The 72,089-nt window shown below is 29.0% G+C and overlaps 1 protein-coding gene, 1 long non-coding RNA gene and 1 pseudogene across 3 annotated transcripts; 2 read left to right on the top strand and 1 right to left on the bottom strand.

The window, feature by feature from the left end:
* The first annotated feature begins 29,374 nt into the window (after positions 1-29,374).
* LOC107164052 (uncharacterized) lies at positions 29,375-31,442 on the top strand (annotated as a pseudogene). The gene is made up of 2 exons (XR_016190439.1): positions 29,375-29,942; positions 30,001-31,442. The product of XR_016190439.1 is annotated as an uncharacterized LOC107164052 (transcript).
* A 2,141-nt stretch (positions 31,443-33,583) lies between these two features.
* Positions 33,584-41,899, top strand: LOC107164057 (uncharacterized). Its single transcript, XM_015511740.2, has 4 exons — positions 33,584-34,008; positions 34,085-34,153; positions 34,270-34,434; positions 39,346-41,899. The coding sequence occupies exons 3-4, from the start codon at positions 34,275-34,277 to the stop codon at positions 40,452-40,454; spliced, it is 1,269 nt and encodes a 422-aa protein (XP_015367226.1). The 5' UTR covers positions 33,584-34,008; positions 34,085-34,153; positions 34,270-34,274; the 3' UTR covers positions 40,455-41,899.
* Positions 34,111-47,432, bottom strand: LOC149057939 (uncharacterized). Its single transcript, XR_016190543.1, has 3 exons — positions 47,294-47,432; positions 47,035-47,189; positions 34,111-34,386 (listed from the first exon to the last, which is right to left on the bottom strand). It is a non-coding gene; the product is annotated as an uncharacterized LOC149057939 (long non-coding RNA).
* Positions 47,433-72,089: the final 24,657 nt, after the last annotated feature.

Genomic DNA, 72,089 nt, shown 5'->3' with positions numbered 1-72,089 from the left:
GTAAGTATATAGTAAGCAAAATGTTACCAAGACCAAAATAATGCATGTTTTATTATTTTATCAAGAATAGTTTTATGAATAATGTTTATTACTTAAAATAAAACAATTTATTATTCTACCAATATGGTTTTTATATTATTTGTCGTTAACAATTATTATTTTCTAGTTTAAAATTCACCACAACGCCCAATACATATTTTCATCGACGCTGGCTAACAAAATATATTTATAGTCACGATCCGACCTTATTACACAACCTGCAAAATGTTTCGTTTGTCCACGGCAATGTATGATTTTAGTGGGTCAATTTTGTAAAATTGTAATTAATATCTACACATCGATCTGCAATCTGCATACATCAAAAACAATAATTTGTTCAATTCAATTATGAGTATTTTAATATGTGGTCTTGCCAAATGCCACGGAATTATCAGACCTCCGCAAACACAATAAAACAAGTACAGTTAAAATAAAATTATTATGACACTAATTTTATGTATGAATTTTACATATTATTATTCTGTAGTTGTGCGCTTATTTACATTGAAATAATCAATAATAATTCATGATTTTTTTAATTGATTCTTTTACTCTTAAAAATATTCGACTAGTTAAAATATTAGGGATAAGTATTTCAAACCTTTTGGAAAATCAGAAATAATAATCAAGAGGTTACCTATATATGTATATTATAACGCAGTGACAGTGACTGTTACATTTGTGTTGTATCTCGGCTTCTGTATTTGTAAATATTTTAACAATGGATAAAAATACTTAACTTTGATATCACCTTCATATTTTTTAACGTTAGTATTTTATTAACAATTAAGTCTTAAATTATATTAAAATGAAATATTATGTTCGAGGTTACAATAAAACTAATTATTAGATACCTATTTACTATTTCCATAGACATAATTTATACAAATTCAAAAACATATCTATTCATAATTTATTATATGTTTATATATAATAAATAATGATTAATAAATAATAATAATATAATATATTATTTATTATATGTTCAGACTTCTGTCTAGATAACTATTGTGCATTGATCGTAATAATTTGTTTCTTAGATATTTCTTAGAATTTCCAAACCTAACAACAGTTTTCGTAGATACTTTTTTGATATAATTTCGGTAAAAATCGTTGGTTAAGGTAAAACTATTTTTAAATCTAAACCTTTAAATTTCATAAAAAAATGATTTTATCTACAACATTACCTACATAAAAGTAAGGTTATCTTTATCCTATTTAGTTACAAGTATATATTTTTCTTTATTTGTACCTATACAATATACATATACACTTATATATTTATATACAATGATCTATGTTTTATCTAGATGACAAATGTTTAGTTGTCTATTCCAAATACTGATATTTTGTATTTCATACAAATCAATTTCATTTTAAAATCATTTAAAATACAAAGAAAGTGTTCGATATACTATTTGTTGTAATATATTATTATACTGATAATTTGTCAGTTAGATATATGTATATTTTTTTGTTGTTAATAAACGATGTGGATACGAGAGGAAGTCCGCAAGGGCAAAGTACCCACTCGTAGCGCTACGATTCACCACCACCACCAAAAAAAAAAAAGAAGGTATTTGTATATTTTAAAGTTTTATAAATATTTCTTCAAATTATTTATTTTACTTCTATCAGTTAAAACGTTTAAAAAGGTATGGAAATTATTTATTAATTTATGTAATCATAGGTACATAAAACTTAATAATTGTCTAGAAGTTTTACCTACCCGACAATAGAGTCTGTATTCTCATAATTCTGTTTTACAAGAATATAAATGAATAAAATATATTAATATGCATGTATAAAATATTAGAATTTGGAATTATAAGATATTGATTCATGTGTAATATATTATGAACCGACAAATGTGATGAAGATTTTCACGCCCATTCGATTTCAATTAAAATGCATAGCACGACTGTCGAGTACGTGTATAAACTATATATTTTGATGTGTCGTAATTAGTTTCACTGTGATTTTGTAGGATTAAATAAAGCTCGAAGACATCATAAAGCTCCTGTCTGCATACACAATCGTATTTCGTTTATAAATGTATTGTATTGTGTTGATTCAGTTGACAACGCTGTCTAGACCAAAAACCCTGACATCTGATTTAATCGAAGCGTCAATATATAAACATAGGTATATATATTATAAGCAATATTCCATAGGTATATAATAATTCATACATATTAAGTTCGATCTTGTTCCATATGTTGTTGAACTTTGTGGAAAAGTAAAGGAAATCTAAATTATGTACAAATTTAAAATCGTTAATTTATGGAGTTTATTAAATATGAATTGTTAAAATGCTTGCAACTCAAAATTGTGTCTCATTCTGTCACATATTTTGGTGAAATCGTTTGTTTCATGAAAATGTAAGTTTATCGTTATTTTACAGTTTGTGAAATATATACAATGAACACTAAGTTCAGTGGTGTCATTTGGGGAGTGGAAGGGTAAGTATTTGCTCCCCCCCCCTTATCATTAGTGGGCCGAATATGGGCCCCAAGCCCGCTATAAATTAATATTTCAAATTATTTCTTTAACTTCACTAATATAGATTTATATCAAGCTGTTGACATGTTTAGTACTATGAAGACTAGAAGATACCCAGTTAATGTCTAGCATCTTACATTCTAACTATCTAAGTAGCACTTTAAAAACATAAATTAATAATAAATATTTAAGAGTTTATTGTATGTATGTTTTATTTTATTTTTTGTTTAATACATATTTTATACTCATATTTGGCGTAAATAGGAGACATAAAAGGCGGTAAATTTCCTCTTAAAATAATTCATCATATAATAGCTAATAGGTAACATTGGGTTAGTAGCAGTATTGTGATAAATAGTTCCCACCCGATTTCCTGGTTTTTGAACTGGAAAAAAAAGGTAATATTGGGTTCCCTCTACAATCTACATACTAAATATTATTATGTGTTCAATAATATATTAATATGTATTATTTAGTCATTTTTATCCCTCAAAAAGTGAATTATTTATGTCTTATCTCAGATAACCGTAATAGTAACTAGTAGGTATGTATAAAATTATGTAAAAGGCTATTCTGTATTAAGATAAAAATGTAATTGTTGGATCAAAACTTTTGCCCCTCCCTCTCAAAAACTGAAATGACGCCACTGACTAAGCTTATCTTTTAAAAGCCACTACAATTTAACATTACACATTGTTTCATAATTTGGCCATTCACCTTATAAAAAATAAATCTATTATTTATAGAAGTATAAAATTAGATACCAGATACCTATTTTTTTCATTAACACATTATTGATTAATAATTTTTTACAATTTAAATTTTAAATTAATTAGATATCAAAAACGACATAATATAATAAAATAAATATTTTTCCATAAAATTATTTCATATTAAACTTTTTGAATATAAATACATAAATAATATTATTACTTATTACAATGTATAAATAGTATGCTATTATACAAATAATAATTAAAAATAAAATGCTTTAAATATATGTAATGATATGCTCACACATGATGATTGTATGTTGTTTAAATATTCAATAAAATAAATAACAGTCAAGTTGTCGCACGCAGATAACAGTTAAAATCCAACAAAAAAAACACCATTGTCCACTGATGAAAGGAACGATTTGTATTATGTAATCACATGGGAACTTATACGTAGTTGTGACTATCTGGCACAACACGTGTGAGCTATTTCGTGTGCCACCAGAGCAGGGGATGGTCCAATGAGGATCTCTGTTGCCAAAGACAATGCTAAGTCTTTGGAAACGCAGAGGCCTTTGGTGGAGCCACCTACAACCCTGGCTGGCCGGACCACGTCGTCTCCTTCCATCAGTGATTGAGCACCACTCTCAAGTGCATGAGCACCCTCCAAAACTAAAACAACTTCAAGAGTGCAGGAGCACCTAAAAACTTTTCAACACCAGACATTGCGAGCGACAGCTGGACCGTTTCTTTTTTAAAATCGAAATTTAACAGTGTTGTTTTTCTTTAATCTGAGTGTTTAATAAAAAAAAACCTTTATTTATTTTATTACGTAAACTGCATATCAAAGACAGCTGCGAATAAGGTAAGGTGCATGCGCATCAATATTCATATATTTATATAATTTCATATATTATATTGTGTTTATTAGATTTTTATAATTTAATAATTAATATTTTATTACTACGGTGTACTTGATCGTTCTCGAATCACGACCCTCCGACGATCAGGAGGAAGGTAATAGCGCAATTTTAATATTTATATCTGGTAGCTTATTCTCCAGCTCTTATACGAGTAGAGAACAATACAGATCCTTTAGTGTAATTCAATAAATCAACCAAACATCATTTTTATTTCTAATATCCTCATATCTTCTACTAGTAATATATAACTATTGGCAGGAGCCTTAGTTTTATAATAGTTGTATTAACTTAAATATTTTAGTTATATTATTATTTATTTTAGAATTTTATTCATATTAAATTAACTTCTTTTCTTTTATTTTTGCGTTATTACATATACATTTAAAATATTTCACAATATTATTATGTTATCTATTTATTATTATTAATTTATACTTTACCGATATTAGATAGGCACTCATTAAAACATGTCTGAAAATTATAGAAAATAAAATATACAGGTACACTAGATAATAAATATAAGATTTTTTTATTTAATGCAATATTAATTACTGTTATACAAGATTATTTGCTGGGGATTGGTTTTATATTTTTAATACGATCGTTAAAAGTAAACATGCCATTGAAATAAGAGTTTAGTTTAATACCAATAATTCGTTTATATTTATATTCAGAGCTCTTAAAACATTACAGTGATTATAAAGAGTGGAGAAATAATAAAATTTACGAATTTAATTATAAAAAAAAAATAAACTGAATTACATGGTTATGATATTATACTTATATTTAAGACCTAAATAGGTAGTCTAATCAACACATTAAGAATATCCCATAGCTTAATAATAGGTAAGTGAATAATATTAAAAAGGTTTTGAAATTAATTCTCAGACTTATTTAAATAATATTGGAATAAAAAATAATGATTATTATGCATGCAAAATTCAACAGTAAATTTTTTAAATATAACGCAAGGTAGAAGCATACATACTAATTATCAGATATTGTAAATAAGCACCTACCTACTACTACCTAGTGTAATATTATAGAGATACTATTATATATGCAGTAATTAGGCAGTAATTATGAATAAGATTAATTGACGTAGGTAACTATAGTAACGGAGGTACCTATATAAATAATACTTAAAAATTTCAAAATGTTGTTTTTATAAATATCTCATAATATTTTTAGGACAGTTTGTGGATCATAATAAAATAAATTTAACATAAAATAGTTATTTTTTGCGAATGAAAATAATATATTGTATTTTATTAGTTGTTTTTATATGAAAAATTAAAATATCGATAAATTATATTATTAATACAATATTTATGTATAATTCATATTATTATGGACTGTGGTTATCATATAGTATGATTCTAACGATACTTAATATTTCACCAATTATGAAAAAAGAACGCGATAAAAAGTTAGAGTCCTTTTCATAAAACCGTAGGCTGCCTCTTAATGAATTTTATTCGTATTTCACAAACACATTATGAAGCTAATAATAAATAAAATGAAAACAACATTGTATGACTAAACTTTAAATTCTGAACGATGTTAGCAATCTAAATTGGTTTCTAAATGACAATGTTGTGTATTTCGTTGATTATTGAAGTATCAACTTTATTAATGGAAGAAAAATTGCATTAAAACTTCAATATAATCTTTCATTAAGGGGACGTGATACCCGCATGTGTTGTCTCTGTCTTACAAGTGCATTATATAGTAAATTTTATGTTCAGCAGAACACGTTTGCTTAAAAATTAAAGTGAATTGACCTCTTATAAAATTTAAAGGTATGATTGTTATCTAGTCAACCTCATATGATTTTTAATATATTTAAATTTTAAATTTTAAACCTCATATGCTTTTTATTTTATTTAAATTTTAAAGGAAGTTATGAGTATTTTAAGATGCACTAAAAATTCACAATTTTAAAATACTCATAACTCGCTTTAAATTTAATATAAAATAAAAAGCATATGAGGTTGTCTAGATAATAATCTTACCTTTAAATTTTATAAGAGGTCAGTTCACTCTAGTTTTTAAGTTAACGGAGCTACACGTGTTCTGCTGAGCGAAAAATGTACCATGTTACGCATTTGTAAGACGGAGACAACACATGCGGGTATCACGTCCTCTTAAACGTTAAACGTTTTAATATTTCATCAATAATTTTGAAAAACTAGGGAAAAAGTTAGAATAATCATTTAACTATACTTGTTAAATAATTCTTAAATATTTATTTTTTTTCATAAACGTTTATTACGCCGTAAATATTAATTAAAATCGCATAAAATAAAATAGTCTATAACAAACGCTGTGATGAAATCATCAAAATATACTTTTTAATTAATTAATAAAATGTTTATATCATATTTATTTTGGTCTATAATGTAATATCGATTATCCAATATCAAATTTATTATTATATTATTACTTATTAGGAGTATGTAAGGGTAATATTTTATAAACAAATTTTATTAATAACTCAATGAATTATTATTTGAAGAACTTTATCATACTACCTATACTAAACTGTGAAAGTAAAATAATTTTAAAAAAAACTCTTGCGTATAATCTACAACGGTAAGTACTTTATATATCTAGATCCTCCTCTGCTATCGGTTCAAACGAAAAAAAAAAAAAAGTACTTTATATATTATTATACATATAATATAATGGCAATATTTTTATTTAATATGTACCTATTTTTGTCACAGGTAACTATATGAGGTACCCATTATTCTATTGTAACATCATATTGCTAAATATATAATTAATAATTGTTCTCGTCATGTCCATAATATGTATAATATTGTACGCTATTTTTCTTTGGACATAAAAAAAGATGATCGGATTATTTATTTTCTTCTACGAGTTTTCCGATATTTAATTGGACGGCATCGTTGTAGACGAGCTCACGTCGCACAAACGATAAAGTTTTCAACACGACGATGGCGTTACGCAATATAATATTTTTATTATTGTTTTATCTTCATGTATCGTATACAATATTTATTTCATTTTATATTTGTCTCGTCCTTTAACGAGTTCGGTTTATGGTCGGATCTTTAATAAGCCAATCGCTTATAAACGTCTTGACGCGTTATTATAAAGGGAAAGGAAAACACGACTGGCGAGTAGAAAAAAAATTATATATTATATATCAACGATAAAACGACGTCAGAGCGTGATTTTAATTGGAATTTATGTCGGCAATTGTGACAGCCCCATGACAGCTGTGTGTATATAGTAGTATGCGAAACCATGCATAACATATTATTATTATTATATTTATTAGAAATATATATATATACATACACATATAAACATGATTATATTATTATTATGTTGGTCGTTGTGGTGAATGCACGCCATCGCAGTTTTTTAATTTTATTTTTTATACTTCGGCGACAGAATTGAAAATATCATAAGAAAACACTATATGATAAAAAAAAAATAGATTTTATCTGACAGCATTATTGTCGATTAACTTTGCATTAGTAGACGTTTTAAGGCCGCCTCCGGACGACGCACGAATGATGGATGTGTGCCCGGAGGCTGCGCCGCCGCAACTGTCGGTCGGTATATAATACGTGTGCATTATATATACGACATTTAATAATAATAATAATATAATAAGTAATAATAACATGCTTCAAATATTCTGGTCGAAGGCTGCTGCTGCGGCTCGCTATCCAGCGAAATACCTAAAATTAGTGCCGAGCCATAGTGTGGTATTTCTTATTATACCAATTACTAAAACTTGACGACTTCAACAACTACCTAGGTATACAAAATATTACCAATACTCTTTTATATGATCAGGCCGTACCATTGGTACGCATTACGCGCCTCTCGCGTTATATGTGCGTACGTCGCGAGAATTTTTTATTTGTGGTAAAAAAAACCAATGGCGATATACCAGCCTTGGAAACGAATCTAATCATCGTTTCCGGCGACACTGAAACGTCAATATTCGTATACGAATACCTATATTATACATCGGAATAATAATATGTCGGTCGATGGCGGTTGAAGATAATAATTTATGGTAATTATTATTAATTACAACCTTAAATACTCGTCATAATAGTCTTTGTATACTTTTCAATAGAATTATTATGTTTTGTTCGACGTAAATGTATTATTATTATATTATGTCACCGAAATGTTGTACAAGATCGTTCCACGTGACCATAAAACGTGACCCAATTTACTCAAAATAATTATTAATATTTTATTTACTACCTATGAGTAAATAATATACCTACATATAAGTCATACCATGTGCGTTGGCATTTGAAGGCCGCTTACTGTCAAAAACTTAGCGTATAAAAAGTCCAGAATGTTAAATTCAAAATGTAATTTAACGCATGCATTTGCAATACTATTATTATTATTATTATTATTTTATGATAGCAATACTGTAGTCAAAAGTGTAAATTGGGGGAGGGGTCAATCCCTCTAATTATTAATGATGTTAATGTTATATTATTCACGTTTCTACATATACGTATGTTAATTAATACATCGCTAGGATTCTCTCACAGATTCAAGGCCTATGTATTATGTTAAATCATATTTTAAAGTTTCATAAGAAAAAAAAATATTATTCCTCAATTTTAACTTAAATCACTGTAATATGTAACTATCAATTGCGAGTCTTCTTTCAAGTCATTCGAAGCTGAAAGTATTTTATATGATTCTTACCACGTCATATTTACTTATTGTATATAGTTTACAGTCATACAGATTGTAAATTGTCAATAAACAATAAATGCCAATAAAAAAAAAAAATGATTTCATAAAAAAAAAAAATGTATTGTCTTGGGGAGAAATTCACCTGTACACCAAGTTCATCCTCTGTTTTTCAAACTATATCTCAAAGTTAATTTGGGATTTTATCCATAAAAACTCGTCATATACACCCACTACACACCCATCTGGATAATATAACGGCATCAGCACCGACCTGTTACTGTTACGTACTTATTATATTCGCGTACACGTTAAAATCTCAATATCTTTTACAGTTTGTAGTGTGCCCATTTAGTTATAGTAAATATCTATATTCTATATAGACAAGAACCATCATAAAAATTACGCATATACTTTGAAGTGTTATGATGATTTAAACTATGTTTAATATCAAAATCGTACTTTTTTATGTGCACCAAAAAATATGGTAAAATGCCGATTCCAATAATATTTGTTCATATCATGAGTTGTATAATGTATTGCAATTATTTATAAAGTTGACTTAATTTTTAATAGCCTTGTCATAATAAATATAAAAATTAACCAACGCTGATGAGTTAGTTATTAAATTATTATGTCTACTTACTCAAAATAAACACTCATTAGAAAAAATTTTAAAAATATGAAAAGAAGACCATTTAAAAAATTAAATATTCATGTAAATACCGGTTTAATATATTTAGTGATTATAATTTGTGCAGGTCATTATAGCAGGTATATCATCCTTAAATTATCATATTCGATCACGGTAATTTATTGTATTAGATAACATAAAAATAGGTTAGTTATTACTTATTAGTTATGAATTTATGATGTACAGCGAAAATTATAAATGTGAATTCATTTTTGTGTATATAAGAAATACACTAATTTTATCATATGATAATTTATGAAGTTAATAGATACAAGCATTTTGAATTATAAACCTTTTATAGGTTAGTTAATTTGTACCATACACTTTTAAAAAATATCATTCACAAATCATGCTGGATCATACCTAAATTTTTTAGACAGTTGTGTGATCATATTTTACATCTATAAATGAATTGATTATAGGTATATTGTATATTGACACATTTTATATACATTATACATACATAATAAATATATATAAATATAATATATACACATACATAAGAGTACATTTCAAATAAATATTTTTTGACATTTATATTATGTAGATTTTTTCCGTATTTTTTTTTTAGGTTTTAAAGAGAATTAACATACAATTCAGTTCTGATTATAGTGGTTGAAACCATATAACTAAAACACAATAGTGCAATATAATATTTTTATATATTATCACTTCATAATGATTGTTTACTGTCTTGACGCTACTTTCAGAAATAAGTTTCAAATGAGTACAATATTGATTACCTGTGTATATTTTTTTTGACTCATACAAATTTAAAATTAGTGATATTATCATTGCTTATTGTTATATTGAATTGTTGAAATTTCAAAAAAAATATCCAAAATAACAATATTAGGTAATAGATATGTACGACGGATATGTTTTTGGGCAGCTTGTTGGGAACATAGCTGCAATTAACCTTTATTTAAATACGAAAAACCAGTTACAAATATGTAGGTATGATGTGACTCTATATAATTATTGTAAGTCATAATATCGCTAGGTATTGATAATAAGTAGGTAACAATACACCATGTTATTATTATTTTAATGGTACATAAGCTCCCACTATAGACGGAACGATATTAACATACAATGATGTGCTTATAACTGCAGTGATGAAAGACGTATCGAGGGCCATTGATCAGTTCGGAGGTTTTGATCAACGCAAATAACATCCTTTAAATCTCTGCTGAACCAAAGATTCGATATGACGATAATAACAATAATAAAAATAATGATATACCGTATAGATATATCATATCGTTTTATAGCGCCGCAGTACAGCACGTTTTATCCTGCGAGTCTACTCAGGTGTTGAGAATTAAAAATTAAAATTATTTTATATTATTTTATTTAGATACCGACTTTTTGTCGTTAGAACATCTATAAGTTACAAATTTCGAATGCGTTACAATATAATGCGGTAAAATATTTTGGAAAAAGCTCCAATTATAAAATATGTACCTAAATATATCAACATACATAATATCATTATAATAATACATATGCACATCATGATAGTCAGGTTTGTATTTTATAATTTTTGCTTGTACCTATACTTTTCGATTCGATGAATATTTCTTAATACACATGAATCAAAGAACCTTCGAAATTATATGCCTACTATTACCGAGTCTAATACTGAATTATTTCGACTTTAAAATCATTTTGAACCGCACTCGGGTCGTGGTAATATTATTTCTGCTCACGATCAATATACCTTTTTAACTACATATCAGTCGCGTTAACGATAATGCATCGATCTTGATTTCTGACTACAATCTGATCTTTTAATATTAAATAGACGCAATAATTACTTTGCTTCGTAGGTACATGTTCCCGTGGACTTATAGATTGTTTTACGCACTACCCTTGACAGTCGTTACATTTCAGTACCAAACAATTCGGGCTGATTTATTGTCTAATCTTTTAAGTGTCCGTTTTCCTATACGATTGGATTGTAATAAACTAATAAATGTCTCAGTTTACTGTTTACTTTAAATAATGTATCCATCCACATGCCAATGACGAGGTTAACATTTTAATAAATTGTGTAATATAATCATATAGGATAAGTTATTGTATATTTTATATGTATAGGTATACACTAAATAAATACTGTGATGAAAACGTGAACGTATCATTTTCGATTTAAGCTGATACAATGTTTAAATTTAAGTTTAATTACAATTAAAATTGAAAAACCTTCTTATGTTTATCGTGTACATAATAATATAATATATATAACTTCCTATTTTTAATATTTTTAATCTGAAATTGGCTTTTTTATATCAGATTGTTCAAGCGGTGCATATAATTATTTATAAACTAGTTATTAGGTAGGTATTAAGATAATTTTTCACTTAAATATTAAAAATATACAAATATAAGATTAAAAATATTAAATTATATTTTGAACCAATCAGTTCTAATGAAAATGTTCCAAATATCACCAGTAAGAGTTTCATCCTCAGTGGTGATCAGGACAATAACTTTTTTTTAAATACAAATAAAATTTTTGTGTTAACACAACCTCGGTTGAAAAATAAATTATCGCTATAATTATTAAGTCACTATACATTTATGTATTTTTGTAACAGGACTAATTTACAACAATAATTAGCACAGCATTCGCTTTAAATGAAATTTTGTTATGCTAAATCTTGTTAGAAATATTTATTAAATGTATTATTCATAATAATGAATGTATGAGAATTATATGTATATTATATTAAATATATTATTATTATTATTATATTTTTTTTTTTTTTTTTTTTTATTAGGAAAGAGCCCTCAGCAGCATAGGCCATTGGGCTTACAAAATATGAATAGCTTAAATTAAATATTTACAGTAAGAAACGTACACGAGAGAACTTAATTCTAGATTTTGGATATTATTATATTTTGTTATTATATCTATGTAGGTAATATATCTCGTATATATATATTTATATATATGCATACTGGACGATTTCACGGGTTTGAATTCTTAATTTATACCTTTTATTAATGGAAGATTATAAAATAATAAAATATTAAAAATTTTGCTTTGTGATACTACTTTTAGATAATTGAAAAAACGTAGAATCACATCAATTAATAATTAGGTATATACAACGAAGCTCTCTAAAGTCAGCAACGTAATACATTTCATAGAAAAACAGTTAAATGGTTTATCAAAACGAAGTAGACTAGAATTAGCTATATAATACTTAAATAATAATAATATAGTGTTTCGTTGTACAATATAATTTTATAGTATTAAAATTCTTTGAAAAATATATCCATATCAATTAACCATAAAATTAATATTCATATAATTATAAAAAATATATTTGGCGCACGTATATAGGTATTATTATAGCCCATAATAATTGGCATGGGCGTATTAATTACACAATATTATACATCTATATTTACAAGTATATTATTATTATCATGTCATTAACTATCATAAATTCATGCGGATTTATACATGTATTAACCCCGTAGGGTTTATCAATTTAAAAATACAATTTTAACCAAATTATATAATTATTTTATATAAGATAAATTATGCAGTATACCTATATATTGTAGTAACATGATATAATATACAATATATTACAAAATATTAATCATTGTTAGGTAAAAATACACTCTTTATATAATTTTTTAACGGTAAAGAATTGCATCGAAAGAATCGAAATGTTTAATATAATTGCGAGACTTCTACATAATACTAAATGAATTAAATTAATTTATTTTGTTTAATTTATTATAATTATGGGAATTTTATGACTGATATAAAGTAACAGAGACTTTGGCATTCAAAGTAGACATTATTCACATGGGCGCCCGCAGGGAGGGGCAAGCTGGTGCATTTGCCCCCCCTGGCTTTTTCAAAATATTTTTTTAAATTTAATGTTTTAAGATAAATTACTATACACTAAACAACAAATTTAAAGTATAAAATAAGTTGTAATATAATAAAGTATAATATATTGTATATGAGTAGAATAAAAAGGTTATTATTTTAAAACACCTAGTAAAATTATAATATTTATCCTCAAATCCTAATATTGCCCCCTCCCCCCCTAGAAAAATTTCTGCGGGTGCCTATGATTATTCATATAATTTTTCATTATTTCCTAATAACTCTGATGGGCACTGGGCAGTCAACTATTCCATTTATAAAGCTTATACTATATGTATTTACATTTTACCATCAGCCATTATTATGTATACTTACAACTATTTACTCTAGTGACTCAATTCCACATGAATTACCTACTTATAAACTAACTAATATTATTTACTTATACAGAAGGAAACCTAATCTCCTCTGGATATTGTCCATTAACACGACCTCACTAGGATTCCAAATTATGGGTATACTCGTGAACGGATCGGTGCAAAAATATGAGCATTTCAAATGATTAATATTTGATAATCCTTAAGTTCTTAGTCCCTGCCTTAAATTAAGTTAAAAATATGTAGTTGTGCCAACGATATAATTTTGATTATCGATATAGGTAGTTTTTATTTTTCCGATATTATATCGTAATATCCAAAAACTACCAATATCAACATCGATTTGCATATAATTAGTATTGTATATTAATAATAATTACTAATTATTATGAATTAACTCAAAAGTATGTAAAATATAAACGTAAATGTAAAAAAATAAGTATGGAAATAACAAAAATAAGTATTTTTCAGTTTACGAACTTTTTTCAACAAGCAGTTTTTTTTTTTACATATGTTTCGGAATTTAGATTTGATTTGGAATATGACTTCAGAAAGAAGTAAAGAAATAACGATTGATTAAGTCGTAAAAAGATAATTTATTGATATGATAATTGTTCCAGCGTCATTAAATAACCATCCACAAGGAACACTATAGTGACCGTACACGCTATAATTATATAATATCTTTTGGCTTATAAATTTGTAATGATACAGCTGAGTATTTAGTTTCGTTCTATTTTCACCAATTTAAAGAATGTTGATTTTAAGGAATTTTGATTTTCAAATTTCTATACTCTTTAAGTCATGATCGCAGGACTTTGAGTTACTGAATAATCTTCTTCGTCATCATAATCGCTTATCTATCTTAATGATCGTTATTTCTTACAAGGTTAGATACAATAAGTATACCTACCTTTTAAATTAAATTCGTAAGCGATAGTGATTTATAAAGAAATTAAAAGTTAAGGTGTCCAACAGGAAACAGATACCGGATATCGGGGGCTCGTTGTCTGGCTTTACTCTCTCGGTGGAGCAATAAATCACAGCATCAGTGAAACTGCTTTGAGCGGAGTAGTTGCGTGTATTATTAATGTATTAGCTATGGACAGGGGGAAGGGAAAGGCTCAAAAATATTTGTGCCCACATATAAAAATATAAATTATTTTTCGACAAACAGTTTACCTATAAACATGTTTTATGTACCTAGTTAAAAAGCTAGCAAATGTATAATATTATAAATGGAATTTTTTAGAATAGGTAAGCGTATAGTATTAAAATAATGGATTATTAAATGTCTTAGTACCTACTTATTTCCTTAAATAATGACTTATTATTATAATATATTATGTATTACAATATTATACAATAATTTAAATATATGAGAAGATATCTGGGGCATAGCTAAGGTTTTTTTGACATTCTAAATTTAAAACATCGTTTAATGTTATTTGATCATTTGACAATAAAATCGTAATTTTTACTATAATTTATAATATTGTATTATTTGATATATTGGCTGGTTACATAATTTATTTTCTAGACTAGATTTTAATGGTATGAAAACATTTTTTAACGATGAAATTTCCTTGGTTGTCTGGACATCTTGGTGCGCCCCTGAAACAGAGAATTATCAAAATCAATCTAGATGTTTTTGTTTGGGATTTTTTTTGTTTTTCATTAATTGTCGGTGTAGTTTTTTCTCATGATTATCGAAACCGCTGAAAAAAATATAAAATCGACACATACAGAGAACCACTCAGATCAGATTATATAGAGATAAATGGTATGGCTTTCAAACTAATGAATCGCTTTACAAACGCCAGATTGGAATTAAAAAATATCGTAAAAAATGTCAAATTTATGCTAATTTATTATATCTACGTTTATCACACTCACACTTATACAGTCATACACGTCTCATTTCGTATAATCTAACGCAATAATTTCATTGCGGATATGATTTAAGGATAAAAATACTAACAAGTTTGTAAAATGATTATTATTATCGTAATCATCGCCATAATATTATATCAGTTGAAATTCTCTTTAGTTATTAGTTACCTATTCACGTTATTATAGTTATTAACCTACATTAATGTAAGTAATAAAACTATATAATATGACTATAAAAGTATTTAACAGTCTGCATATTTTTATTACTGTTTCCTAATTCCTTCTGTGACACGACTTTATGTCTGTGTGCCAGTTAAAATACAACATCAATTATTTATATTCCGTTCGAATTATTTATGCATTCACTTAAATTTTAAAACGGTGTATAAACAACTGTTTTAGTTGCCATTATAATAATTAACGGTTGCGATCATAAATATAACGAGCGACGAGTGTGGCGGTGGCTTAAATAATCGAGTACACGCATGGCATATATTATGTAGGTATTATAATATTATAATAAATTCGTTCCGATGGAACTGTTTCATAATTTATCGTAGCTTTTCAATATTGTATTTCATATATTATAAGCATATTATATATAGTATATGCCATATATATTATATTATAAGTAAGCTGAAAATTGTTTCTGCAAAAACTGACGCGATCGTGGCCTCAATTTGATCGACGCGCCTTTATGTTTATATAAAGAGCTTTCATCGGGAGTCGCAACAATACTGATTACCACTTTATTATATAACATTAACGTCTCTCGCACTCTCGTGCACTATATATAATAATATTGAACACACAAACATACACTATTTATTATGCATACAGTATCACACCCTCATTACTAGCTGAACCATCACAACTACCATTACCATACGTGACGTTACTACGATTTTTTTTCTCTCACTCTCAATCGAACGAAACGAGCTGATGATGATATCAAATCGATTGCAATTACTGAGCGATATACGAGCGAAAAAAAACTACTAACCTCCGAAACGCCTACACACCGCACCACCTGCAAACGTGTGTTTTATTATTTTCACGGGAAATTCGTGATGGCGTAAAACAAATTGCTGTTCTTATCATTATATTGTGCAAAATCCACGCAAAACATACACGTACTTACACATTCATACACCCCTAACTGCTTGTAGAGGCAGCAGCTGAAATCAAAGACCCGCCTACGATGCCGTCATGACGTAATGAATAATTGCTACAGGTACACGACCGTACACGTCAAGTCGCTCGCGCACTTCCACCACCGCCGCCACCGAATTGTGTTATTCGTGTAAAAGAGTACCTAATGATTTAGCGTTCCACTTTCCATTTCCCAAACGTATCGTTTTTACAGCACGTCCCCGATAGTAACGTAGGTTGGGAGAGAGCGAGGGAGGACTGTCAAATTTCCACACTTCTCTCTCTCTTTCACATTATTTTCCTCTATCTATCTGGACATAATAATGTATGTGTTTTATTTTTTCATCGGCTTTTTAGGATCGGACCTGAACTCACCCACTCTCCCCCTGGGGGACGAAAACGACAAAAAACTGGAGTATGTGTGTGTGTGTGTGTGTGTATTATACTCAGTTTCGTGTGTGCAAAAACAGTTGGCGCGACCTATCCACCGCTGTGTGGTTCTAATTTATTACTTTTTCCCTACTCCACGTATCCGCCAGCATGTCAGCTAACCAGCCAGCCTGTAGTCGGTTCGTTCCAATGCTTGCACGCTGCGGAATACATAGTTTCAGACTTGAATTATTGCCTACGATTTGTACGTCAGCGGTGACTAAACACGTCTGCACACCACCTAAGGTATGAACGGAAACGTGGTTTTATACTGAGAGGATTAAAAATTTATAAACCTACTGTCGTCAGTTGTCATTCGTTATCTCACTGTATTTCTTCTTTTATATCATTCCCTCTCTTTAAATAACTAATATAGGTTTAGGCGCGCTGGGTGTGTGTGTGTGGCTCGTGCGCGTACGTGCGTACATTAATACGTTAAATACTATTATCCGCGTGTTAGTATGTGTGTGTAAGACGGACCGTAAAATGATTAACGAGCCAATATCGTTGCAATGTGGCTACGTATGCATGTGTGAGTGTCTGTGTGTATGCTTACTGGTTTGTGACAGCAGCAGCTAACGTAAAATTAACCTTCATTATTAGTTTTTTTATAAGCATCTCTTTTTTAAAACTTTTTTTTTGCCCTCTCGCATCATACACCCATTAGCCTGTATTTATACAGAGCGATCGGAGAATGACGTAGGCGTTTTGACCGGAAGTCCTCATCTATATACGAGTATATGTTATTATATACGAAACAGCGCGCCACACATCACGCGCACGAATTGAAGCGGCACTGTTACATATTTTAGTTAGTGTTTCTGTTTAATACGAGTCATCCCACATACAACAATATTATATTGATGTGCTACGCTTTAAATAAACACCGCAATGTTTCCCTATACACTCTTCGAGAGTTTTGATAGTCGGTTTTCCATCACCTGTGACTTTTTATGAAACTTATTTCCTCGCCCCTTATTCCGAATATTAATGGAAAATTGTTGCACAGACAATGTGTATGAATTTAGTATATTATTTACCTTGAATTCTAGGCCCAATTTAATTTTGTGTACCAACTAAATATTACCCTTGTTGATTTTTTTTCGGCTGTTAAAAACTGTGTGCTTGTGATTATAAGCATTTGAAGGGTAATTCTATATACATTATATACTATAATGGGGTAGAGGTAAACATCTTTATAATTAATTTATAATATAGTTACCTGTATTGCTGAAATATTATACGTATAATTAGCTATTATACTTTATGAATATTAATGATTTTTTTCCAATACTTTTTATAATAATTTATTACCTATGTGTCTTGCCGGTAAGCAATTATGTCGTTATCTATGTGTACGATCGTAGATTAATTACTTTAGATTAAATTAATGGAATAATAACATAATATTTGAATACGTTTTATAAATATTATAATATGACAGGATGCAATTATTGTTGCGTAAAAAAGATGAAATCACATTATTTACAAGCGATACGAGCTGATCGTTTTTTCACTCATTTGGGAAAACATATTCTTAATTCGACATTTAATAGTCACTGCACTGCGATCTACAAACCACTATCGGTGTTAAATGCGAACGGGAAACATATATTATTGTACATGAACACGCGGTATGGAGAGCATATGCGCAATTCCACAGTGGGTTGATGTCATAAAATAAAATGCCATTAAAAATAAAAATAAAACGATAAATCAATACCTGAAGCTTGGCAGCGACTATACGAATACAATTGCTGAATTTAAACTTCTTTCGTGAAGTTATAATAGAAAATATACATGATATTATTGATATCAATGAGTGAGTACAACATAAGATGGATCATTCTTTTCGAAGGCAATTTTCGCAATCGATGACGTAACAACATAATATGTGTAATATATATAAAACTGAGTTCACAATAACGCACTAGTCGTAACGTAAATTAATGTGTCTAATATACCAAAGAGATAAAACGCACCACGGATTATAAATGAGAATTTCAAACACTCAAAAAAAGTACCTATAAACGACATTCGAATATTATTTTTAATATACATTACCGATGTATTTTACTAGGCACGAACCAATATTTATACCAATAACAAAAACATACATATTATTATGGTTAAAGCTCTACGAGATACATTTTTCTATTAGACGTTTATCACCATATATGTGTTTTCGTATAATGTGAAAATCATATAATTTATAAAAATAAATATTTTTTGTTTCAAGCGTATTTTATTTTTTGGTTTAAATCGTAAGCGTAACAAATAATATACAATAAAACGATTACGACTTGTCCTACACAATTTTACTTGCTCCCTCTTACTAATAAAGTTTTATGGCTGTATTTCTCAAGACTTTTTAATTATATCAATAACTTTTATGTTTCCATATAAAAATTTCTGTAAATTGAGGCTCTAACAAATGCTAAGTTATTAAGTATCTGATATATTTTACGTGTAAGCTTGATAATTTTCCTAGCATAAAAATAATTATATGACTCTGATTTATTGGATATATTTTGTGTTCAATAGTGGTATAGTAATACTGGGACTACAAATCCTTTATCATCTAGGGGCTAAGATTGGGATTGAGGGGGTACCACTAATATCAAAAAACAATATTTTTAGAGGCTAAATAAGGAATTCGGTAAGTTCCTTGGATACCATCAAAATTCCAAATATAACAAAGTCACAACAATAATAATAATAAAAAAAAATATTAATTCACAGAACAAATAATAATTTAAACATTAATTTCTTGCCATTTTATGATCCGTAGTCTAGGATAAAAGTCTACAAGGCGTGACGTAAGAAAAATATGCATTGTTGTTATAGTTTTTAACACCAAATATAAAACCAAAGTGTAAGGATGCCCTTTAAGCATAATTATTTGCACCTAAAAAAAAGGTGTTAGTTTTTTTAACAATAATATTTATATAAATTCACTTTAGTTTCTTTTTTATAATATACTGAATTAGGTGTGGCTATGAAAAATAAACGCCATATAGTATAAATTAAATATAAATATTTAAAAAAAAATTATTAATTTTGATATTATTGCATGTACTTCGCTTACACTGGTAATGCAAATTGATAGAAATTCCAGTTTAGATATATCATTTATAGTTGGAAAATGAATATTAAAATTACCCTAAGTACTTCAATATTTATTATCCAGACCCTACGATGAAATATATTTAAATATGTGATTAATAATATCAAATCATATTTTCAAGAGGGTTGTTTTTGCGAGCGCGACCGTTCGTGCCACTACTGTTACATGTGTCACGTCGACGGAATCGTTGGTTAGTTTTTTAAATTTTTTCCACGCCTACACATTATTGTAATATTACGACAATAAACAATATATGGTATATATTTCGTGGGTGTAAAAGGGAATGAGCCGCGTCGCAGTCTCAGCATTAGCACATGTCTCCGCGGGCGCACATCATTGTACTAAGAAATATACAGCTAATACATTATAACATATATTATTATTATAGTCGTATACTTAAATTACAACAATACGCGACGTACAGTGTTATAATATTATTATTATTGTTCGCGGAACACGTCGAAAATATGGCAATTTATAACGGCCGCCGTCGATAAAACTTCATATTATATATTATAATAATAATACACGCAGACCATGCGGAAAGTATAATATCTCATAAACGAGCCGCTGCAGTCCATTCGATGCAACACCACGACAGTCATTATTTGGCTCACGACGACGATTCTTCGCACAGAAAAAGGGCGTGTGGTGCGTAGTGCGTACAACGTACAACGTTATACATCACCACCTTACAATAATATATTATTATTATTATTATCGTTCGATTAAAACGACAACGGCTGCCGCACCGCCATTACGTTATTAATAATTCGGGTGAGTTATCGACACATAACGCGTATACTACAACAACAATAATAATAATAATATAATGTATTGTGCCATGTAGTACTATGCACAATAATATTATATAATTAATAGAAGTGCGCGCGGACTGCTGCATCCGGAGCAATAAAATTAAACGACGTGTCGGAGGATCGTATACAAAAATCAATAGCCAGCGGGTGCAATGGGCCGCCTTTGAACAACAGTTTTACTTATATTTTGAATTTTGTTGGAAAAATGTAGGGTTAAATATAATATTTTCCTTGAACGTGATAAAACTACCATTTAATAATCATTGTAAGGGCTGAAAATATTACAAAAATATTATCCAAATATATTTAGAAATACAATCATATTTTATTAGATTTTATGTGTATTTGTCGGGATTTTAAATGAATTGTTTAAGGTTTAATGGCATGACACATCGCTACTGCTGCAACACTATTTGAACAAGTGAGCGGCGTTTTTCTTTTCTTATTTTATGTTTTTTTTCCAACGCCCTTCCGCACGCTCTGTATATAATATTATATACTACATATTATACGAGACTGTATGTCGCTGTCATTTTATACCATACTATATACTATTATACTATATACTATATATTTTTTTATCGGTCCCCACGGCCGTAATTTATTGCTTTCGAATATCGTAATGACAGTAATTATTTATGCATACGTAGTGTGTGTGTGTGATGTAACGGCGTCGGTTATCATTAGTGCAGCCGCTTATTACCTTTTTTTATTATTATTATTTATTATTTACTAATAATTTATTATTTTTTTTCTCCCTTTCTATTTTTTATTTTTATATACGTGTTATTATTATTATTATTATTTATTTCGCATACGTTATTATATACAGTCGAATAAATAAACACGGCGTAGTAAAACTACAAGTTCACGACGATTATAATATAAATAATTATATTATATAGGTAGGTACTATTATATATATATATAGGTACTGTATAATGTATATAGAATCCACCGTGGCGAGTACATATTATATACTAAACCCGTCTCGTGTAGTATATAATATGCTAATTGGTTTTATGACGTGCTTTCCGATATATACTAAAGCGCTCAATATAATAATATGTACATATTATATTATATTGTATACCTATAATATATAAATATATTTTATATTATTGAACCGTAGGCGAGGTGTATATTGTGCGCGCGATTAATGACCAACATGTTTTTTTACGGGCCTTCCATATTATAATATTGGGGCCCCTAGATAAATCAATTTGGGGATTTCGAAACGTAATGGTGTATCGATTAATCTTGTGTTTTTCAAACAGTCCTCGAGAATAATGTACGTTATTATTTATTAATATACACAATACACACACACACACACACATGTACTTATATATATAATATACACTCACAGAGTGAAAAATAATTACACAACATTAAACGACAACTAAGCTGTTGTACAGCTATTAATAATGTTCACGTGTATAACATCGTAATCGATAAGTGTCTATGGAAAAAAAAATAAATTGGATTCATAAATCAATAATTATTATTAATGTACCTTGTAATTGTTTTAAATTGGTAAATATTATTGAAAACCATAACTCGTAAGATTCAATGCAATCGTATAAAATAATTATAAACATTTTCTTTTCAAGTATGGCGTTGTGGTCGATGTATGAACGGACACTATATATAATATTATTATCCTTGGAAATTAAGACAGGGTAGGTACAACTAAAGCCCTATAATGTCGGTGATCGGCGCTCAAATTCTCATTTTGCTCGCCTAACAACTATAAGTGGTGAACATTAATGTGAAATGACTGATATTTAAATGTAAAGTGCTTTTAGCAGTGTATAGCAAAATACCGTAACGGTTATGTCAAATCTCTGAGCGGTCCGTCTACCTATTATTAGATTTTGAATGGGGTTAATGTGCTTGTATTACCTATCACCATCACGTGGCTCTTTTTTGAACGGATAAACATATTTTCATTGCTCACTTTACTCACTATTGTGGGAAACTAAAAGTTAATAAATTAACAATGGTAGATTATAAGAAGCAATAGACGACCGTCGATCTTTCAAGTGCAAACAAAACCTATTTTCAATATTATATACTCTATGAATTTATTTACCTTTATAATTTTATGTAATAACTAATAAGCAACAGATAACTTAACTTAATCATGTACCATGATTTACCTTCTAAATAAGTAATATACAGGTTTTTTTTATTATCAATTTACTTAAATTTACACATTGTATAAAATCATTTAGATTGTTTTCAGTATATTATTTTAACAAAAAAATAAACTCACACCCTACGCTATAAATGATATATTATGATATTATACCTATACTCGTACAATATACAGAAAATATACGAATTACTTAATAATTAATCAGTGTCATTTAATTTGCGTTCAGACAACGGAGGGTTCCAAATATTTTAATAGTATAGAAAATCAGCACGACTTAGAGTGTGATAAAGTTGCGACGCTATGAGTATATTATAATATATAGAATCTAAATCAGCGACAGTTAAGATTTTTCTCGACAAAATTGAACGGCGGTGCAGTTTTGGGTCCGTGGTCTTTTCGACGCCAAGTGAGCAGATTTATTTCCCGGATATTGGTGTTTTGTCTCCGTCACTGCCACCGTGGTCTGTCAGGGGTGAAATCGTTTTCCCGAGTGGGCCATCAAGAAGCGAAATTCGAACGAATCACGCCGATATCGTACTAGGTGGAAGTGGGGTCGGTCGGTTGGTCGGGCCTTCTCAAGTTTCTGGTTTCTTCTTTTATCGCCAGCACACACATATATTGCATGCCTATATCTATACACATATCACCAAACCACCAGTGGCGGACGACCGCGGATTGATGGCTCGGCCATTTGTCCCGCAAACCACTCACCCATACATATATATATACATAGTATATATAATATACAGTGTTTTTCTGTCCCACCTCCCCCGGTTACGTGATCGCTTGCAGAATTGTGATTTTCGGTTGAGTTAAAACGAAAGGTATCTATTTCCCGCCACCCGCCACAGCCAGACATCATATTATATATAGCGTTGTACATGGTTTTCTTCCGTCAAATAATAATAGCAGCACTTCTTCCATCTCTGATTACGAGTCTTCTTGCTTCTTATATTTTTCTTCGTCTCACGCACAAATATATATATATATATATAAACTGCCCTTTCACCGCCGTCCATATACGCACAAACACGAAACATATAAAAACGACAACGAGACCCTTGGGATGAAAGAGAGAGAAAAAGAATGAAAGTGATACACGTAGAGGGACAAACGAGCACGTGCGTCAGCGATTTTCGAGCTGAGCCAACAGAGATGCCTGTGTCATCTACTTCCTCGCATGTGGATAATAGAACGACACGTAGGTATAGTATATTACATATATATATATATATATATATATATATATTATACGTATGCGGGGGTGAAAAAATAATCTTAAAAACGAAAGTAACGGATTGAAGTCACTGGACACCTCTAGACTAATAAACGTCCTATTTTGTTGTGGTTATTATTTTACCGTGTAATGAATTTTTAAGGCTGAGAATTCAGTTTCCTTCATTAACAAGATTTTTTATTTATTCACATTAATATTCATAATATAATTTAAATAATTGTACATACATACATAAACATACATAAGAAAATAATAAGAAAGATATGATTACTTAAAATAATTTCTTTAAATCACTTCGTGGATTTAGATAATGTTAGATCGCAACTAATATTTGACACAAGATAATAGATATACTCAGACATATATATGAATATTATATATATTAATTACTCACAGTTATGTAGGTATATGATTTTATAATAATGATGTACGCTGGTGGTGTTAAACGGTGTTGTTGAAACAAAAATACGGAATGCAGATCGTATCCGACGAGAGATATTACGACAATGGTAATAAAAGTATATATATATATCATGTGATGGCGGCGACTACGACAGCGAAAAATATAGATGAAGTTTCATCAACATGACGATGTGGGTGCGGTCACGGCGACAAAAATCACGTAAATATGCGGCGCGGGTAATATAAGGGATACGAGAATAATTACGACGGCAAACTGCAGCGTGGCGGAAAAACGTACTTCGACACGTGTCTAGTCGGCCGACTGTTTATATCCGACCAATAGCCGTCGTATAGAAGCCGATTGGAGATCGAGAGCTGCAGTAGCCAAGTACTTACACAGTTAAAGCGTATCGGGAAGGTGGTTTTTGAGCCGATAAGTTGGGCCTTTTACTGATGTTCGATGGAGTGCGTCCGCGGTATATGTGTAAGGGGCATGGCGCACTACTTAGTTTCTTTTGTATTTTTAACGATATTATATTTCTATCCGGTTCGAAAGCGACATTAAAATGGATAATATATAGTCTAATATCTTTTATTCATCGTTTTGGTCAGTTAACGCATATTAATTCATGGCAATGAATTAGTCGACCAACCTCCCAAAACGCATTGACAGTACGCGCGCTCTATCGTTAAATTTTAGCGTAAAACGATCGTAGTGCTGTGAAATTATGCGCTGTTGGCGGTAGTGTTCTGTTCATAACAACTGGTATTTATTTTCATATAAAACTAAAAATGTTTTCATTTTTAATTTCTTGTAGGTATTTTCCTCAAGTGTTATTAAGTTAATGTATTTAATTAAAACCGTAATATTCACATTTTTATTATTTAGTACAACATACAAAAATATTCTTTTTTTTACAATGTTTTATTCAATCTGTTTCAAAAAATAACAATAAGAACAACTGAGGTAATAGATAGTAATAAAAACAAAAATAAAAATAAAACAAATAGATAAATATAACAGAGCGTAGAAGCCTCCCAGTGAAAGTACTACAATAAACAATAGTCTTTAAACTGAAAAGCTTTTGTGAAAGGAGGGTCTTAAAATATTTGAAGTTAAAACTTGAAAAAAATTATCGATCATAATAAAAGTTTGATATGATAGTAACATCGATACTTTATTAACAATAAAATTACTGATAATACAATACATTAATTATTATAGGAAATAAAAAACTAATCAATCGTCTTAAATCATTGATAATTATCCATATTTCGTTAAAAGATTTGCTTTGTACCAATGTATTTCTTTTATATTTATGCCTTATGAATATACAATATGTACACATAAATATCGTTAAATTATTTTCTTTTTTCTCCTATCAGTAAATCGGGTTTGGAAATTTGGTCTCTTTTTGACTTTTGCAAATATGTGTGAGTGAGTGCGTGTCACACCCTCGAGTGTAGCAGCACGTTAATATATTATAGATAGCAAACGATACCAAGAAAATGCTCTAGCTCTGTCACATCGCATCTCACATCGCCGACGATAAGTTCTGGGTTAAACTCTCTGACCGTTTAAGTGATACTTGAATTTTGCAGCTGTTATATGTATGTAGAAGTAGACACACGTCTGCCTAAATTTTAGCAGCTAGTAAAGTACTTATTGCTACAATTGCTACATGTGTAATAAAAAACGAAAGACATTGAAATGCGTCCTAAATATAATACGATATAATAGTATATTTTGTCACAAATTGTATATTTTAAGGTCTTAAAGATAATGATGTAATATGATAAGATAAATAAACGAATTTTTTTTTAACTTGTTTATCATAAAATATCTGTATTTCTATTAATATTTAAATTGTATATATTTCTCTACATCCACATAATATTATGAATATATCATAGTATTCTATTATATACGTGTCTTTAATAAACTGGTCAATTCAAACGTAAAAAAATAATTAATAGTTTGAATCCATCTGCACAAGTACAAAAAATGTTACAAATTTAATTATTTTACTCTTCAATGAGAGAGCGCAACCCGGCGCGTTGCAGCGACCAAAACTCGTTGTAGTCCGCGCATTCACACCACGCTTTTCGAATGTCCCCATCACCGCTAGACGGCATGGCGGTACCGTTGAATATACGTTCAGGTACCTCATGGTGGGAGGATTTAGATCTCGGACGGTGGAGCACGTCCATTAGATACGCGAGCAAGTGGCCCTTTCACATTAAACAGAATATAATATATAAAACGACAGAAATTGTAATACTATTAATAAAATATTTTATCATCTAAGGATTATATCAATATAAAAATTTAAAATTCATTATGCTCAAATCTAAAAGTGTGAATAATTAAAACAAAAGTTGATATATCTATATTTTTAATTCCAAAATATTTTCGGTTACCTGCACGTTGTAAAAATACAAATTTCAGATTACAGTAGTTACCTGTAATAGTTATATAAAAATACAATATTGTTATAACTTATTTTACATTGTTAATATCACATAAGATATAACCACGGTTATCTACTCAGGTTGGAGCTTGCGGATATGCTGCACGTGTAGCTGCCGTGTCGAAGTGGCGACCAGAGGTACTAACAGCGCTAGATGTTACTGGCCCGACATTAACACGTCTCATATAGGATATTAAATGGTTTTTTGTTTTTATCTTCTAAATAACATAATTTAGCAATAATTAGTTCATAACTAAATTTGTTGGCCACATTGTTTTCTATCGGTTGATCAAATTATATTATTTTTATCACCAATATACAACAATTTATCGGCGTTGTGATGTGATCGTGACTACCGACCCGTGAGCCTGTTTGACCGCCGCGTTAATGTATTGTCTGATGTTTACATTGCCAATAAATAATTAACCTTGATTATAATATTTACTATTATAATATATTTTGTATTATTATATATAATGTATGTTTGGGCCAGACAACGCTAGAGCGCGCTCGGTACGTAATTTGTTCGTGGAGACACTGATTCCCGTCGCGCCTGCGTGGTCGACTCCCGTTATCAACATCACGCTCGTAGCTATACCATGTGATACGCGGTTCGTTTTTTTTTTTTCGATTCATGACATTCATGTTTTTTGTCACCGATCCGTGCCTTTGTCTTAAGTTGGACTTAATCGCAATTGTGGACGATATAATTATATTTATATGTGTCGTCTTGGCTGCTGATTCCACTTAATGCCAGCATTAAAACGCGTTATGTAATACGAGTGTGTGTATGCTCGTCCCGAACCGAACGCGGACCGTTTTGTCGTTCTCTGACGTGTCATTGTTGTTTATTACGCCTTACGATCGCCATTGCGAGTGATATTATGTCTCGATAGTTGTATTTCTATTCGTGGTAGGTCGCATGTAGCTGATCGGGCACCAGAGTATTATTATTAAATGTATTAATGTGCAACGGTGCAGCAATTATCATTCCGCTGTTGTCCTATTTCATAAAGACGGATTGTGTATTTGCGCACGTGTATTATTGAGCTGATATTTGTCAATTGGCAGTTCGTCGTCTGGAGAAGTTCCATCCCACCACGACCAGGTCAGACGTATCGTAAATTTATATTATATTGTATCATATTTGGCTATAACCACGATTAGTATTAATATCGTAATTGTTATTAGCCTATATTCATATTTTGTCAATATCACGTTTGTGATTTTATTATTATTATTATATTATAATTATTACCTATGTTGTTGTAATTGTGCTAGGACTAACATAGTTGTAAGGCGCTCTCATGTATTAAATAGTGTATTAAGCTACATATGAGCAATTTATTTATATAGTCCACTTTGTAAATTATTTTAGTTGTTTTTCAATCATATGATAGTATCCAGCACGTAAAACCGTCGAGGTACAACCGTATTTAGTTAAATCGGTTACCGCGACAAACAATGTATAATAAACTATATACCTATTTATATTTTATTTTTTATTCATACATACAATTTCCAGATATAACATTTAATAGTTTTGTTTTTTAACTTTTCCTTCACAAAACTGTATATATAATAATATTGTTTGTTCATCGGAATGTAATTAGGGAAAGGGGTCATTATGATTACTTTTGAGTTTTTAATATTGCTTAAAAATAATTTTTACCATTTTTAAGTTTTTTAATCTAACCTAACCTTTTTTAATTTTTAAGCATTTATGTATAGGTTTAATAATTTTAACATTTAACCGTTATTAAAAAATGTGTAGCTAATTTCGAAATATTAGTCGGTAAGCGAGGTTAAAACTTAAAAACACGGTTGATGTAAATTAGACAATACAGCCAAACAGGCTCGCGACTGCCGACCATATCATAACACCGATAAATGTCCGTATATTGGTGATAAAAACAATATGATTTGGTCACCCGATAGAAAACAATGTGACCAACAATTTTAGTTATGTACTAATTATTGCTAAATTATGTTATTTAGAAGATAGAAACAAAAAACCATCTAATATCCTATAGACACCGTGCATGATGACTACTAACGCTCGGGTGGTATTTACGGGCACTATCGGCAGTATACACAATATGAGACCATATCATTCTAGGTACTATTAATACACTACCTATACTTACCATTCTCAATTAACTTTATGGCTTATGCTCAATATAATATTATCATAGAATTATATAATAACAATATACATTAATCTCTTTTCTGTGCTCATAACACTATTTTATAATTTTGTTTTTTATTTTCACTATGAGTACTAAAAGAAATAGCAATTCAAACTGTTGTGTTGTTAATTGCAACAACACGTACAAAAATACATCAAATAATATAGTATTTTACAAGTTTCCAAATAGATCTTATCAAACAGCACTAAAATCACAATGGATTAAAGCTGTGAATAGACTTGAGTATGTAATTAATTAACATATCCGTTTATTTATGTACCTAATATTTATTTTTAATTAGCGAAAATGGAGTATTATGGATGCCAAAATCTCATAACAGAATTTGCAGTACTCATTTTGTCGGTAACAAAAAATCAAATGATCCTCAAAGCCCATCATATGTACCATCAATATTTCCTAAAGCTTATAAAATAACTAAATGTAATCATAAACAACAACTAGAGAGATATAACAGAGCAGCAAATAAAAAAAAAAATGGACTTATCTAAAAATGTTCCGGACGCAGTGTCTAGCGGTGATTTAATTTTTCCTGAAAATACAAGTCAAATGTCTTCAGTTAATGTTAGCATTCAAGTATGTTTTGATGTAGATGATAATCAAGATTTTACGTTCCACTGTTCTTTTGAGGGCAATAATGTTTCAACTCAAGCATCAATACCTATAACTTCAAATAGTAATCTTAATTTTACCAAATGTAAATTATCTGATAAAGCTTGTGGTGTAGATTCTAGTAATAGTTTATCATGCTTGTCATGTGAAGCTTTTCATGGATTTGAGTCCATTAAAACTGAAAATGCACTAAAAGATTTAACTGGCACTACTTTTCCTATTTTTAATATTTTACTGAAATTAATGCCCCCTAGTAAACGTTTTTCAATTACTAAGGAAAATGAATTATTATTATTTTTAATGAAATTGAAGTTGGGTATTACCTATTCTGCTCTATCTGTAATTTTTGGTATACACCGTACAACAGTTACAAGAATATTTTCTGATGTACTAACTACCCTAAGCACAAAAACAAAAGATTTTATATTTTGGCCCAGTAAAAAAACTATTTCAGATCTTTTACCTGAGGCATTCAAAAAAAATTATCCACATTGTCGTTGCATTATAGATTGCACAGAAATTCGGGTGGAACAACCTAACACTGTTGAACAGAGAGTATATTTATATTCTAGATATAAAGGGGGTTATACTATTAAATTTTAAGTAGCAATAACGCCAAATGGAATGGTGAGTTTTGTCTCCAAATGTTATGGTGGAAGATCCAGTGACTCCTTCATAACCAATGATTGTGGTTTTCTATCATTGTTAGAACCTGGTGATGAAGTAATGGCCGATAAAGGTTTTCCCGGGATTAAAACTAATTGTGATCAGCAAAATGCAATCTTAATAATGCCTCCCTTTTTATACAATGCTAAATTCACAGAGAGTGAAGTTCTTGAGACTTATAACATTGCCAGTGTTAGGATTCACATTGAACGGTTGTTTGCTAGAATAAAAACATTTGGTATCCTTAACAAAGTCACTATTGATCTTTTACTATACATTGACAATATTGTCCATATGTGCTGTGTCATAATTAATATGCAATCACCAATAATAAAACAATAGTTATGTACCATTATTAAATTCAATCTGCTTTTATTGTTCTTTTTTTTATAGCTTAATATATATCATAATATATGTGAGAAATATAATCATAATTTATAAATGTACTGTAACAAAAAAATCATATTTAGAATAATCTTTAAAAATATATTCTTGTCTTTAATGTTATTATTTTTAATAAAAAAAATATTTAACAATGTAATTATTTATAAACATATATACTATTAAATTTGTTATTTATGTTTTAATTTCAGCTTTTGTTATTTTACCACCTACCTATGCATTAATAACAACTAATACGTTTATTTAAAAATGGACTAATAAGGTTACTGATATTATAGTACATAATTACATAAGCAACATAACAATATTAAACTTAAGTATAAATAACTCAATCAAATAAAAGTAAAGCATACATTTAAATATGAGTACAACATTTTAACTTAAATACAACTAACTTCATTATTTTTCATAATATGTACACAAGTTGGTAAATAAAATTTAAAATAAAACATTTCTAATTTAGTTAAAGTATTCATTAGAAAGTGTTCATCTTTAATAATATTTATGAGAACAGGTTCAATGAAATTAAAAATATATGCAATGCTAATAAGTCACTATTTTCAATAATTGATTTAATACTAATATCAGGTATATCTAGTCTTGGCTTTTTAACATGGAATAAATCACAAATCCTTTTTCCTTTTTTATACTTGTCTTCACTTCTTTTTGATGGTTGTCCCCATGATTGTGGTAAATCTGTTTTAGCCAGTGTTTCTTCATTATTAATATAAAAGAAAAGTGCACCTATGTGTTTGCATCGTTGTCCTTCACCAGCAGCACATTCACAGCTGGCTACTTTAACTTTTCTTGTTTCATCGAGCTGTTAATAATTAGTATTTACAGAATTAAGTTCAAGTTCATGCATCAGTAATAAATAAGTATATTTACTTCAATTTTAACTTTGTATGGTGTAGAAGTCACTGATGTTTGTCTTATAACATTGCCAAAAATAAAACTATTTGTTTTGAACGATTTTACTTCTTTTACATTAATCACATGTCCACTTTTGAGTAAATTTAATGATTTTTCTTTATTATATAGTACATCTGAATAAATACTTTGAAAACCAGTTTCCAAAATAATATCATTCATCTTAACTATATAGGTAACTAACTACTAATATAACTAAATTAAAAAATACAATTTGAAAGGGCACCAATTAATAAATATAAATTCTTGTCAGCTAATTCATTAATTTAACATATTAACTAAAACACCATTTATTAAATTTATGTTTTAAGACAAAATATAAATGATATAATTAATTTGTTTATCAAAAAGTTAAAATAAATAACTAATACCTACTTAAGTAAATATTTAAAAATAGTTATTCGTACATAATAATATTATATTAGTTGTCATGCCGATAACGCATTGATTAACCACCAGAAAGCGTAGTTTTTGATCATATGCACAGTATCTATATGAGACGTGTTAATGTCGGGCCAGTAACACCTAGCGCTGTTAGTACCTCTGTTCTCCATTTCGACACGTAATAAGGCTCGCGACCTTATTATTGACATTCTTTCTTCGGGTACTTGAAAATCGTCAAATACTACATAAAATATTATTTTAACGTTCCGGTGGACGCGTGATAGCACAAATTGTTGCCAAGTCAGTATTTTTGTGATAGACAACAGGAGAATGGTGATTTCATGGTCCAGAGGATTTTAGTACCTGTAGTTGGCAACACTAGTAACACGATTAAATTGTGAGATTATTAGTTTATCCTAAATATTTTGTTCTAATGGTTACCTAAGATTATTACGTTTACAGTTTATAGGAATTTCGTTATATATACAGTTACCTTTCACCGATATTTTGTTTTATATTGATATCTATTCGATTTGTTAAATAAATAAATTTCACACACAGCACAGTTAACATCCAATTCGATATATATACTTCATTTCCATGAACATTCTTAGCATTTCAAAATTATTCTCCTCCTTCCATCACAAGGAAAATTAATCATACTATGTATTTGATATGCATATATCAAAAGTTGAATTCATATTTTTTTTTAACATTTTAATATTTAAATATTGATTGCATGTATTAAATTTAAAAATTTAAAATTTAAAAATATTTTTTTAAAACTCAATATTTTTCATTGAAAAATTAATTTTATAATCTCTATACTTTGTAATGATTGTAAAATTACATAAGTTGAACAATTAAAGTCGTAGTATAAAACATATAATAGTATATTAACAGGTGACATTCCTGCGGTTCGTGTAGTGAATGGGATTTTAGTCAACTGGTGGTAGGTTACTGAGGTTGATGGTTTTAGTGGATGTAATGGTTTTGTGATGACTGGGTGTGGGCGGGAGGTTTATATTATCCCGGAACTCTGTTCTGTATATCGATTACCGTATATGTTCTACTTACAGTTGTTATTTCAACTTGCGCATGTCAAATTCAGAGTTGAAATATCGATTGACTTGCAGATACTAGCGCACATTATCGGTAGCTAAGCGACGAAAAGAGGTTGGTGTATGATACGCTGCCTCTTACAGTCTCGAGAGTCCAACGTGAAAAAAACATTTTGAATTACAAGAGAAACAGAGATTTACAAAACAATATTTCTATCAAAATAAATTACAATAAAGTGAGTTAATATTAAAAATAGTAATATAATATATACATTTATAATTAATGAAATCGTCATTACTTTATTATTGCAGCCGGGTCACTTAAACCTTACGTCAACCATTCATTTCTGATATAAGTAGCTACACATAAATATAACACAGGTTTGATAACTTTTTTTAATTTTTTTTTTTTCGTTGTAAGTAATTTAATGATGTATTTTATTTTCCATGATTTAAAATCCAACAAAAATAATCGATAATACTTTCAATTTGATCAGGAAGAATGATAGCAAATTGTGTAACAACTGCCATGTATATGTACATAACTCTCCATTTCATACACAATTTTAATGAATATTTGTCCGTGGGATATATGAATAAAAATCTAGTTGTTCCTGAAAAAGTATTTAGAAGTTATGCTGTCAATCGTGATGAACCGATAAGTAAGTACTGGTTAAAAAAAAAAAAATCTTAAAAACAAAGAATAAAAAAAACTTTTATTAATAAGTACACAAATTTAGTTTAATATCATTAGAATTAAATTCTTGGTGTATATTTTAAATAAGTATTGTGTCCCAATGACCTACATCACCGCGAAAAAAAAATTATTTAGGTACCTAATTGTTAAATAATTATTAATTTTGAGAAATATATAAAAGATTGGTAGCTATGTATAAAAAAATACACATATGCTTACATATAATATGTATATATATATATAATATATTATCTTTTTAATATTGCAGAATATTTTATTGGACTTATTAACAAAAATAATTATATTATTGTATTTTATTCAAGATTTCTGTTATAGATTAACTAACTTAAATTAAATTGATTTTTTTTTATTAAACCATTAAATATATGGTGTTTTTTTTAAATAATAGTTACAATTTATGAAAAAAAAGTTACTAAACAAGACATATTTTAACGTTAAAATGATAATTTATTTATTAGTTTCTAATCAAATTAAAATCAGATAATTATATTGCACTATATTGTATATCGCTATTCAATATTATTTTTAATTTTACATTTCAGTATATATTTTATTTATACGGTCATACATTTAAGAGTCTGAAATCATTATTTCTAAAATATTTATTTAACTATTTATTTGTTTTCACATAGTTACTTTTTGGATTATTTTGATATGCTGTAATTGAATTTAGAACATATATATTAATTAGTTATAAGCTTAAATACCTATAATATGTTTATATATTATATTTATATAGTTATACACACATACACACACACACACACAGACACACAGACACACACACACACACACACACACACACACACACACACACACACACACACACACACACACACACACACACACACACACACACACACACACACACACACACACACACACACACACACACACACACACACACACACACACACACACACACACACACACACACACACACACACACACACACACACACACACACACACACACACACACACACACACACACACACACATATACATACATACATACATACATACATACATACATACATACATACATACATACATACATACATACATACATACATACATAATAAAAAAGCTTCAAAATATAATACAAGACTTAATATATTATACAATGGCAGTAGAAAAATATTAAAAACACACAGAAACACAAGTTTTTAATAAGCATTGAAAGTTTAAATTTTGACAAAATACGTAAGTCATGAAAATTTTTAATTTATTTTGAATCAGGAATTCATAAAAATATATTTTTTCTAAACCTAGGATTTTAAATTCAATATAAGATTCTTCAAGAGTATGTTTACTTTTATCAACTAAAAACTGTCTAACGGAAGTCAGAGTACACTTTTATGAGCATTTGAATTATAACATTGGATATTCACTCAATTTCTCTTGTATCGATATTATTATTTTGTTGTTATTCAAAATCAAATAAATATAATTCTGTAGCAACCTGAAATGTACACCATATAATAACTTTGCCGATTCCTATACTTGATAAAATTTTCAAAATATTTCAAAAAAATGTATGTTATTTATAGACATTAGGATACTTTGTTTTTTGATTGTTTCTATGTCACAACAATTTTATCATTGGGTCGAAAAACTAGAAAATTTAATACAAGATTACCCATACATTTATATAATAGCAGTTTGAAAATATTAAAATTACGTTGGTATGTTTTTGTTTTTATAACATTTAAAATTCAAACTTTGACAAAATTTATTTAATTGAAAATTTACGAATTATTTGGTTGTTAAAAATGTAATAAAAAGTTTAACTTACATAGCTAAGGATTGAGCATTTAAAACATGGTTCCACGCAAGTAGTTAAATTTGTGGCAAAATAATTTAAAAATGATACAAACATATTCTTATTTTATATACCTATCTACTATAAATACTGAGGGAGTCTGGTACATAATGAATCTGATTTGATTAATTTGGGATTTTTTTATAGGTACCTATATTTTTTTTAAATAATAGCAATATAATTAATTTAGTATAAATCTATAAAATATCCTAAAATAACAAACCATCTCCGCTCAGAATCGTTTTTCGTATACAATGATATTGTACGACACTTACTCGTATTTTTTAATTACTATTATTGTTTTTTCCTAATGTTTTAAAAAATACTTTACATGGTTTTACTCTACATCGCTACTTTGCTTCACCTAAAGACAATTCACTTTTTAATTTAAAAATTTTATTATCTTCTTAGAGTTTTACTACATAATTTTTCTGGCTAAATCTAGTTCCTATACCCATGTTGTGTTGTGGTACATTGTAGCACGTGAACAATTTACTAAATTGTTACTACGTTGAGTTGTAGTATACGCATTAAGTCATTTACATCTTTAATAAGCCTAATAAGCTCATTTTTACGATTATTTCACGAAAAATAAATATGATGAGTAAGAAGAAATATCAGTTTGGTTATGTCATGAAATAGAAGAGTTGAAAGCAGAGTTGGCTATCAGATCATTTTTTTTTTAACTTTATAAGAAATTCTGTTTTGAATTAAAAATATTTTAATTTTCTCTGGTATATCTTGGTTTATATTTTTTAAATTTTACACAAGTTTTAAAATTATAGTATATTTTATTGCATTAATACATTTTACGTTTCATGTGAATGCAACAATAGCCTATCAACCCCTAATTATACTCATTTACTTCATAGACATGATAATTTCATTGCTATTATTATCAGATAAAATAGGTAAAAGAAAGTGCAGTTATTTTGCGTTGTGTTTCCCATAATAACATCAACAACTTACTAAGTGTGTGTACTGTGTTTTCACTCAATATTCACATAATATGATGTAGCATGCATGTAGTACACTATGCGCTGTCGGTAGTCTATCAATGTTTAACAGTAAGTACCTAACATTTAATGAGATGGACTGCACTTAGAGAGAGAGGTTTCGAGCATAGATATATAAGAGAGAGAAATATATATTACAGGGTAATATGGAATAAACGACATATTATGTAATTTTATTCTTCCATATAAAAAGTAATCATAATTTGGATAATATATTAAAATAAGAAAGTGTTTGGAAGAATTGATATAATAATATTTTTTAATCCATGATACCCTTTAGAATTAACCTGTCTCTTTCACTGAGTAATGGATTTGCTTTTTATGGGCGGGGGGGGGGGGGGGGGGTGAGGAAAGCGCAACCCATCTCTTTGTTTGTTTATGGGACCTATACTCCGTTAGAGTAAATTAGAGAAATGATTATCACGCTTCCAGTGGTTATTTATTCGTAATCATAAAATATAATCTTAAACATAAATGTCACCGCTAGGAGTGGATAACCATGGCTCTAATATTACGTAGAGTCTACGTCGTAGACCCTATTGTAGGAATTTATTGTGCTAAATAAATATCGATACTAAAATATATTCATTATTTGGTAAGTAGACAAAAATATTATAAAAGATACATGATACATAATTTAGGAGAATGTGACTACCTACCATACGTCACTTAAAATAATATGAATCCATTTTTTTAAACATCAAGTCCCGTTATCTTGATAAATATTAAACAAGATTCTTTTTCCCGTTTCGATAAGCTTACGTATTGCACAGAGTTCCCCACAAACGTCATCCTTTCCAAAATAACATCTCGTTTAGCAGTTAAAGCTCACACCCGCGTTATATATTAAATTTAAATTTAAATTGAATTTAAATGTACAATACACCCGCCACTCAAAACCTAAAACCTGAAACTCAAATTAATCAGGTACAAACACCTAAATTATATAGGTACCATTTATTATTTAATGTTGATTAAACTATATGTATTTCATAAGTACAATGTTGGACATTATCTAAAAGATCTTGGGAAGATCAGATTCCACTGTTTTTTGTATGGCACTATGTCCGGGAGTGGGTATGAAAGCCTATAGTTCGGACGCCTATTTGGCAGAATTCCTAGTGGGCACCCGTAGGTTTCTGCCATGCCCGGGTGGGGGGCGGCGGCCTCTCTTTCCAGACAGCGTAAACTTCAATGCTGCCCGTGACCGGGATTCGAACCGGTGACAGTGTGCGTTGCTACCGGCGTCTTAATCCATCCGGCCACTACACCCCAGATTCCACTTATTCCTATCGTTATAATATTCTTCTTTTATTTCAAAAATTCTTAAAAATATACTGTTTTTCTTCTTTTTTTGGGGGATTTCACAGGCCTATAAGGCCCATCGCCACGACAAAATATTGTCTCCACCAATCTTTATCTTATGCACACTCTTGTGCGTTCCTTTCGTTTAAGAGTTTCAGGTCTTCTTGTACTCTATCTATCCATATTTGTCTAGCACGTATTTTCTAGGTATCTTAGTAGCGGGTTTCCATTTAATTACTGATCTAATCATTTCCTCTGATCTCCATACTTGTCCCACCTAACTTATCTTCGTGCTCTTCAGGGGTCCAATACTGGTAAGCACCTTATAGATTCTCCTCAAATCCACCAAATAATTAACAAACTCACCATAATCCTTAATATTAAATTTGATTTCAATTAAATTACACTGATTTCGTTTACAGCTATATGAGTTTAAAAAAAAATAATTTTTGATTTATGATATTTATATTATAAAGCTAATAATAATAATTTATCCAATATAGGACTTAAAATCACTTTCATCATTAGCTCAAGATTATTAGGAATTCCAAATACTATCAATAAACCATTAAAACAACATTATTATTGTAAATACAGTCATACACACAAAATACCTCATTAATTTTTTTAACAACATTAGTATTTTGTCATGATTTGTGCACATAATATTTTGACACGCAATTTATTTGTATTTATGTAATATTTTTCAGATCTCACAATGACTGGTTATAATTGTTTCTTAGATTTTTCTACAAAAATTATAAAATTGGAGAATTTATTTAAGAAAATTCAACTGGAGTCCATTAATTTGTTTGAGGATGTGAAATCAGTGAACATTTTCCCATACTGTATCCCTGCCGAAGCTTTTACAAATGATGAAATATGTTTTAAAAATACAGAGATCCATAATTTGGAGAATTTGAAACTAGAAAACATTGAATTGGGCAGAAGTACGATTCATAAAAAAAAAAATGATCGTTTCTTATACGTTTCCCATAAGTTCGATGAATTAGTGATTAGCGGAACTACTGATTTTGTAGATATTGGTAACCAAGACAAATACAACACTAGTATTTTTAAAAGTAACTTAATTATTTATCGTGATTATAATAACCAAGGATTTTTTAACTTGGAAATTCCCTTCCTAGAGGGTTATTCTGAGTATAATACCGATAAATATGTAGCACATGCAATTGATATGCAATTAAAAAGTACGCATGACATGACTTTTCATCTACCAGTACGTGGTTTTAATGGATTACTGGAGCTTCTCGAAAATGAAATAAGTACTCCATCAATTTTTTTTCCAGAGAATATAACTTTTGGTTGTGGTTTTTCGGTAAATGAAGGAAGTAAACCCCATACAATATCCATCAACACATATAACATGCACTTAAACGAACATCTCAACTATGATGTATTTAACAAAGTGAAGTTTGTGAAGATTGGTGACTCTTATAATACGCAGTTTGCTATTACTTTTAATAAACTAGCTTTTTCCTCTATAATGTCCGTAAAAATTAATGAACAACTAGTATTTCAAGAAAACGTAGAAGTTGAAATGAAAAAGTTACATGTAGAGGTGGACTACTTATCAAATCGGTCTCCAATGTACAAATTAAACGTTGAAATTTTAAATGGAGTGAGCGTATCCACTGAGAGTAAAAATTATCCTTATCCCTTATCCCCCCCTTTTTACAAAAAATTATCCAGTTGTATCAAAGCAACAACTTTATACAACATGGAGGCAACCCTTGTGTTTTTAAAATTTCTGGAAATACACCCAAATGCGAACACAAATTATGCTACATGGATATAGTTTACATTCTAAACTATTTAATAGGTACTATCACCTCAAAATCAAATTGTAGTATTCAAACCATTTTTAATGGTATAGTCTTAACATTATATTTGTGATCTTAAAAATCAAGATTAGGTACACGTTTAGTATGCTAACAAAAAATCATAACTCTGATAATGGTGTATTTGTAACTAACCATTTTCACTAAATATCCAACTATATGTCTTATACCTATTTATCCGTCATATAAATTAAATATTATAAATATTACCATTCTTATGACACTCAAAATTGGGTTGACGAATTATTCACAATACATTAATTTAAGTTACCTGAATTTAAAAAATACACCTTTTCTCCACGTGATTAATATTGGAATTGACAGTTAAAGGTCAATATTTATATAGGTCCGATATTCAATTCGTTAATACTTTTAATGGAATTTTGGTCTGTTATATTTTTTCCTTATCGTTATCAGTAAATGTAATATTAAACTAAATAGATTTGTAAGCAAATACAAGGTCTAAGTGTCAGACCAAATTATTTAATTTTTTTTTAGCATACTAAATGAGTATCCTATTACATTCCCTTAATTCGAAGCTTTCCATTATACCACACACAAATGGCACAATACCGCACAAAGTCTCGTATCCAATTATCACGCATAATATACAAATTAGCTAATAGAGATTCATTTTGTTCAAATTGTATTATTAAATAATTAAATAAAATTGTTTCATAGATTATAGATTATTATTATTATAGATTTTTTTGGGATGTTTACATTTTTGATGTTTTTTATTCTAATTATTTTTGCACTGTTTAAAATATCACCAGAAATAATTGTATAAAAAATGTAATAACAGAACATATCGAAACAAATATCGTTTCTATGGTTATTAGCAAATAATAAATTGTACCTTTGTTTTTAGAAAATAAACGTCTAATCTAGCTAACCGTCTAAGTGTATACTTTTCAAGTAGACTATCAAAGATAGTCAAAAATTAATATTTTTTATTGAAATATTAAAATATTATAGTTAGATTGAGGCGACCATAAAACTAAGTAAATAACTGAAAGTGAATACTACCTATGTGAACTGATCGTGGGCTATACTTAATGATGACTCAATATCACCTGAAGATTCTAAAAACAATGTGTTTGAACTTTGAAACACCCTGAGTTAATATAAAAATGTATGTTTACCTTTATCTCGTAAATTTTTTGACAATTTGTGTGTGGTAATTTTGAAATGCTACCTACTGAATTCGTTATTATTATTACAGTCAATTTATTAGCTAAATGTTGTGTGAGAAAATAATATCAAATTGTTTAATAAGTAATATTATACTCTTCTTTTTAACCTTACGCAAGTACGTTGTTAGTTTTTGAATTTAACATAATGTATACATTGTTATTTTAATATTATTAAAAAAAATATTTATTATTATGGCAATAGTTAATACATTGTATTTTTTTTTTTTAGTCAGAAACTATATTTATCTTATGTTGTATGTCTGTATCATTTATAATTTTTAAAACATGTGGTGCCGAACTTCATTACAATAGCATTAAAATACATCTTGCCTACAAAATTATGTTGGTTAACTGATGTGTATTATGGAGTTTTTATATCGTGATAGGTTATTTTATACATATACGTAAGTACGTAACATAAATTTAATACTTACAGAATGATATATTATAATATTGGTTTATGGATAGTAAAAAAAAAGATTTGATCTAATACTTTTACTACAAATTATGTTCCTAGAATTTCTCACCCGGAGGTTATCAACTGAGTTATGACCCCACAGACCACAATATATCTTATTGGTTTTACCTAATCCTGTAAATAATACTTATTTATAAAAATTAAAAAAGTATAAATACTTATATATAATTAAATAATTACAAAAACATTAAACATAACTCAAGAAGATAATATTTAAATCAAAATATTCAAGAAATTTAATAAGCTAACATTGAATATAATGTAATGTTTTAAAATGTCAGAATAAAAAGAATTTATTTCAGAACTATATAATTTATTTATTCACCATTTTTTTATTTTTTGAATATTAAAATTGGATGTTTAGGATTTCGAGAAGTGGTGAATCACGCCGCTTTCCTCTTGAACCATCACATAGTTGATGACGAGAATGGTATTTGTCCTCTTCCTCACCAAACTTAAATTTAGTTCGGCATCACTTTTAAAATATTATATAATTAAGTAGTGTCTAAGAAACACTCTGAAATATCTTGTTTTATTAGTATTAACAGAATTCACAGACACATCCAAGACAACTTGTAAAAACAAATTAATAGCACACTCTGTTATTTCATATTTATTAATAATCTGTAATTTATTTAAAATGTTAAATGAGAATTATGATTGTATCAATAAATGTATACATAAATATATACAAATAACCAATAAATATTATAATACTATGGTAAAATAATAAAATAATAATACTTCAATTACAGAAAAACAATTGTATAAGAAATTGATACTATTGTTGAACATTGTTATACAAATTTTATTGATATCTTGTATTTTGGAGTATTTTAATCATAAGTTATAACAAACATAAAATATTGAATATATTATTGCCTCAATGAGAAATACCTATTATCTTTATTATAATACAGTTATATGAAAAATTATTTTTAATTTTTAAAGCTGAAGAACACTGATACGCTTCAGTTTACAAGAAACTAATGATAATGATATTGTGGGACGTGCCATCTAAAAGAATTTCAATTCCTTATTTATTTATATTTTTCATATTATACATTATTTCAGCGTACCTATGTATTGGACTGTATCTAGCTTTTGGGTGTACAGAATGGTTCGTGAAGTCAAAAATAAATCACGTATTCACGCGTGAGTTCTTCCTATATAGTTATCGAAAATAAATGTTGTCTCGAGTAAAGTTGTGATCAAGCGGTCACATTTACTGAAATCATTGCATCAAACAGAAAGTTTATGTAAATAGAGGAAAATTACAAAGTTTAAATTTAACTACAGTATTTCTCTAAAGTGAATAAAATGTATTATTAAAAAATATACTATAATAGCTACTGCCTCTAAACAACTAATAAAATGAACTAGTTTGTGTTTTTTGTCACCACAATTTTCTTGCCTATTTTAAAATTATTTTATCAAAATGACAACATTTTAGATTTTGAAAGAAGTGATAAATGTATTGATTTAATAATGATGTGTGTTTTTTTTGTGTCTGTTATCACGTTTCGGCGCAGTAAACACGTCTCGATTCTCTTCAACAGTATACATTCTGATAGAAAAGTGAATCTAGTTAATACCTTAGCGAGTCAAAAGTCAAAACATCCTAATAGTTTAAAATAACAACAGGATAAACAGACAAAATATTAAGGGAAAACATGAATTTTTTACATTTTTGACAAAATCCATTTTGGTTTCAATTTTTGTATTTTTCTATAAATTTCAAAGATATTTTATTCATCGTATAAAAATACTTGAAAATTTAATACAAGGCTTTTAATATACTGTTATAATAGTGTCAGATGAAAATAAAAATGATGGTCACAATTTTTTTTATAAAAATTAAAAGTTAGAGTTTTGATAAAATAATTAAAAATCACTTACATTTGTAAATTATTTTGAGTTACAATGCATACAATTTTTCTTTTTATTGAAGATTTTAAAAATAAAAACGAGAGTTCCCATAAATTTTTCTATTTTTATAAAATAAAAAATGTCTACTGAAAAGTTCAATAAAAATTTTATAAATGTTTGAAATAAAAATTTTTACTACATTGGATATTCTCTATATTACTTATACAAAGATTTTCTTATAGGTATACTTGAAATTTTCAACAGATGTTTATTTTATATATACGATGATAATATTTATTTTCTTATTTCAGCTGTTTTTAAGTTATTTAAAGACATTTGCAGTTTTCAATTTTTTAGTTTTTTATTTTATAAATGTCAATAAAATCTTATTGGTTGGTTCAAAAAGCTTAAAAGTTTAATACAAGGTCCCCCATAAATTTATATAATAGTATTATAAAATATTAAAAATACATAGTTACGTTTTTTTTTATATAACTGTTTAAAGTTTATATTTTACAAAATTTACAAATTATTTAGTTGTAATATCCTAGACTGATAAACCGTCTTTGGTCAGAATCGTTTTTCGTTTACAAATTTATAATTATATTATGTCATCGAATTCAAATTTAATACCATCCATTACAGTGACACACTTTGTAATTTTTTTTAATTTCACCTATAAGCAGTAATTGAAAAACAGTTTATTTATTTTATTGTTACTTTAAATTTTCTTTCTAATAAAACATGTGAATTTTGTTTTAAAAAAGAAGTCTAATTACGAGATTGCCACACAGTATTGGTAGGTAGTAACTGATTTGTATTTTTTTAAATTATATAAACACCTAATTATTATGAGTGTTAAATATCCATAAATTTCTGAAATTAGTCAACATCGGCAAGAATGACGAGGGCAATTTTGTTTAAAAAAAAATAATTCACACTTATTGTAATACAAAAAATCTTTGATACGTTGAAGAAAGCACGCTTGACGTAAAATTAAAATACTTCAGTCGAAAAATAAAAGTACCAAATAAAAACAATTTTCATTTCTATGCCTTTTTGGACATGCGTTGGACTCACAATGGCAAAGCTAGAGTTAAGCGTGTGTAAAAAAAATGACGTTTACAAATAGCATTTTGCCTCAAATCCAGATTAGTCCTCTCTTCCCTTCCGTATACGAGGATTGTCTTTTATAAACCCTTCATGCGATTTATCTTCTGCAAGACTCCTATCCGTGTTATTCCTCTTCTTCATCTTTCCAAACACTCTTTTTCTCAGTCACTCCTCTAGTCCGTCTCATCCTTTTAATCTATCCCTGTACACTCACGTATGGGCGCGTATGGACACACCTACGCCATCGTTCTAAAAGGCACGTGACGTTAATGGTTTTGGCCGGAGGTTTTTTTTTTGCGTTTTTAATGGATTGATGTCAAAAACGTTGGGACTCGTAAAAACACCCTTTACCGAGTAAATATGAAAATTAAAAAGTGTTAAAATTCGTGCATGCTCGTATTTATTTTACGGCCGATTTGTTTTTATTATATTACATATTACTGCAGTATATTTATATTAAGTATAAACGCACGTGAATACTCACTCACACATAGACATATACCACACATTCTCTCTTCCTCTCTCTCACTCTCTCTCTCTTACTCTCTCTCTCTCTAGAGCGCGTTTCTGTATTTTTTTTTTAATGGCAGTCCCGTTTTAGTGTCGCGCATGACGTATAATAAAATAAAACGCGGTGATAAAAAATAAAATAATTTATATATATGTCCAGATGTTTCAGTGTAAAAGCTTATAGATATGAATCTCAGATTACTTAAAGTTACCGGAAATAAATTCACAGCCTATTCTAAATGGGATTGTTATTGTACAACAGTATTTTAGTTCTACGATTATATTAATAAAATAAACACTTTATGTCTTCATCGTGTAACTATTATAGGTTGGGTGTATTTAATGTTCTTTTTTTATTTTCGAAATAAACGAAATGGTCTACTTCCCACGTAAAAATATACAAACACTATAACGCATTATATTTCATTGTGAAAAATCTATACTAAATAATGTATATCACATTCTTGAAATATCCACAATAAATAAATTAATTGCACGACATACGATCTTGTAAATATTATAAATTATTAATTTTCGTACCTAATTAAAGCAATGCAAGTGGTCGTTTTTATTTTAATAGACGAAGACGCTGTTAAAGATACACTAAAAATTATTAAAATATATATTAATTATATCTTAAATGTGTTGTGTTTAAAATTTAAAATAATATTCGGATTTATACCAACATGGCCAAATAATAAAATTTGCACTCTTAATAGTTTATCTAAGAATTATTGACAGGCGTGAATTCGTGTTAAGTAGAAGTGATTAAAATTGTTAACTATTACCGATACTTCAAAATCTAAGTACAATATAATTTAACCTTTATACTTGACTGGCAGTACATAAATATTTAACAAAAAATATAATAATAATAATACTATAATATGCAGTAGAAATTATAAAAATATAAATATAACATTTGGTTCCTGTTTACATAATAATTAATAAGTAAGTAAAAACTATTGACTAAAACATGTACGAAAGATGTTTCTTTAAAAATCCAAAATGAATAGTTATATTTCAGGGACTTAGGTTATGATTAAAATTCGTTAACTATAATTTACCTATTTACTTCTCCATTCAACGAAAACATGCAAATACAAAAACTTCAGAACTCTATAATTATAGCGTTGCATGCATATTAAATAAAGCATGTAAAAATAGGATTGGCTACCAATAAATTATTGATAGTATCTGCCTACATATTAATTAATGATAATTTTAGTAAGTATAGTTTAATATTCCGTTTTAAATTGTCAAATTTAATCTGATATGCATAAATAACTATAGATTTCGACGGAATAAAATAATTAATAGGTAATACAAAAATTAAACTTAAAATTTAATTAATTCGAAATCTAGTTATACCTTCATCATAATAAAATAATATAACATCACTTTTATCAAAATATACTAGGTGTATGAGTTATATTATTAATGAGTGATCCGTGTCCTGAATTGTCATGGTTGAACATCTGCATGTCCCGGTGTACTGTTAAATCATTCCGAAATGCTTAAATAACCTGAAATTCAATTTTACACTTTTGAATCACTGCAAGCGTTTAATATATAGTTTACAAAATCTTTTAAACGATAATCATGTTTCAAAAAGTAAATAATTTCATACCTACAAATTTTACCGTATAGCATGTAACGTTTGAATTATCAGACGTTTCTATTGGAGTACAGACCATGATGCTATTGATTATGACACCATAATTGAATTGAACGTCATCACCATAGAATATAAAATATTATGTGTAAGTATGTAACGTTTAATACCTACAGTTACCTATAATATTATTATCGTCATAATTAATCAATACAATTTTGTTGTTTTTAATTTAAGTGTTAACTGATGTCTGACCTATCGTCAAACATTAAGATAGATAATGTTTTTTTTTATAATAATATATTACTTAGGTACGTTTTATCTACAGGTTTTACGATATTTTTATTGCAACTTGAAATGTAAACGTTTTTAAATATCTATATATTTTTTATGTTATTTTAAGTCACTTGACTGTAAAACAGTGAAGAAACCCGACGAGAGAACTCAAACGACGTTTTTATTATTACTTAATGTTTGATATCAGGCAAATATATTAATATTAAACATAATAAAACCATGTCGATTATGCCAAAAATGAGTTGATCATCATACTCGGTGTTTCATAATATGTAAAACAGAGGGAACAAAATGGGCACATCTTAATGTATTCACATATTTTTATTGCGTGTCATAAAACAACAACTCTAATATACGTATAATTCCTTAAATAAGTATGTGCGTGCGTGCTGTGTATGTGTTCGAATAAATGCAATTTAATTTTATCTATTCATATTTCGGTAATTTATGCATAGATAGTATTTATTGGGCTGCTAATGTTCTACACATAACTATATAGGTGTATAAATTTAGGTCCATTTCCCCAGTACCCCCACCTTCGAATTTCGAGTTAAAACACATATTAATTTGTTTTATTATATAAAAACTATGTGCTTTAATTTAATTTAAATTTTACTCTTCTATTATATAATTTATTGTTGAGCTATATTAGTTGTAGCTATAATAAAAAAAACACATACCAATCATTATATATACATATAAATATAATTTAACTAAAAATATTAATTGAATAAAAAAATCTGAGTAGTAATTAAAAATATTATTTAACAAAAACAAATGTATTGAATAAAAAAAATAAAAATATTGGTTGATATAAAAATGTAATTTGATTAATAAATATTAATTAAATAAAAAGATATAAGTTGATAACAAAAATATAAGTTAACTAAAAATATATAATGAATTAAAAAAATCTTGGTTGATTTAAAAACTTAATTTAATTAAGTAATATTAATTGAATAAAAACTTATGCTAAAAACAATATAATTTGAAATAAAAAACATACTTTAATTAAAAAGTATATTTTGATTAAAAATAATAATAATAGGTTAAATAAAAAAAATTAATTTTAAATATTAATCGACTTGGTTTTTAATTCAATTTAATTTAGATTTTAACTTGATTCAAAATATTAATTTAATAATACAATTTTATTTACTAAAAATAAATCAAATTGGATAAAAAAAATCTTAGGAGAAGTATTGGTAACAAAGTTTCTTCTCCGGTCCTCGATACCATAGAAAAAAAATAAAAAAATCTATGATCTAATTTTTTTACTCATAGATTTCTTCTTCTAAGCTTATTGTATTCGAAAAATATTTTTTAGTCAAATTATTGTTTTATTTTAACTTAAGTATTTTTATTCAATTAATATTACTTACCTTAATTACTTTTTTTATATAATCCAAGACTTTTTTTTATTCAAATTATTTTTTTTATCTACTTAGATCTTTGTATTCAATTAATAATTTTTAGTTAAATTATATTTTTATATCAACCAAGATTTTTTTCATTCAATATATTATATTTTTTAATTAAATTATATTTTATTCTATCAATTGAAATTTATTTATTCAATATAATATATTTGTTGTTTGAATTGTATTTTTATATCAAATTAGATTTTTTAGTCAATTGATATTTTTTAATCAACTTAGATTTTTTTATCCGTCGTAAAATTTACAATGTTCAGAGTTTGGGTGTTGTCGTTTCCGTAAAATCCTTACCATTGCATAATTTGGAATAATTTGAAAACCATCATGGTACCAACGATTTTATATGAGGTACAAAATAAATAGGTACAAACGATTGGTATGGGGTTCAACTTGAAATTCCGAATGGGGTTCTAGCGTTCGCCCAGCACCCCACCTTAGAATTTTAATAGTTTGAAAACCGTTATGGTACAAACAGGTATAAACGATTGGTATAGGTTTCAACTCAAAATTCGAATGTGGGGGTGCTGGTGAAATGAACCTTATTAAATTATTCTACTAGTCGTAAAAAATTGCGTTCTACATAAGTCATAAGTCGTCCTTTGCGCTTGACCGGCGCCGAATATTACTACAATTTTATTATAACGATGGCACTACTCTGTAGATGTGTTGTGATATATAGTATATTGTATTAAATAAATATTAATTTTCGTCGTTTTAATTTTTACCAGCAACGTGTGTTTTTAGCACTAGGCAAATAAAAGACTGAATATACTTTAAAATTTCAGTTCTCAATCGTTCCAAAATCTGAAATAATGTCATACTAGACGAGTGACGATACACTTGCCATATTTAAATATAATGTAACATATATTATTATAAAATATTTACATAAATATGGTATTATTTTTAAAATAAAGTTAACAATTTAATACTTAAATACGTTATAAAGGCACAGGTCCCTTACGCCATACGGTATAAATAATAATATTTGGTATTATATACTAGCTATAGTTTATTATTATACTTAAGCATTGTAAATTAACAGTAAATTCTTTTCCCGGTTAAAATAAGTGAACTTTCTAATCCTTTAAATACTACTTACCTTGACGTTTACAAATAATGACATCAACACAACGGACGTACTACAAATGGATTTCAGTTTGAAATAATAATAATAATATATATATAATTAATTAGGTCCTATGTATTAAGACACTTAGGACACTCAACTGTCAACAAATTGGCTATGATTAATGTACAAATAATACTTAATGTGAGTATAAAACGAAAGGAGTTATAAATTAAAAATAATTAATAAAAGTACAAAGCAATTTTTAAACCTTATGATAGTTAATTTGTTTAATAATAATTGTATAATAAATACATTAGTAATGGATTAATGGATAAAATATTTAACAAGAGATAGGAAAAGCTAATAGATATACAATGGTATAATATTTCTTAAGAAAAATAATTATTGATATACTCTAATAATTTTATTTTTTATTTTTCTAACGATTATACTTCATTAGAATTCAGTTTTTATTTATTTAACGACGTACCTAGTATATTATTTTAATATTATATGCATATAATATATATCTATACAATTGTAATATCGTTGTATCATTTATTCACATGTTCTAATGCTATTGTGAAATTTTTTAATGAAAAAACCTCAATTTTTAAATTTTATTTAATTTTGATAACAATTATTAAATTTCAGACACCATAAATGTTGTACATGTTACTGTTTATACTCGTATATATGAAAAATGTTGTAAATATTGTGTCGACCTAAATTAATATAATAAACTACGAAATTAAAATTTATTTACTCGTATCCGAATATTCTTTAAGTGGTGTATACTGATTTATAAGTAAAAAAATGGGCATGAAATATGCTTATAAAAAATATATAAAGAGTTGAAATGACCGGATTTCAAGCATGTTATTAATCTCGTAGCTACCAAATTTTAAATGTAGCAAAAAAAAATACATAGTAAACTGAAACTCAAGAATCGTTTTAATTTTAGATTAAGGCTGTGAGAGGTAGTAAACTAGTCGTGTATTTATCTATGAAAATACAGAGACACGTTTTGTAGTGTTGTACTCATTAATAATTTTGAAAGTATATAGAATATTGTTTTTTTTCTCGTTTTGCAATGCCATAAAACGTTTAAAGCTTATCGAAAATTCTACCCGTAGAGTAATTAACGGTGGGAGACTGAATATCTGTAATCTATATACCACATACATCGATTGGCGTTTCATAATCATAATATATTTAAAAATAATAGAATATCTTAGTATTACCAACTATTTTCGATTAACAGTGATAACAAATAATAATGATGACGAATAAGTTCTATCGCGTGGGACGTGGACGTACATCATTATCATATGTCACTATGTCACATATGTGAATAAACGTTTCAACTACTTTTTTTGGCAGCACAAATGCTAAAGCACCAGTCATCTGTGCCACGATCTTTATGCTACGATTTTCTGGATTATTATACTGATTTTGTAATCCTTTTGCCTGGATACGACGATAAAGACTTTGACAAAGATGAAATAAACAAGAATATATTTCAACTCCAATTATTTTCTTCGTTGCATTTATTATCGATTTTTCAAAATCCATCATCACAAATTGTGGTCTTGCAATATTTATATTAGTACTGCAAGGAATAGAATCCTATAACTTGTATCTAATAGTGAGATATCAAAATAATTTTCAGCTTTTGTGTTTACAATTTTAAAAATGGGACAGTTGATAGTTGTGTTCCAAGCTTAAGGCATCTGTTCATTAACCCTTACGCTTCCAATTAATTGTTGATTATTCCAGTTAAATGTTTTTTAGGCATGGTCATACTAGCCTAAGGAGTTCTATAATATTGTCTTACCCTGGATTACTTAGGATTCATATCTAGATTTTTACCTTTCAGCTAGGTTTTTTGCTTCTTTATAATCTTTATATACTTGTAAAGCATATTTTTCTCGGTTTCATCTATTAACATTTGTAATTTGTCTGTAAAACAATTTTTCGGGTGGGGGGGGGTCGGCTTTCTTTTTGAAGAATACCTGCAGCCTTCGTGACTAAACTTTTTATTTTTTCTTAGATCGATTTAAATTTTGAATCAACTTCAGCTGTTGGTGATTTATTTAATTCGTTAAAAATTCTGACCTAATACCTATGTTATTTTTTTTCTTGGTCCGTGACTTTAATCCAGTTGAACTTTTTTGGACTACTTTTTTTGTTGTTTCCTTCTCCAACTAACTAAAAGTATTTTAGAAAAATCTATAACTACAATTTAATTTCTCCGACTACTCTCATTTAGCCAACTTAATCTAACAGTTGTCCTATACTATATTATTATTATACGAATCATTTTAATATCATACATAAAATCTTAAACCAGCTGTCTGTAAAATGGGTGAAATCTATTGATTTGTCAAAAGTGTTATGGCATATTATCTCTCCATACAGCTATAAGTTCCTATTTCCGAATTAAAAACTATTATTCTACCGATCCAAAGACGTACGCACACGTTATAAATTCATACGCAAGTAATAGAACACGCGTTGTGTATAACTAAATATTCTATTATTATTCTATTTGTTTTTTCACGTAGGTTATGATTAATATTATGATAACACATTATAATACGCTACTATACACGTAGAATATTATTATAAAATAAAGTATTTTAAACGGTACACGAGCTCTAACGACTGGCTACCGATAGGAGCACTATAGCATGTGATTGATCGATCGGCCAGCCAACGGGCAAAAGCTGACAAATATGAAAACCTCGAATGATGAACTGCCTGTTGGTGGGAGTCGAGGGAAGAATGAGAGACAATATTTTACTGGTCGTGGTTTGAATCTAACAACTGCGGCCGAATGATGCACGCATTTATCATCATGTGAATCATAAATTATGTATAATAATTAATAATATATATATAATAATACTATGTAGATACGTATTTACCACATATATAATATAATATTATATTGTTATAAACGATGATAATAATGGTATAGTCAAAGAGACAACGTGGTATTTGTGGTATCACTGTAAATGATTACCAGTGATAACCATATAACCTTATGTTAAAATATCAAAAACTGTATCAGCACAAATATATAATAAGTAATAAAACCGTGTGTGAAAGTTTAATTAACAATGTTCTCTTTTTAATTTAATATGTTATAAAATAAACGACATATATAAACAGTATTTACTACGGAAGTGGTGATTACAGCGAGGTAGAATAACACTTCTGCGGTTATCGAGCTGCTGTGGTCATCGTGGTCGCCGGCGTTGATCCCTCATCAGGGCGCTCGGTCGGAAAAATCTTCACAGTTTCGTCGTTGTGTCGCACGTCGTCGACGATGATATTGTAGTTAGGTATATTGCTGCGTAAAACCCGGAAAATGATAATATTCTGACGCTGACCCCGAGTTCTCCATTGAAATTTCTGAAATGTTATCTAATATAAAACGACCTGTTCCTTCTTATAGTTCTAAAACCATTCACTTTTATTTATTCCTCTACGACACATTCATCTTCTAGTGGTTATATCCTTCATTTAAACGAAAATTCATCATTCCTTAAATGATGTAAGTACCCTCGTACTTTCTGCTAAGATAATAAAATATGTTTAGATTGCAGGTACTTTGTTTAGTTTGTTTATTATCTTCATATTTTAAATGTGTTATATATAGATAAATGTTGTGCGTATTGAAGATTTTACACAGTTATCATCGATTCGATATGATTTTTGCGATGAGACATTTTCTTCATATTTTGTTCAGTGTTCACATTTGATTTATTCATCGTTAGAAGCACAAATAGGTTTGATGGAGTATGACGTTTCGTACAACGAATAATCGGCGTGAAAGCGTTTTTCAGTGTTTGAATGTGCTATAGATCATCCACAATAATTGGCAAATGGCGTAGGATGCGTGCGTCGTTTCATATTATGCGTTATGGTTATACGGTTTTCGGTCTTACGTGCAGACACATTTTATTTTTTCTCGTCTTCACGTCAAATTGTATATAATATACAAACCAGTTGAGTTCATTTTGCATTCGACAAAAAACGTGATTTGATTAACAACCGCTTGTAAAGGACATGAACCGTAAAGTGTTTATAGATTGTCATCGGTAAGTGTCTCCTATATATTTATATTATTTATATATATGTACTTATATACAAATATAATATTATTATGTACGCGTGCGTCTAACTTTTTGCGCTCAATAATATATATAGAGGACAGAGTTACACTAGGAAATATCTGATGTGTGTGATTTATTGCGATATTCTAGAGACACACAACTTCTATATGTGAAACACCATTTTCTTATTCATACGTGTATATATAGTGGTATTATGCGTGATCGATGACCGACCGACGCTCATGGAAAAAACGTCATATTTTATATACTCCTGTAAATCTCTTAAATCTTATTACCTACCTGCCGAGCGTGCTTCAGTGAATTTAAATTATTACGTTATTTTGATGTTTTGTTAGTGTACCTAACACAAGTAGGTATAACGTATTTAAGTACGCATAATATGACAATGTATACATTTATTATTTCATCATATTAAAGCAAAACCTATGACTATAATATATAATTTACTATATCCTTGTACATTGATTTTAATATTATTATCCTACGATGATCCCACACAGCCACCATGTGTAAAATTGTACAACAGTGAACCAATCTGTGCAAGTTATTATAGCGTTTCACCAGTTATATCTTAATAATCATTGTTGTCAATATTTATTAATTATTGTAAATTGTTGTATATAGATGGACAGTAAATAATGACGTGACATTATGAAATTCCCCTCGATATCAGAATATATTTCTATGTAGGTAGGTACATTGTTAAGACTTCATAGTAGGTAAGTAAAATTCAAATAAAAATATCTATAACATTCCAAATCGAATAATTAATTTGATCATCAGAATTATAACCGTGTACAAATTAAAATTTGAGTTCAGAAACTATCCTATCTTCGATTAAATTATTTAAACCTCAAAGTCTAGGCAATCGACCGAATATATGTATAGCAATAGCTAGGTAATTAAAATCGTATCAATAAATCTATATTCTAATGAAAACAATTACATTACATTAAAATATATATGTTTTTGTTATAATATATTGTTCACCTGTACCTCTCTAACATAATATAATCATCGGGTACCTAATGAACATATTTTAATTAATTTACTTAAAAATACAAAACCCCTCCTGTACATAGTTTTAATACGATATTTCATTAGATTTATACTTTCGAACAACTAATAAAATAATTAACTTGCGATATGAATTACGAATCTATAATATTTTTAGTTTTTTACTATTTCTGAAATTCATTCAAATATTGATATAATATGAATGCAATTGAATCTACTATCTAGTTAGAAAACAGTCGGATAAGTACAATGATATCATAAATTTGTATTTTAGTCATAATAATAAAAAAAAAAAATATTATATTTTACTTTTTGTTTATCGTCTCACTGATCCGTACAGTTAGCCAGTATATTATCCTGTAAAACCTAAATTGATTTTTTATGTGATCACAAGTGTTACATGGAGGACCAAATAATAAAACTACTGCACCCATAAAAGTAAAAAACAATTTCCATTTAATATTTTGACATTACGTGATTATACTTTACCGTTTAAACTTGTAACTAGGCGGATATAGCACTTCACTTTCTCATAATAAATTTGAAGTAAAATGGGACGGAATTGTGTAGGTATATATAAATTTAAACATATATTTATTACTATTATATGCACACCACATATTTGAAACAAGACGTATTATAACATAAAAATATAATAATTTTAGGATAACATGATAATCAAGTGACTTTAAAATATAGGCGAGTACATAAATAAATGTATTAATGAGAATAATTGGAAATATTATATTCTGTTTTATTTAATATTTAAAATTAAGATTTTTATGTCATATATTTAAAGATCAAACAAAAAAAAAAACAAATTTCATGAACAAATGAAACAAAAAAAATTAGAGGGAAATTTCCGCTTTAAAAAGTCTTAGCATTCCACCACAAATCGACAAGGTAAGAATTGTCTATTTACCCTGTGTATATGTACGTAGGTAGACACCTGTATTACAGATAACGTGTAATACCTATACAGTTCTTCTGAACGCCCAACGCTGTTATGTCAATACGATCGTAACTCGTAAGCTGTCGCATTTTCTGTTCGGTACATCCAATGACCAGCGAACACGGCAGCGCAGACACGTTGTATTATGATGGCGGGGAACAGGGGATACGGCTGTATTATTATATTGTGGTGTGCCACAGGTCGTGTTGTCTCGCGACAGCTCATGACAACGTTTCAATATAACGAATGGCCGTCGACGGATTCATATGTAAATAATATGTAAAATACTGTGTATAATACTGTTGATAATTGAATATTTCTTCGATATAATCCTTGCAGTCGCGCCACACACACACACACGCACACAACCACTTCGAACATGGTATTAAGTCACTCGTGTGTGACACAGGCGAGTGGCAAAACCCCAGCGGGAGGTTTTAAGCGTCGGGCAGATGTTTCTTTTTCTCCTTGTTATTATCATAACTACGTATTACATTTTTTTCTGATTCTTTGTACGTGTACGCGTGGTGTGTGTGTGTGTGTGTGTGTTTCATCTCCGGTGCCCGCCAAGTTACAGAAGGAACTACACTAATAACACGTTGTCGGGATCTTTCATATTATTATTATCATCATCATTATTATTATTACAGACTTATATACCAGCGCTTGGTATACATTATACTAAACGCATTTTCTCTGACAACGCTTACGGGCTGCGATTGTGTAAACAGTTGTGCGTGTATTTGCTTTCGGCAACCTAACACGGTAAGACGACCGTGACCGCCGTGGCTATATGTTTGAGTATTATTATTATTTTTATTATTATTATTATTATTATTATTAATATTATGTTGTTATGTCGAGAGCCGTCACCCGTCGGGAGTGCGCCGGAATCGCATTCTCTAATCGTCTACTCTACGCGCACTTGGAGTGTTTGGACATCAGCCACCGGCTTTGAAATCAAAATAATATTCTATCTCCCGTCCCGCAACGATGGCTCGTGTTTACTACTGTGGGTCTGTTGTCCGCATTACTCACGGGTGGCCTTTTCCGTCCCTAAGAGATGAAAGACATTTCATCTCATTTATATTTATTTTTTGTTCCCGAAAAATCCCATCAAAATATCATAACTCTCATACCCACTGTTTACTTTGCACTCAGTGTGTTCAATGGTACTTGATATCTTTTTAACTATTTCGACCTCGAGTCAACAAGTTTTATGGAATTCGAGTAGGTATACAAATTGGTCTATTGATTTCGAATGTTAGTATGTTGCAGCATTTTATTCTGAGAGTTTTTAATACAAAATTCTACTACCTATATTATTTTTTTAGTATTGGAAAACTATAAATAATACTCGTTTAATGTTTAATTATCCGATCACAGCTTACATAGTCTATGCATATATAAAACAACACTTGTGATAAATATATACACAGGGTGATCCATTTAAGTGGGTATATAGAATTTTAATTTTTTTCAAGCTTATATTTATTGGTGAAACCACTATCAACTTTTGATTTAAAAAAGGTAACATATTATGAATTAATAAAACCATTTTTATAATGAAATTACGAGTTCACATTTTTATTTTTCGTTGATTGCTATAGCCTTTAATTGAGATACAGCTCTTTAAAATATTGATGGTTGAATAAGGAAGTGTTATAGTCGGTAAATGCGTAATTGTTTATACTATTTCTTCATTTGTAAAGACTATAAGAGCTATAACTGATAAATTCGACACCATTCGACTTAATTATAGGTAACAAAATTGATAACTGTTGTACTTTGTACCTGAACCTGATTAATTGAATGTTCTATTACACCCACATGTCAATTTGACCATAATTTAATTAATTGTTATTTATCTTGTTACCTCGGATTCAACGATATCGAATTTATCACTAGCTTCTGATCTTAACTGTTATTGGAAAAATAGTGAAAACCACCAATATTTTGGGGAGCTGTATCTTGAAAACCAATCAATGAAAAATAAAAATGTTAACGCATAAATTCATTATAAAAATGTTTTTATTAATTCGTAATATTTTTTATTATATGTTACCATTTGAAAGAAAGTTAAAGCTAAAATTGCGGAAAATAAAGTATACACACTTCAATAATTTACGAAAATATATAAACGTAGGTATATATCGTGCAAACGGAAGGATAAGACTTAGGCTTTATATTTTCTACATATAGGTAGGTAGGTGTTATTACGAGTAAAAGTCAAGGATTTCAAGCTTACAGTGGTTCTAATTGGAGCTGGATCAGATCTCGCGAAATGAATAAACGATAAGAATAATATTGCGTTGAGGGTGGGAAAATAATGGTTTTCTTTTATTTCGTCTTGTGACCAGTTGTTCCGGTCAGAAATCGCATTGTGAGTTCGTGTCGTAAATACGGTTAAACAATTATTACAAACCACGGATATCAGCGAATCGCTTCGCAGCTGCAGTCACGAGTTTATATACCTATGTACAATATTATGATTGTATATAACCCGAGTAGACTGCAACACGGACGCTTCGGCGGTTATTGATTTTTCACCCGCGACATAATGTACACTATAATAATATATAGTGTCTTTGTCATCATTAGTATCAATTGTGTTCCGCTCGGGGCGGTCGTATACGATTCGGATTCAACAGTCTGCTTTTAAACGAGAAATTATTGGAATCGGATCGAGTCGGACGATCCAAAGAGCATCAGCAGCAGCAGCAGTAGTAGTGTAGTTGGAAGGATGTATAATATAAAATAAATAGTATAGTTGTTAGCGAACACACACATAAACAAACCAATTGCGATGTATTTATTTATATTGTTTGCAGGGGATCGAGACGACTGAAACTAAATTGTATATACAACGTGCAATATATATATATATATATATATAACATATTATTTTATACAATAAACTAGGTACTGCCACTACGCATTTATAGTATTTATTGCCCCAGGGTAATTCGCTGCGCGACGCAGAGCCCAGTTAATTGATTTTATTCGAATAAGCATTTATATATATATATATATTTGCACGCGGTAGTGCTTCTATAGCAGTAATAATAATAATAATAATAATAATAATATGATTTGTATGTTGTGTTAACGGGGTGAGGGAGCCATCGCAAACGGGGTTAGGGGCAGTCCGTGTTTGGTGAAACGACTAAATAAATTACTGAACAAAACCATCGATCCATTTCCGAGCGTATAATATACTCTCGCGTGCTGCAGCAGCGTGCAAAATTATAACGAAAGCATATACGTGACACACGCTTGCGTTAAAAATAATTGTGGCGTATGGAATAATGATAATGATAGTATTTTATGAGATAACATAACATATCACTTCATATTATATTACGCCAATAGGATATTTTTATTGTTTTCCAAAGTTACGAATTCGTTCTAAAAATAATTGCGTGCGTTAAATATAAATTTCATTATAATATCGTGTGTAAAATAATATTACGGTATATTATGGTACACGATCGGTCTGCAATGGTCGGATGGATCGTAGTATAACTACAACATACGTGCAATGTGTCTATCGGCCATAAGCCCATAATACATAATAATGTGTTACGCCCGGCGGAAATTTATTGCAAAACACGTTCGCAGCTGCTGTTTTTGTTTTGACGCGGCGGTGACTGTACGATCGTTCGACACATTTCAAGTAGTCGAGGATTTTTTATTTATTTTATTATTATTACTGTTTTTTTTTTTTTTTTTTTTTGGTGTCACCACAATATATTATACGCATAAACATATATATTGCCAGCAACCACCCCCGACGACGTGGAAAGGGAGAGAAACCGTGTAATACGAATTTACACACAGACACGTCTGCGCCGTTACAACGATCCTGCCGCCGCGGTGACGGGTGATAAATAGAGCGGTTAATATAAAAACGCCGTCGCCATATTGGATTCGTTATCTGCGGCCTGTCAACGCGCAGGGAGCTTGGCGAGAGAAACGCGCGCACACACACGTGTACAGCGACTAATGGTGGTGCCGCCGAGATTTTTTTCCACTTCCAGAAATAATTTATTCATCATTAATAAGGTGACACAAAATCTCTGGCACGTTAAGCGCGTAGAAGGAAAACGAGGGAGACAGAGTGAGAGAGAGAGAGAGATGAGGAAACGTAGTACCTAGGTATATACCTTAGGTATATCAATACCTATAAAATGATAAAACCACTGACGTCGTTGAACGCGACCGTCTATCAAGGCGATGATAAAATAATTTATATACGCGTATATATGTTGTATTATATTTTAAGTAATATGCAGATAGGTGTAGAGGTACTAAATATTTTATAAAAGTACTATGGACCGACGTAAGTCGATTAGGTACCGGCTTATAAGTACACACGTTATATGTTACCTATACGATTTGTACGATCGTTTATGTTATTAGGTACCTACCTATATGTACCACGCCACGACGTGTACCTATACGACTACCTATATATATGTATATTATAATAATATAATGTACACAACATAGAAATAAATACACGTCAGCGTTGACCGAGTGCACAGCCAGTCGTATAATGCTGCAAGTGCCCTATACTACACTTGTATGTATATATTATATTATGCATAATTTGTTATTTGTATAATGTATATTATGTATATTGTTGCTATACAGAGACAAATTACCAACCATAACTCTGGTCCTGTGAGGCTCCCTCTGTAAATGATATAATACATGTCAGCAGATTATGGGAGCAAGATAAATGATGATGGCGATAAGATATCTTTGAAATATGTTGTATGTTTTGATAGTTAGTTTGTCCGTATTACGTCTTTTAAAACGAGTTTTACCGATTTTGAATATTATCATAGTCAGTCGGCCCGGCGTTGTCGTTCATCGTTGTTACCATCAACGTTTGTCGTGATTCATGAAATACTTATTGTATAGTAGGTATATAACTACTGTACTATATAAATAATAATATGATGATATAGATTGTTTTGTTAAACTCCTTTGTTTCTCGTCATATTTCTATAGAATACTCATTCAATGGATTGGATATACTTTTACTTATAGGTATATCATATACATATATCTTATTCCTAATGTACTCATTCAAATAACACAAAAAATAAGAAAAATTTATGATCAAATTTATTGCACATTGATCATATTCATTTTTAATAAAGAGTTGGACAATTTTTTTTGGGTACCTAGCTATATATACAATATTGTTAAATAGGTACCTACATATTATAATAAATAATATATAACTATATTTATAATGCTTTATTGAAAAAATCCAAAGTGACTGATTCAAGACAGTTGTGTAAACCAAAATAAATCATAGTCTAAAGTATATTTTTGTTTTGATCTTTAAATAATTGAATGACTAATCAGCAAACGTATCATGTTACTTTAATACATTTAAATATTATGAGTACAGACTTACAGTTTAACATAAGAAAATAAATGCACGCATAAATTAGTTAAAACGTAAAGTACACGGTAATAATTGCGTAGAACAATAATAAATTATTCTATTAATCATTAATGATGAATAGTACCTACCCGAAATGTTATACCTACATAAGTACCTGATATTTTTTCTACACATTCTTATATAACAATAACGATGTCTAGTTTAAACTTTATCAAGTTCTCTTTTTTTTTATTATATAGGATTCAATATAATATTCCTTTTAATGTCTAACACACCGACAAATGTAATACGTTGGTATCAGGTGTAGGTACATAAATATATAATAATATTAATAGACAATGTTTCAATTTCAGTTGCTACGTAAATATTATATTAAAATATATCATTAAACTAAACGAAATTCGTTTTTGAATCCATTGAAATTATCTTCGAAGATTTGGCAAGCTTGATAGACGGGAATAATATCATCTTTCATAAATCAACTTCTATATGTTAGTGGAATGTGTGTTAGCAGTAGGAAATTGAAACTATAACGTATTCTAGGCCTAATTTTAGAATACTACATCAGCCAACACATTTCGATTCAGATTATACAAATTACATGATACAATATTACCTCCCCTCAAAACGAATGTATATTAAAAGTAATACTTTATGAATGAAACGGCTGTGTTATGTCTTGAATTCTAGGTTTTTTTTTTAGAATTTCTTGACACTATGAAAATAAGACACAATAGCGTGTGGTCCTCGTGTTTGATGTATTTTGTTATTTTCGACTAACATGTTTTATTTTTAGCAACTTTGTAATTGAGACAAAAAATTAGTTAACTCACAATTGAGAAGTGAAGGTTTAAGTGAACTCGTCACTTGTGAGCTTTGATGCGAGCGAATCCATTATGTTTGTTAGAAATATTTCAGGTTCAATGCGATGAAGTGCTATAATACATATTAGAGAAACAAAATCGATTTATTCGATTTAAATAATTCATTAATTACTATCCACAGTTCTTAATTTTATCAATCGTTTTTTATTTATTTATTCATTTTGGGGTTCTGTGTTATCTGTCATATTTTAAACGTTAAATCGTATTTCAATAATATATCGATACGATCTAAATAGGAGTCGGCTGCAACGCTCACACACACAATATATACACACATATTACATACTGGTGATTTAAGGCCGGGACACAGCGCTCGATTGTGGGCGCACAGTAGAGTCAACTGCCACTGGTTCGGCGTAGAGACACATAAAAAATGAAATAAATAATAATAATAAAACGACACGACTCCGTGGACAGAGGAGAGGATATATAGTAGGGAACACACGTCACATTTATATGAAGTAGTCCTCTCCACAAAATAAATAACAAATAATAATAATAATAATAATAATAATAATAATAATAATAATAATAACAACACAACAACGCCGACAGAAAGGAGGACCGAAAAAAAAACGACCGAAAGAGCGGTGGGCGAGTGAGAGAGAGAGCCAGCGAGAGGGAAAAAAATGAAAACGATTTATCACGGTGTCGAGGTTCGTGTGGCCTGGGATAAACAGATTGTCTTCGCCCGGGCTACGGGATTGTTAACATTATTACTTTTATTGTGGCCCCACGTCAAACGGATTCAAATTTATTGGCCGTTATATAATGGGCCGCCCGGGTCCCTGCAGGATATTAATTGTAATTTATTGTAATGGTTCTATTTCTGGAAGGTTAACTGAGGGGAATGGCGTTTTGAAAAACCGGTAGCGATATATCAAAGCCGGCGACGGCGGCGGCGGCCGAGTAGTGTAGATATATTATTATATGGCGTATAGTGTAGTGGTGGTGTAGTGTAGTGTAGTGTAGGAACTACACTGTGCCACCGCCACAGCCGCCTGACAGTTCACCGAGCGTTTGCTGCGCACCCGAAAAGGGTGAGGGGGGGATAGGAGGGCTGGGAGCAACGTGGTCGGCGGGGAGACAACCGCGATGAAAATGATTTGTAACCGTGTTAACACCGTAATATACAGGGTATAGGAAAAGAGATTAGGCCAATACTAAATCATAGGTTTACAGAGATTAGCCCTTTTCGCTTTTCCGTTTTTATTTTACTTTTTTTTACAGTCCTGCATGCCATATTAAGAACCCCTTGCGTACGTATATACACATAATTTGTGTGCGGTCGTCTTTAAAACGGCGGGAATTCCCTCCCCTCATCGGTAGAACGCATAGGTATAGACGATATAGTTATATTATAATACGAGTCCTCTACGTCTAGTAATTAGTATATAAGCACATATAGCTCTTTACTACAGTATTATTATAGATTCTGATTCGATGAGGTTTCGTCATTTTCTAACGTTAAGCCGATTTCAGTTTTTGGGTAAGCACTCACCCATTGTGAAAACGAATTTATTACAGTTAATAGTTGTTAACTAAGAACTTCCCTATATCGATAGCGGTGTTTCGGCGCCAACACGTTCCCGTATATTGGTGTAAATTTGAATGCAATATATCATTACTAACGCGAAATAAATTTTACTTAAACGGACATCATATTGGTATTATTTGATTTGGGTGAAATTTCTAATTGTAGCCTTATCTATAATATTAATTCCTACATGGAGGTTTTTGTCGGTTTTCTAAATGAAAGCCTGATTTCATTTTATATAGGTAATAGGTAGGACACGTCATATTCTTAAGCACAAACACTAAACAGATTTAATCGTTGTAATCTGTATATTTATATTTTTTATAGAATCATGGGAAAATTTGGTGCCGGATTCGTGCTTTAATATAGGTACACGTGATTTCAATGAGGTTTTTTTTCTAACGCTTAAGGATGAGATGAATGTTTAGATATAATTTTATAATATGCCTATTTCGTCGTCAAAGAACCACGTGCGTCACTAAGGTTAACACCCTATTTTAATTGATTGTTATTTTACATTTTTCGAAATTGTGTGTATTCTTTGTTCTAGTAAAATATTATAAGAGAATTTTTTTCAAATGGCGTTCACGTCTGTTGTTTTATTATTATTTTTTTAACATGCATGTTGTAGCAGTATAAATAAATTAAATGTTTCCATACACTAATGATTCAAAATGATATATCTAGCCAATATTATAGCTACCATACATTATATATAATTTAAGTTAATTATTTCAAATAAAAATGCAAAGGGGATAAACAAATTATTATAATCAACAAGTAATCCGTTGCAGTCCGTACACAACATAATAACGAAATTAAAAATATTACAAAACAAAGAATGGGTAGTCGAACAAGTATAATGTGTTCATAATAATATGTATATATTAGGCTGATTCTTTAACAATAAAGACTCATTATTTTGAAAAGCACCTAATAATGTTTTTGAAAATATTTTTATTAGGTCATTTGAAGCTATTGTTTATTCCACACATCTAAACTTTAAACACTTATTCATAACTGGATAAGATTTAACTATAATAAATTGGCTTCATAGACCTTATACTCAGTACAAGGTCTATGATTGGCTTACAAAAACTCGATTTTTATGAAATCGCAGGAAAAATGTTTTGTAATGTGAAATTAAATCTGTTGTGAATTAAAAAATTAAAAACTTTAAAAAATATTTGAAACATTTTTATGGCTGTGACTTTATAAATCTAAAATAATTATTTTCTAGAATTTTCGAAAATAAATTTCAAGGTAATTAGAAATAAGTGTTAAAATCACTCTATAAAATAAAGCTATTCATTTTTATTCTCTTACATTTCAGACCATGATTAACACATTATAATTAACGTTATTTAACTTACATTGTTTAGTTTTCAGTATTTAATAAGACGTAGAGGGGAAATAACAAAACCATTTAAGTTAATTGACTATATTCATCACTTTCAGACTATATATATATAAAGTATATTACGACTATTGAGAAGATGTTTTTAAATTTGTTGAATTCGTTTCGAAAGAAGCATTCGTTTCCACAATATTCCCATACTTAGCAGATTCCGTCAGTCAATTCATAATGATTTTTTCCATACAAAACTAATAAGTTTGTACACATTTAATAGCATACACCATTTTCACATTAGTTTCGACTTCAGTTATTTTTTGATTTAATGTTTATTTTATGTAAAACAACGTGGGTCGTCTACTCATCTTTATCGAAAATGTAACTCATACAATGTTACTACTTTTTTACTATTATTAAATACCTATATAGTTAACTCCCACTTTTAAATGTCACATCCAAGACTATAAATTTACGAAAAAAATACTTTTGTTTACGTTTGATGAAACTTGATACAAAACAATTATTTAAATTTATCTAACACGGCAACAATTGTATTGACAAAACTATTCATTTTTCAACCAACGGTATCAAACTACAACGTGAACGTTTTTTTGAAATATTAAGGATTCTAGTATGAATTATTTATCTACGATTTAATTCGTTTTATATACATTATTAATTATAAGAGTTCAAAGACTTTTACGGCAATTGCGTGTGTATACTCGTATAATTGTAATAATAATTGTAGAACGAACAGCGTCGTTTATAATTATGCGAAATGAATTTAATATTATAGGAATAAGTATATTATAACTTATAACTTATAATTTAAGTAGGTATGTATTGTTATATGATTGTCGTTTTTAACTGTAGGTAAGTACCTACCTAGGTAAGGCACTGATGGTGGTGAAATCATAATGCTATTTATACAAAAAGAAAAATCATTTTTCGTCACTAATTGGCCTCATTTACAATTCAATTTTGTATCCTTCCTCACCATACCGTCTATCTTCCATACCAATAAATTATGTCGGATTAATATTTCAATGTAGTCATCCATCAACGTGCAACAATTCAATGAAAACGTCGGCAAATGGTTTTTTATTTGTACTTGTATTTTTTTTCCAGTCAGATTCTGTCCATATAAAATTAAAATACTGCAGGCATTGTACTATCCTATTCTTTGAGAATAGGAATGTCCAGAGTTAATTAGACCATTCGTATTCTCCGAATATACCTATAGGTCCTCGTGATGTACGGTGGTACAGGATATCGTATTCAGGACTCGCCGCCGCTGGGCCGAATTCAATGGATCGTCCGGCATCACATCGATCTAATGATAATATTATAACAATGCTCATCATAGGAGACACGTATCACATCATCGATGTTACACACATACACACACAAACACGTAACAAAAATATATAAATAAGTCTTAATGAAAAATATAAATTTTATGAACAACATCGAGTGTTACGTACCATAAACCGTTCTAACTCCTAAGCGCGTAACTCTCTCACACGAATTTTTTTTTTAATATAAACAATTAATTTTTTGTCGTCGACCCAACCTGGAAATCCGTTATCCGACCGACACGTCCTTATACGTAGTATACCTACAGTTCGAAAATAAAATATTTATTATTAACATGTACGTCCAAATCATAAAAAGTATACATCGAATAATGATGTGGCCACGTATCTGTATGTTGTACGCACAACTATACGGTGCTTAATATAAAATTAAAAATAATTCACGTTTAAATGATATATTATTATTCTGTATTCGTGATTTATTTTTCAAATATATTCATTTTTTATTCTATTCGAGTGGTTGGTGATTATGATTTAAATGTTCGTTTAAAATGTCAAGTCATTATCATGACGTATGAGCGTTCATAGCACCCACTAACAAAATTACTTTATCTGTATTAGATTTAGGTTCTTTTTTTAGAAGAAATCCATTTTTTTTTCATCAACGACAACCGACAATTGAGTATTATTGTTTTGTTGCTTTTATATTTTTATACTAAAATGTAATAATACAAAGGAACTAATTCAAATTCAGTAGTTTCATAAAAATTAATCGATTTAGAAAAAAAATTATCAATGTACCGCAAAAAAATTACGATTAAACAGAGGTCTTGATGTCTTATTGAATAATTTGGAATTCTTTTTGTCCGTTTTGTTCAATAAATCAGATTTGTTACCAGTTGTATAAATCCAAACAAAGAAATTCAATTGTATTCTTTCATATTATTCATCGAACGACCAAAATTTGCAATCATAAATTTCCACTTGAATCACCTCCCCTTCTGCACACAACCACTGAAATAGTTCCTCGCTCGGCATACAATTTGGTAATATTTTTGTTGCCATGTCTGTCTGTTTTGTTGTTTTTTTTAAATGTAATTTATGTTCCACACACCCGAAACCAAATATTTCACTCGTCTTCCTTTCAGCTTGGCGATTAGGTGTTTTTCTTTTGATCTATGCGTGACCGAAAATCTGGCGCAGAACAATAATGCGCATATGACGCCACTAGTGTTACGAATGTCTTATATTATTGTGACACATCCTAAGCAGACGAAGTGATCTATTTTAAACATGATTTAGGAGATCCTCTAGTGCATCACTTGGCAATGTGATCTGGGTGTATACATATATGTTATGTCAAAGAGTGTGCGAAAACTCATTTTTTGAAAAATTATTGGTGCGTTACTATTATTATAACTGTACGTGGGTTAACTTAAAAATATACTTTAATCTAGCAAACGGAGATAACGATGATATAAAAAAAAACCCATTAATACTTCTGATATTAATAAATTATATTATCATAGTCCATAACTGTATAGATTTATAGTATCGCAGTAAAGAATGTTATAATAGGGACTATGTAATTAACTTGAAGATTTCTCCATTTTTTACTAAGGCAGCCAATATTCCTTTCAAAATATTGGGCTGTTATGAATTACCAGTAAAAAGTATTACTTTCTACATTAGGAATAGAGTGGCTGGTAATTCGTTATTCATTAGTTATGCGTCACGGCGTTTTATGACTTACATATATAGTTATATTTATACAATACTTATTTTATTTTCTAACCATTTAATATTAAATATTCATTACAACTTTTAGTTATCAGTTTAATGATTAACATATTTATAAAACAATCTATAGTAAATTATTAATTTGTTACTATGCTAATGGATTCTACAAAACTCTTGTTTAATATAATATATAGATTACTGCACTGACTTCGTATACAAATATGTATTTACATAACTCATTAAATGTCTGATCACTGTTCATAATTCGCAAGTCACAAGTGTTGCAAACTAAATAATGACAGATACACTAGCGTGTTGGTAACGGTAAAATGCCAACATGTTTCAAGAATAAGTATGTATCGTGGAAAAAACTGTGTGTATAATACGTATTATAGAAGCATACCATGCCGCATGTCATGTTCATAAAAAATTGGGGAAAAAACAATGGTAAATTCCATTTTGTGTTCGTACGTGGTATACATGGATACAAGCTTATTTATAGTCAACTCGAAATCTCGGGAATGATTAAGTGAAACGACAATGTTAACGGTCGAAAAACTACCTTTTAGAATGATTGTGTGAGCACATTTGTCGCCCACTTATCATTTAAATGCATCATTCTATTTTTTCACATGTGTGCGTGTGTGTGAATGTCTATGTATTTCGCAAAAAAGGCTTAAAAAGGATTATGAATAACTGTCATCATTTTGTACTACTTGTATTGTATTTTTGTTGTTTATGATCGAAAAAAAAATTTAAAATATGAGTCGTACCAAAGTTTTATATTATATCCATGATTGTCCAAATATTATTTATTTTTACCACGTAAACGTTCAACTAAAATATTATATTTATGTTATGTATACTTGTATAATGTTGCGTAACGTTGGTCTGAAAATATTGGCTCTAGGAGGTATTCGCATTATGTCCAATGTATTTTTCGTGTAAACATACATTATTTTGATATAATATATTTTATAATACAAACAATTGTTTTTGCTTACAAAGGAATAAAACGATGCAAATGCTGCTTGAGCAGCGAAGAGTTGCACACGAAACTCTAGTAGTTAAAGCGTTTTATACGCCAACGTATATACTATACGTGATGAGCTTCATCAGAAACATATCCGTCGACTTTCACCACGACGAGTTCGTATTATTATAAAAACGACATATTATAATAATACCATATAGTGTATATTACGAGTACATTCAATAATATAAAAATTATTCAATTGTATTAAAAAAAAATCCATATCAAAAACTCCATATTTTAATAAAATAATTATTATATAAGGATTCGAATTATATTATGTTGTGGAGTCTTACACAAATACATTATAATTTACAAATATAAAAATACACAAAACGTTAGACAAATTAATAACGAAATTGAGTGTCAGTAAATTTAAAGTAATATTCTAATTTATTTTTGTACATTTAAAATTGCATTTTAATTTATTGTCTACTTATTATGCAAAATTGGTAAAAACCAGCCAATGTCCATTTGTAATTTGTTTGATTAATTAGTTTGTTGTAATTTTATTTTATAATTTTTACTACAGATTTTTTGTAATGATTTAAGTGCATCTTATCGTGGACCTTAAAACCACTTTATTATATACATCACTATTAATATTTATGTAGGTACAACCGACCGTAATTTTTCAAGACATTATTAGCCGTTTTCGCTCTTCGACAAAATAAATACGGCTAATTGATCTTATTTGTAGGTCACAATATTTCTTCCATAATGAGAGTGATTCTTAACTTTCTGATTTTAGGTACCTACCAATGTTTTTATTAAATTAACGATTCCAGCAGTGATATAATTTATTATTATTTTCAAAAAAACGAGGTCATTAAGTTCGACTACTATATCGTATATTTTTTATTCTGAATATATTAAATAGATATATTACGAGTATGCATGGTCTATTATGGTATACACGTGTTTCCACTTTGAGATTTTTCATTTTGGTGACAACATTTATCCGTTACTAATTTAAGCGACGATAATATTAGTTGGATCATACATCATGCATGCAGTTTGATAATTAATAGAAACATAAAATTACCTTTAACTTGGTATACAACCGCGCAAGGAGATAGTTAAGACTTAAAAGTTCCTAAATATAATTTTTATTTTATCAGAAATAAAATTACTATAATTAATACTTGGTTATGGTTAACATTTAAAAGTGATTATGGTTTTAAAGGTCATCGGTTACATACTATAGTGGTTTTAAGTTTAAAAATGTATATTATTTTATTTTTAGTGTTGGTATATTAAATTTATGCTTCTTATTTTTCAATAAATTCACTAGAAATTTAAACTTTAGAAGAAGCTTATGATGCATTAACAAACAGAAAATTCAAAAGGGTGGATTCAATTTAGTCTGAACAAGATTGTCTCGTTTCGATCAGTATAAACAGCTTATTTATTCTATATAACGATAACGGTTTATAGTTACAAATTGTATTTGTAGTAGCTATTACATGGATATTTTGAAATATTATACCTACTTCAGTAGTAGCTGTATTCAGTTTACTTTGAATACATAATATATTTATATATATTATATACCTATTATTATGTTTTATTTATTGAAATTTATTATAATTCTGTATCGTCGTGAATATTTTTAGTTGCTATAATTTTTTTACTGAATTTTGAATAAATTTCATCCGTGTTTTAGGGTCTAATTTAATGGCAACAACTAAGTTTTATTTTATCATGGTGTATAATACTACAAGATGTATACTTCAATAATACATGCATATTTAGTTTTGTATAATTGTAATATTATGCAGTTTAGTGGGAGTTATTACTGAATTATAATTGTACCTATATGTGTATTGTATATACATTGTATAGTATACAATTTAAGAATATCGTATAGAAATTTATGTAGGTACCTATCAGGCACGCCCGCAGAGATACAGCTCAGGGGGGCAAACAAAATTTTTTTAATGTTTTTCATACAAGATTTCGGCAATTACACCTAACCAGCCAAAAGTATTGAAAATAATCGGTATTGCGATTAAATACCTCCTATATGACTTGTTAGATACAAGGATTGTCGAATAGTCGCTCAAGATCAACTTTATGTAAAAAAACTTCCAATTTCGTAAGTGACACGAAAAATCTCACTGGCCCCTCCCTCCGGGCGTCCCTGGTACCTATGACAAAGTTACAGTCGATAAATTATTGTAATTTGGTACTCATTTGTGTAAAATTTAAAATTTGAAATGTCTACACAATTTAATCAAAAAAAAATATTACTTTGTTATTCGTTTATTATTTAGTTTATCCAGTTCAGGTATGTGCATGGAGGTGTACCCACTTTATGAAATAAAATAATAACAACAATCATATACATATTATTATAATAAATGGTTTTCAAAACACATTAATAAAAAAAATGTAGTTGACAACAATACTTTTCAAACCCTCGATGTTTTAATGCGGAACGGTTTATAGGTGTCTCGATTTTAAACACATTGCTTCCGTTCAGCAGTTTATAAAGGGTAGTCAAACAAAGCGTGTCGATAAAAATGAAAAAATAAAAATGTGATATATCCTACAATATATTATAGGTTGGTTTATTGTGTTACCCACCCCTTTGCTATAAA

This window comes from Diuraphis noxia, unplaced genomic scaffold (genome assembly GCF_037042655.1).
Source record: "Diuraphis noxia isolate RWA-SAM2 unplaced genomic scaffold, SU_Dnox_SAM2 contig0002, whole genome shotgun sequence".
Lineage (NCBI taxonomy): Eukaryota > Metazoa > Arthropoda > Insecta > Hemiptera > Aphididae > Diuraphis > Diuraphis noxia.
This window is presented reverse-complemented; position numbering and strand designations above follow the sequence as displayed.

Bases quoted from the DNA above. Each gene is read 5' to 3' on its own strand.
- LOC107164057 (XM_015511740.2), top strand. From the start codon at position 34,275: ATGATAGCAAATTGTGTAACAACTGCCATGTATATGTACATAACTCTC. The intron at 34,435-39,345 runs GTAAGTACTGGT...AATATTTTTCAG, and splicing joins CAATCGTGATGAACCGATAA to ATCTCACAATGACTGGTTAT.